This window comes from Aythya marila (assembly GCF_965140915.1).
Source record: "Aythya marila genome assembly, chromosome: 9".
Classification (NCBI taxonomy): domain Eukaryota; kingdom Metazoa; phylum Chordata; class Aves; order Anseriformes; family Anatidae; genus Aythya; species Aythya marila.
This window is the reverse complement of record NC_139050.1, coordinates 18,776,290-18,848,020: the sequence shown is the minus strand read 5'-3', so window position 1 is coordinate 18,848,020 and position 71,731 is coordinate 18,776,290. Positions and strand designations below refer to the sequence as shown.

The 71,731-nt window shown below is 38.6% G+C and overlaps 2 protein-coding genes and 1 long non-coding RNA gene across 5 annotated transcripts; 1 reads left to right on the top strand and 2 right to left on the bottom strand.

Moving 5' to 3' along the window:
- Nucleotides 1-29,810: 29,810 nt before the first annotated feature.
- Nucleotides 29,811-30,805, bottom strand: LOC309881217. The gene is made up of 2 exons (XR_014318103.1): nt 30,695-30,805; nt 29,811-30,609 (listed from the first exon to the last, which is right to left on the bottom strand). It is a non-coding gene; the product is annotated as an uncharacterized lncRNA (long non-coding RNA).
- A 1,756-nt stretch (nt 30,806-32,561) lies between these two features.
- FXR1 (FMR1 autosomal homolog 1) lies at nt 32,562-62,089 on the top strand. 3 transcript variants are annotated; one of them, XM_082766828.1, is made up of 17 exons: nt 32,562-32,851; nt 41,920-41,972; nt 45,154-45,247; nt 46,117-46,188; nt 47,622-47,770; nt 48,204-48,297; nt 49,309-49,425; nt 49,528-49,698; nt 51,889-51,967; nt 52,346-52,455; nt 53,359-53,445; nt 54,155-54,362; nt 55,962-56,129; nt 57,112-57,312; nt 58,057-58,137; nt 60,560-60,651; nt 61,046-62,089. In XM_082766828.1, the coding sequence occupies exons 1-17, from the start codon at nt 32,801-32,803 to the stop codon at nt 61,214-61,216; spliced, it is 1,998 nt and encodes a 665-aa protein (XP_082622954.1). In that variant the 5' UTR covers nt 32,562-32,800; the 3' UTR covers nt 61,217-62,089. The 3 variants fall into 3 exon arrangements, with proteins under 3 accessions (XP_082622954.1, XP_082622953.1, XP_082622955.1); XM_082766827.1 differs by having other exon boundaries at nt 32,574-32,851; nt 55,926-56,129; XM_082766829.1 differs by lacking the exon at nt 58,057-58,137 and having other exon boundaries at nt 32,577-32,851; nt 55,926-56,129.
- Nucleotides 62,090-64,408: 2,319 nt separating this feature from the next.
- On the bottom strand, nt 64,409-67,918 carry DNAJC19 (DnaJ heat shock protein family (Hsp40) member C19). Its single transcript, XM_082766830.1, has 6 exons — nt 67,722-67,918; nt 67,352-67,403; nt 67,035-67,108; nt 66,616-66,692; nt 65,760-65,830; nt 64,409-65,098 (listed from the first exon to the last, which is right to left on the bottom strand). The coding sequence occupies exons 1-6, from the start codon at nt 67,722-67,724 to the stop codon at nt 65,028-65,030; spliced, it is 348 nt and encodes a 115-aa protein (XP_082622956.1). The 5' UTR covers nt 67,725-67,918; the 3' UTR covers nt 64,409-65,027.
- Between the last annotated feature and the right edge of the window lie 3,813 nt (nt 67,919-71,731).

The window sequence follows — 71,731 nt, the reverse complement described above, 5'->3', positions numbered from 1 at the left end:
GGGGTTTGCATGCCACCCCGAGCCAGCAGTGGTTCAGCACGGGGAGAGAAGGGGAGCACTGCATGCTCTAGAGGAATGTGGTGCTGCTGGCTTCAGAAAAGCTGAGCAAGTGTCAGCTGATACTGTTTAGAACTTTTCAGAAGTCTAATTTCTCAATTTTGTCATGATGCCTACAGCTGTCTCCAGCCACTCAGCTTGGGCTAATAAAACTTTGTGCTGGCCACTGCGCAGAGATGACGTTCTCTTTGCGGATGTGTCCTGTAGCGGCCTTTGTGGTTTCATCTGCTTGGGTAAGCAGCTATTGCCCAATCAGGAATGAAACTGGAAAGTGTCATTATCATCTAAAAAAGACTATTTTAAATAGCTTTAATGGCTGAATAAATTTAAGGGTTGAAGAGTCCTGAATTCCAGTCTTGCCTGTTCCACCAAAGTGCCACGTGACACCAAGTGGGGAGCCATCTGTTTTTTGAGGGAACGTCTAATTTTCTGTGCCCACCTAGTTATTCCTCTAAAAGGCCCGAGCATTCACATGCCTTACATATAACTTCACTTAAAGCTGCAGACTTACAAAGTCTTCGAAACCAGATGCCTCTCATGTTCCAGAAAGCAAAAGTTGGGTTTGAAACATTTTAATTTTTCAATGCCTCAGTTTCCCCCATGTTCAAGGAAGGTGATGTGAGCGTAAGAGGAGTACTGATTTGTGAGGTACTTTGAATATGTGAATGATAATAGTTATCACTGTGTGTGTTGTCATTCTGAGGGCTCACAAAGCATTGGGCAGTGGGACAGGCAGATGTCCCTGTGCCACACTGTGACACAATTGCAGTGACCATAGTCTACAAAGTAGGGGCTGCCTCTTTGCAGTGACTTCCCAGAGCAGCAGAGAGGGGTCAAGGACACAAGGCTGTCTCACTCACAGAGTGAAAAATGAAAATGAAAAGGCTGAAACTATAGATTGACCTGAATCCATGCACTCTGTGCAGAATTCTGCCTAGTTTAATCCAGCAGATCTTCTGCTAACTATAAGACACATCTCTGTGAGAGAAACGAATGCAGGAACAGCAAACCACACAATATTATGAGACTATTTTGGGGAAATAACTCGGATATGGGTCCTGGACAGCTCTGTTTATAAAAGCCAGGAAAATACAGGAAAACTTTCCTTCTTCCTTTTTAAACTGATTGAATCCCCAGATACTGCTTTAATTATTCATGCTCATGATGCGGTACTTTGTTCAGCCGTTTCTGAGAAGCCAGAACCACAGTATGCTCACCGATTGTTACTATCATCATAAACTTTCCCACCATCTTTCGTCTTATGTAAATTTAATTCCAGGCACACCACTTCATGCTTTATTATCTCACAACAGCAATTGCATTTGGCCCTTTGATTCATCTGTGGAGAATGCATTATGAAGCAAAGCATAAATATCATAAAGTGGTTAGTTCATGGGGCTTCTAATTTCAAGAACATCACCATATGCTAATTCATAGTTTTCATACTAGCACAAAAAATATATTTCAGTGCATGTCGTGAGGGTAAATCCCTGCTTTCGTCCTTCACTTTGGAAAATGCTACAGCTTAAAGAAACTTAAAAGCTCTAATAAAACTTACAGGAAACCGACTCGCTGGAGTTTTCATCTACACTTCTATGTATTCGGAATAAAAAAGTATGTAAAGAACCTCCAAATTAGTCTAGGGTGGGGACAAAAGTAATGAAAGAAGAGGTGGCATTTTCTGCGCTTTTACCTGCCATGTATCATGGTGAGTAGCTAATGTCCATTGGTGTAGTTCATCTTTAACAGTGCTAAAGCTGCACCATCAAGGTCATTCGCTAGTACTGAACCACAGGGGAACCAACGTGATTTAACTATGTATGGATCTACAAGGTGAAAAGCCAGCCCATCCGGGCAGAACACATAGGCACCTGTGCATGGTTTCATGTGGCGAGTGTAGAGCACAGGTGGGCAGTCTTGGCTGGGAGAGAGCACACTGAGTGGACACTGTTTACTCTAATTAGGGATGAACCAGGCACACCGTGCTCTTTCATTTCATGATACGTATGTGTGAAAATGTCATCCACAGATGTTGCTGTGTCAATTTGTCCTTATTTTCAGCTTTAGTTCATCTTGAAGGTTCATAGGCTATGCAGACATACAGATTTATTTTTCTTTAACTACACAAATAACAACAAAACAAAAAAAAAATCAGACAAAATTTCACAGTTGTTAGAGGCAAGTGTGGGATACACATGTGTGAAAGAAAGAGAGGCGAATTGAGACAGACTGAAACGCTGCCTGAGCTATCTCTGCACAGATGTAACTTGCATGACCAGCACTTACACAGCAGATCAATAGGTCCTACAGCCTCGTTAGAATTTGTGAAGCGATCTTTGCGGAAGATAATTTCCTTTTCAGCAATTATGAATCCAAAACATTGAATGCTACTTTTAAATTTTCCAACATATTTGCCTTTAATTCCCATTTTTCCATACTTTTACAAACATATTGTGTTGTTTGGTGTTCTTTGAATCTTTCCAGCAGCGAGATAAGATCATAGCTGAGATCACAAAAAGCCCTGGGCATATTGAACAGAACCAGTGGGAGATAAGGGAATGTGCTTACTTGTAGAAGTACCGAATCACCGAGTATCCTGTCTGCTGCCCTACGCTGCTCTGAAAGAGCATCCCCAAACACAGCACAATCCCCTTTGGTCTCTTCACCTGCTTTGTAAACTGTGTTAAGAGCATACCAGGCAGGGTGCTAATAATCTGGGCATACAGAAGAGCACAGGGTTCATATGCTATGGAGGTGGCATTATGGTTCCTTTTTCCATTTGTTGCTGGTGATGGTAGGCAATTTGGGGCCTAGTGATGGTGCAGAAACAGCAATGGACTTGTTCATTTCTGTTTTTCTTGTCTATTAATTGTAAAACGTTTTCTGATTCAGGCTTAATTCATCTTGTTGCACAACAAAATACGTCAGGTATCCTTGTTTTGCCTTCCATGTCCGATAACTAGCGCAGCAAGCTCAGCCTGTTGATGTTTGTATTGGTCCTTCCACAAAAAATGTGCAGTAGCACCTACTTAGTTCATATTTCTGGTAGTTTGCATCTGAAGTAAGCTGCTCTTAAACACATTTTTCAGCAATAAAGGCAGCATTGTTTTCTAGCTTTTGCTCAGAATGGCATGAAAAGTCATGAAGTTAGATTATCAGCTGGTATAAATTTGACCTACTTTTGCAAGAATGCCCGGAGATATTGATTTGAGGATATAATTTGTGTCTCTCAGACTGTTTATGCAGCAAGTCTGTGATAAAAAAAGCATGTACTTCTGCTATCCTGCAGCCAGTTGTAATTATATATCTATATATATGTAGGAGAATACTAGCTACTTCAATTTTTTATTTTTTATTTTTTTAAGTTGAGAGGATAGCAATGGGATCCTCTACCTAGTACAGACAGGACTTTTTTTTTTTTTTTTTAGATCATGCTTGCTTAGGATCAGAATATTTATTTGTGTAAGGTGGCAACCTTGATTTTTATACTGGCCAGCAAAACTGTTGAGTTTGTAATTTTATTCTCTGCAAATCATCATCATTATTTACCCTTAGATGAATAATTTAGATATGTTACTTTTATGAAGACTGGAAGGAAAATTGAGTCTGTATCTCCAACACCAGCAGAGAGTTTCTAAATTGTATTAGGATGGAGTTTCTAAAATCCGGTCAGTGCTGTAGATTATTTTATTTATGAATGGAAAGGAGTAAAGTGTATTTATTGCAAGGTACATTTAAATGTTCAAACCTGTAGGTAAACTTTAACTTCTTAATATTTATAACATTGCATTGGTGAGAAAACAAACTCTTGCTCACCTTGTGTTTTTGTATTTTCTATAATTTTGGATATTACAAACAACATAGGCATGGAAGGCCATAATAGTCCATGATTTCTAATATTGGGTAAAGCACAAATATAAAATATACTTGAAGCTCAGCTCTAAGTAGATTATAAACATTTAATATAGAATGTTATCATAATATTCAGAGCACCAAATTGCAGACTTCTGTCACCCACTTTCAGGCATGCTTCTGAAGATCATAGTTAATTCTGCTGATTTATGGTAATGCTGTAGCACTATCATATGCAGCATCAGAAACCACTAACAAGCTTAGTATAAGCTTGGACTGAAATGGTTTGAGGTTTAAATTTCTGTAACGATTATAAACTAGAGGGAGTGAAATCCCACTTCAGCAAAAAAATAAAAGTGTCTTGTTACAATTCAATATTGCATCCTCTCTCTCTCCCCCTCTCATTCCAACCCCCCTTACTTTCTCTTCTCTCTTTAGCTTCTCTGAGGAGCCATATTTGAGAAAAGTAATTTTAAATTGTGACTGGCATTTTTAAATTTAAGAATAATCCTTTTTGTATGGTAATGTGCTTTATAATTACGAGACACAATATGAGTATTTATTGGAAGTAAAAAAAAAGAAAAAGCTAGGGTGAAAAGTATTAAAATCAACTAAATTTTTTTTGCCCATTTCATTTGAAATGATAGCTATTTATAAAACAAATATGATGACTTTGCCAACCTTTTCCACAAACATTTTAATAACGTATGTCATATTTGACTGTCTCAGGGATACTATGGACTGCAATTACCATAAAATCTGTTTCAAAACTCCCTCTGAACTTAGGGTTAGTATGATGCTAATGAAGGTGTGCAAAGAGAGAACATTTTGAATCAGAACTTTAGAGGATGTAAATCGCAGTGCTGTTGTTTCATAATGAAATCAAAGGAACTATAATAACACAGTTGTTGAGAATCTAGCTTTGCATGTTTGCCTTTTATACAGTGAGCTATTCTCTTTCCTGTGCCTTTATGAGAGCTGTGCTGAATAGCCATTTTTTGGCAAAAGGCTGATGGTATACTACAAATAAAGAATTTTCGGAAACTTGTCATTGGTTCAGACAACGTTGCTATTTTCAATTTTTCAAATTGTAGACTCACTACTCTGATCTGTCAAAATCACTTTTTCTCTTTCTGCCCATATGAAAATGTACAAATTGCCCAAGATTTTTAAATGATCTTAATGTTTACTTTCTGGAGTTCAATTCTGATATCAAGAATCAAATCACAAAGTCTGAGTATCAAATCTTAAAGAAAATTATTTGAAAGGTTATTTCAATTTAGTCATTTAAACATATTAAAAAGACACTTTCCACACTAAAAAAATGCTGCAAGCAAGGTCAAGCAAAATGATGCAAGGAAAACAGTCATATTTTTCCTGGTTTTGGTGAAACTTATTCTGAACTCATTACCTTGATGCAAGCTGCTTGATTTTGCAGAGGTCTGGTACTTGTTCCCCATCTTTCAGAAACCAAATCATGATTAAACATCAATCAAAACTTTCTTGTTGGGCCAAAATCAAGTATACCTGTTGTCTTCAGTGGGACAATGAAAGTTTTTAAGGCATTAAAAACTTGACTAGATTTTTTATTTTTTTTTAATTAAAGCTGAGACACATCTTGTTTACAGTAATCCTAAATTTTCCTTCATATTTGCTTTTTCATCCCAGATGTTTAAAAAATAGGAATCATAACTTAATCAAAACTCCTAAACATTTTCAGTAGCATCTTTTGCCCAAATAAATTCTGTAGAATTTGTTATCTGAATCCTACAGCATAAGCATATGGTATGGTTGTATGGCAAAGAGTTTTACCTAGATCATGGGCAAATTTGTGGTGGTATCAAACACATATATCAGTGTCTACACAGAATTATGGGTTATCCTATTTCAGCACATCTCATACTTAAAAGATGCACAAGGAATCCACTGTTCTTTTGTTGAAAAGCTGAGAAACAGAATCAGCTCTTCTGGGATTCAAACCTCTGTCTCCAACTTGATCAGCTGTCTTGCATCTGCTGCAAAGGCTGCTGATGTAGCCAATGGTCAAAGTTCTTTATTCTAAAAGTGGATCTAACTGGTTCTGTGTCTTTTTCTCCACCAGCCTAGCATAGATGTGAGAAGGAAGCCACCAGGTTCTGTAAGATTTGGGAGGGCTCATCATCCGGTGTTGAAATACCAACTCCACATGCTACAGCTTTCTTTTCAGGATGTCACTCTCCCGCCTCCACACTCACCACCAAACAAACATAGAAATCTACTACTGTTCTCCCCATGCACTCCATTTTCTTCCAATCTGAGAGCCATTTGTGTGTATAATTGAAAATTAGCAGTGCAGCTGTTTGAAGAGAGTAATTTATCACAGCACATTGTTCGCTCCTGACACTTTAGACCTGGCTCTAACAAGGCAGTGGTTGCTGGGGGTTGAGCTGCAGAAAGTGATTCGGCTGTAATGCCGCGTTTCCCCTGCTTTGTTGCTAATTGTAGCCTCTTTTTCTCCATTGAATTGGGAGTTGAGTAAAAGAGCTTGTTTGCTCTGTGCGACGAGGCTGCCAGGGCCGCTTGGGCTATTATCACAAGATACTCTTGATCTTTTGAAAAGCAGGAAATAGAATTTTTCTCCAACAGGGAAAGTAATTTGCGATGCGTCCATTAGTTCTTCATTAAAGCAAGATTAAATTGCACGGCAAATCACATCTGTGTTTGGATGATTAAAGGGTGGCATTTTAGAGGCCAAAACTAATTACTAGCCAAAATGAATGGGAGTGAAAAAACAGTCATGTTTTTACATTAGATAGTGTGGCTTGTAATTAGATTCAAGCTAATTCCACTATTTCTTCTCATTTAATGAGATGAGCCTGTCCTCATCTTTTTCTAGGCCATGCTAACAGCCCCAAATGTATAATTTTGATAATACTGAGAGTTTACTTTATTGAAATTTCTTAGCTACCTGCCACAAGTGACTGTTCTGTCTAGTGGTGCTTCATTATACATCAACATGAGCTACTGTGCATGGCCCGAGCAAGCATCTCAAGCAATCCCTGTACATTTATATGTACATATATTTGCATAAGTATAAATTTGTGTGTCTGTATAGGTATACACACATATATAAATATAACACCCATGATATACATACTTGTTCTTGTTGTTAAATGAATACAGGAATGTTTGCAAGAGTATTGAAGGAAAGCAAGTTAGGCCTTTGCATATCTGGGAAGTACAAATCTCTATGCAAAAATCCTTTAATTATTGGGAGATTTGGAGGTAGTTCTTCAGGCATGAGAAGAAATGGATAAATAGTTGCATCTGATCCCTGTGGGTCCCTTCCAACTCAGCATAGTCTATGATTCTGTGATTCTGCGATTAAGTGGTGATATAATACAGTTATTTACTCAATTTTAAAAAATGAGGTCTGCTAGTTGCCATTAAAGCAATAAAGCTTGAAACTGGTAGCTGATTCCAAATGACCTAGTAATTCATTACTTTATTATATCATGTTCTTAAGATCAGAAAATCTTGTTTCTCATTAACAGATGTGGTCAATATGATGTGGGACTATTTCTCCTCTTGGGTTCTTGTATTGAAAGGGAGGAAGTTTAAAGGGCCACAGATTGGATTAATATAAGGCCCAGAGAACAGGTGCTGTCCCTTGATCCTTGGAGATCCTTCAGAAAGCAATAGATTGGAGATCTTTTATCTGTTCTGCAAGATTTCATTGCAGTTACTCCCAAAGACAGATGCAGACATGGCCAAAAATCTGTTCACAAGCCTCCAATGAAACATGCCTCTGGGTAGGGGAAAGTAGTGGCTGGAACAGGGCAGAGGGGAAAGAGAGGTAGCCCAGAGACTACATGCCACTGATCCTTCTATTTCCAGAGAGATTCCCAGAATCTGGGAGTAAGCTCATAGCTGATTCTTGAAGACTGGAATAATTCTCAATTCTGGGCCCCCAGCTCTGTACCCAGTAGAGCATTCAAGGAAAAGCTTTGAGGGGCCCCAAGAGGTATCTAAAGAACAAATAAACTAAAAAGCATGACAGAAATCTTGCTGTCAGGAAGAAAGACACCTTGAAGAATTTATAATTTAAAAATCTGATCTGCAGAAGTTTACCATTGTTGGCTGTTGGTTTACTTTCATGAGCTTACTATTGGCATTTTAATACCTTTAAAGTTGGTGTGTAATCAGGCAATTGCATGCACTCTAATATCTTCTTTTGAGTGTGCATTGGATGAATAAGTGGAATGCACATTTCCTTCCTCTTCCAAGTCCTCTAGGGTTTTTATTACAAGTCACCAACACATTCTTAAGGGAATTTGCCTTTGTCTTTACTTGCCCTATATTAATAACATTTGTTGCTGCCGCTGAAGATTTGCTGTTAGCCACTGTCAGGAAATAATTACAGAAGAGACCTTTGGTTCAGTCCAGGATGGCAAATCTAATTTTCTCAGCACTTCCTACTGCAGATTGCTCCAAATACACCATCATGGAGGACTTGTTAAGAATGCTACAAACTAATTTGTGATGTATATGTACATGTAGAGCTGTACTTTCATACAACAAATACTCATTTGAGTAATATCAAATGGTACCCACTACCTGGAAAATCACCTTTAGTAATAAATCTGGACTTTTTTTTTTTTTCGGCTAGCTTTTCTTTTGATGGCTTTCTTCTGTGAAAGTTGAGATGGCCAACATTAAGGTCCATTTGTTGGCTGCTTGCTGTTTTTACTGGTTTATATTGGCTATAGCAGATTTCTCTTGAAGATGATACTTGTAAACAACAGCCATGGAAGTGCCTCCTGGCAGAATACCATAGGGGCAATTAAGCTCACTTCTGGTTAACTTTTAAAAGTCTAGGGTTTCTTCTAGAGAAGCAACAATGTATTCCATAATTTCCTGTTTCATCTAAATTTAATCTTAACATCATAAAAACTTAATTGTGAAAATGATGCAGGAATTCTAGCAAAGCCAAATATAAAGTCCTTGACTGCAAAATTAACGTATATTTTCAAGGAGAAGTCCCCCATGATCAAGACTCCCTTCCTACTTCTCGCTTGGGACCTTTCAGACAACTTAGCCACAGGTGCTGACTTCATTGTATTTTACCCCAAGATTTTACCCCATCTTTTTCAGAGATTACTTGTAGTTGTCTCTCTGAGCTGCTAGTTGTTGCTTGTCTCATGAATTTCCATGGGAGTTCCAGCCGAATATGAGAAAACCCTCCCTTACTGTGCGGGTGACAGAGAACTGGCAAAGGTTACCCAGAAAGGCTGTGGAAAGGCTTCTCTGGAAATACTCAAAACCTGCCTGGATGCCATCCTGTGCAACGTGCTCTGGGTGACCCTGCTTGATTATCTCTACATGTCCCTTCCAACCTCAAATATACTGCGATTCTGTGAAATTCCAACTGAAAATTCATTTTTTTTAAACTTTTCTCCCCATACCCCTATTTTTATTTTTATTTTTTAAATCTAGTAAGACCAATTTTATTGACTCAACTGTGTATTACGTAACATTTGTATTATCTCTGGAGATAGGTTTCCAACTAATGGACATGAAACTTGCTACTTGGTTTTAAGAATTATTTAGTGTCAATCTAATAATCAGGAACTGCACAGAGGAGATTTTAAAACAATATTTCAAATTTATTTTATTAGCATAACAACATAATTTATGCTCACTCTAGGTTACATCATATCAAATTCATTGTCATCTCTCCATTGTGAGCAACATATTACATTAATAAAACAGTTGAAAGATTGGTATTTTAAGGGTTTTGTCTAAAGTACTTTTCCCTTCATCAGTTTTAGGGACTCATGCCATTGCACCTGCATTTGAATTCTCCTAATTACAGGGAACCTTGCTTGCTAAAACAATAAGAGAAATGTGTCCATTTATCATTGCTTATAGCTAGAAAAACTATGACTGACATTCCTGCAGATACTCTGGCAAGCAAAAAGGCTTCTTACGGCTAATGGGAGGGGCCAAGAACTCATTTGAAGACAGAAGAATCCTTTTTTGTTCTAAAGAGAGTTTGTATTTTCTAAACTGGAAATTGCAGAGTTCAAAAGTTTCTAAGCTCTCTGCTGCCCTTGAAAGCTTCCTCCAGTAATGGAGCCAAAGTCTATTAAAGAGCCTTAAATTCCACTTCAAAACCATTAAATGTCCTATATTTTCAGCTTCCTAGCATATTTCTTTTCTACAGTATATATGCAGTCAGGGGTCATGTACTTTTCTAAACAAAATACTTAAAAAGGAAAGATCTGGAGATTCTGGAGAAATTAGTTTTGGCTGTGGCAATGGTTCTCTGAGTGTTTTTCACCAAATACCACCCTCATTGGCAGTTGATCTACATTTTTTTTGATCGTTTCCATTCTCCCCATGACTGGTCTATCAAAACACTAGCCTTCCAGATGGGTAGCAAGCATTCCCACATTTTTCTGTCTTTCTGGATGAGCAGTAAGCAATAACTTCTGGGCTCAAACATCCAGCTTTATGCATGCAAGTAAGCTGTCCAAATAACTTAAGGTTTGGTCATACTTTGAGAAATACTGGTCAAAAAGTGAGCTGTGAAGAGAAATTTGTAAGAAATTTTATGGCATGGAGAAGGAAAGGCTTTCTGGGCAAAAATACCATGACAGATAAGAAGAAGAAGAGAATAGCTTATGAAGACAGCATCTTTAGCAAGATAGAGAAAAGCTTCAGCTGGAAGCAAGGAGGGGGAGCCAACATTGTATGAATATCCAGATAGTGCTTGAAAGTGCTTGCTTTCACTGCTATCTGAAGTGAAATCTTAGGAACAAATCTTTATTTGAGACTGAATATCTAAGTCATGGCATTTGGCAGAGAGATTATAATTGGAAAAAAAAAGTTGATCAGGTCCACTCACTAGGAAATTTTTTGCTATCACAAGTAATATTCAGGTTGCACTTCACCTTTGAAGTTTTAATGGCCATCTTAACTTAGTCACTCACTTGTGTTTGATGTAAGTGTTCGAAGCCTTAGCTGGCTCCATTTGTCTATAACTGCTTTAGGAGCTTCAGAAAGCATTGCGCTCATAAAACTGCAGGCTTCAAAGAGCTTATTCAGAGATTTCATTCTGCTGCCACCATTTATCAAAGGAGCACCTTCTCTATATATATATCTATCTTTAATTTTTGATTATTTTTTTCTTAATATAAACATGGCAGTGGGGATGATGGAAACAAAATCTCCATTGGCTTCAATGACAGCTGAACTGAGTTCCATAGTTTTAAAAATAACATTTATATTTTTACAAATAATATAACATTCAAGTTAGTTACTAGTATAAGGAAACAGAATTAATTTTTCCCTCTTTTTTTTTTTTTTTTTTTTTTTTTTTTTTTTTTCATGCTAGTTTTATGGAATTTATGGAAATATAAATGTGCATTTAAGCTTGAACTGTAAAGCAAGTTTTAAATTTAACCCATAATATTGAGAATAATTGTATCTCCTAAAGAATACAGAAACTCACTGCTTCTGAGTAGATTTCACCTTATTGGACATACACAAACCTGAAGAGTTGGTGGAATATTAAAGCTAGATTGTAATTTATTAAAACAAACAATAAAAAAAGGACAGAAATTCTGTAATTTTCCATTCCCATGATAGGTCTTTCAGATAACTAGTACATGATGCTGGATAAATCACAAGGAATCAAGTTACTTTATGTCCCCTTTGAACAGGAATCATAATACTTACCTAAGTCTCATTCATGGTGCCATGTTCTCTTGTCCATCCACTTCCCAAGAAAACAGCGGCAGGCTTTGCATTGACTTCACTGTTTATTAGATCAGCCCTTAAACTCATCATTTTAACTTATGTAAAGGATTATAGCCTCAAAGGAAAGTGATAGTGAATGTCTATGAAATAGATATGACAATAACCAGTAAATACATCTTTACGGTTATAAAATACTCCCACTCCTTCCTTATCCCAACAGCTTGGTCACTTCTTTTGTTTGCTGCAACAGTGGACCTCATAACATCACAATCTGTTGCCATGGAAATGGCTGTGATTTTGCAAATTCACTTTTATGTCTTCACGGTGATATCAGATAGAAAGAAAAACATGGGCAATAGGAAAAAAACAAAACAAAACAAAACAAAAAACTTGTTTGAAGACAAAAGGGCAAATTGTTTCTAAATTCAGGCCTAAAATCTTGGATAATTCCTTGTGTGAGCACCTTTTGAAGTTATTACTTTTTTGTGGTTACTTACATGGCTTACCAAGTTCCCTTCAGGAGAGAATGCCACGTCAAGTCTGCCTGAACACTAACTAGCAAAGTAGCCTCATTCAAGCCTCTGAACTTATTACAGTACAACTAAATAATGATAAAATTATGATAATGATACTGTAAACATAGCTAATAGCATGGGAAATAGCCATCCAAACACAGGACTTCAATGCATTTTCTGTTTTTTCACTGCTCTAATTAATCTACCACCTCAAGCGTGTAAGAGCTGCATTTTGGTCATATTCTGTTGATTCACAGTTTGGTAACACTAAGAAATTGGCTTCTATAACCATCCCAGAAAAATTATTTCACTCTTGCCACTCTGGACTAATTCCCCCACATAAGTATTATTTCAGATCGTGAATTACTTTATTCTGAAATAAATTCTCTGGTTTAGAATAACAATATTTTTTCTGAAATAAAATTATTCTAGAATAAAATACCCCACGATAGAAAATATGCTGGAATAGCTAAATGATAGCTATCTTAGAGATTAGACAAAACTTCAGAGCATAGACTTTTTAAACAAGTGCATCAAGCTGATTTTGTTCTTTTTGTTGTTAGTTTTTTTGTTTGGTTGGGTTTGGGTTTGGGTTTGGGTTTGGTTTGGTTTGTTTTGGTTTGGTTTGGTTTGCCTGCTGTTAAACCTTGCTCTTTTCTGTAAGATAACCCCAGCACTAAATAACAAAGATATACAACTCTGATACAAGTCACAGTACAAGCTGTGATTACTTTGATAAAAAATCTTAGGTGGAGTTTATTATCTATTCACTGTAGAATGGATGTGTTTTCAAAACAGGTCTTAGTTAACTGAATTTACATGGATCTCCTCAGACGCTCCATGTAGTTGCCACCTAATGTTGGAGGTGTGCATATCCCAAATGCCTGAAGTTCTGCCTGAAGTTCAGCCTCTGCATTATGCTGAATCACAGGTCAGACACGTGCAGTACCTGGACACGCTCCTTCTGTGGAGGCCATTGCAGTTTCGACATTTACTGAGCCAGAGAAAGTATGGATGGTTGCAATTCCTTAGCTCAGAGGTTACATGTCAGGCCATTGCAGCCAGGCCTCTGTCTTATTCAACACTTAGATAAGGGATGAAGTGCTGAAGTTGTTCCAGGGATGGGAGTTTTGCTGTCTTATGCTGTACATTAGCTTTTAAAGGGAATATATTTCACCACTCTTTTGAACAACAATATTAATTGGCAAAAGTACCTTTTTTTTTTTTTTTAATAATAAATAGTTGGATAAGATCATTGTTCATTATGTTTCAGACTTCGCTAATGAGTCTACATAATGTGAGGTTGATCAGACCAACTGTTTATGGTAAAATTAACAACTAGGCCAAAGCAGTTATTGCAGGAAATTGTCTGTGAATATTTTGAGAGATACTATCTTCTTTCCAAACGATAGCATTAGCAAGCAGTTACAGACTTGAACTGCACTCATTAGAAATCTATGCCTTGGCACAACTGCAGAAAACAAAGTTAGACAAACAGTTAAAAAGGACAAAATGTTTTTCATAAATATGGGACAACTAAAATATTTCAACTACAAAATATTTCAAAACTGCTTTGTGAAAAGGGATGCAATATTGCATCTAGCTATGCTGGTATAAATGTGATAAACCTTAGATCTCATTTTGCTGTGTCTGTTTGAAACCTAAAGACAGGGGTTTGCACTGGAAAGCTTGTCTTTTTCCCATTTAGAGCATTTGGTCTAATAAACTGTGCTGCCTTTCTCTACTTTGTATGACTTGCTTGTACAATGCAAACATGCACCACTCAAGAAAAAATGTTAAGCTATAAGAGCAAACACACATATATGAACAAACAGCTTGAGGACAATGCTGTGATCACAGGGGAGCAGTTCTCTCTGAGGCTGTAAATACATTTTCAAAGCAGGATTTTGTGACTGATTAGTTCCTGGATGTAAATTTCAAAATAAATATTGGTATTCAGTGAGAGATAATTACTAGAGGCATTATGAGCCTGACCATTTACTGTCAAAAGCAAAAGCTATGCTTGTTTAATAATGTAATCAGAATGGGAACTCTTATGTCTGAACCATTTTGAATCACATTACAAGAAGATGAAAATAGCACTTGAAACAATTCAACAGGGATCCCATGTGAATTTGGATTGAAGAATAAGCTTCAGAATCACACTATCAGCTATCATACTATTAGGTATACTCTGTCTGCTGATCAGGATGAAAATGCTTTTCTTAAATCTCTTAAGAACTTTGTTAAGTTCTTTATATGCTTTAAGCAAAAGATATCACATTGATATAAATTCCATTGTGCTGAAATATTAACACTGGAAGAAAGTTCTGTGGTTAAAATAATAGTTACTGAGTAAATTCAGACATCTACTAAGGTAATAATAAGCTCACTGTTAAAAAAAAAAAAAAAAAAAGAGCGAGAGAGAGATGAGAATAAAAGTTACAGATCCAAAGATAGTGGCAGATATTACCAGAAGTGCATTTTGAAATACAGATATATTTTTATTTTTTGGGAAAAAAAAAAAAAAATATTTTGAGAAGTATTATATCTGATTCTAGTAGATATCTCTTTCCAAATTTCCTCCATATCCTTAACCCTGTCCCAGAAATTAAGAGCCATGAAAATGCCATGAGCTGAATCTTTCAGGGTCCTAGAAAGAAAATAAGTAATTATCCTTAGACTGCTTCTTTGAGGTAAAACTACTTAGTCCCATACTTGAGAGACAGAATGTACTATGTAGAAGAAAGACCAAATGTCAGAAAAGAATTAAACTAGCCCTGTGAAAGATGTACTCATGGCAAATTTGTCAGAGCACCAAAAGGAAGGGAGAGTTGCACAAAACAAGGTGAGCCTTATAAAGGACAGTTATGTGCTGAGGTACTTGGCAGTGACCAGTTGCATGTTCCACTCAGACTGAAGCTTAAGGACAGTACGATGGATAACTGGCACAGGGAGAAAAAATACAGAAGTTACAGAAACAAATTCTTGATTTTTTTTTTTTAAGTCTAACAGTGGGGAAAAAACCTTCAAGAAGCTTATGCAGGATGAATCTTTTTGCTAGATGATCACCCAGTGGTACAATCTACTGATTCTCATTTGTATTTTAAATATTGAGTTATAATAGAATATGCCAAATAACAAAGGCTTATCATAATTTGGCTAAGATGGGATTCTATTCAAATTCATAGATAAAGGCTTACATGTTACAATTGCTTCATTTTTGCTATTCTCTGTTATATCAGTAGAAGTTTAATATACTCTGTCCCTTATAGTCACAAATATTAGAAGAAATATCAGCATAAATACCAGAGACATTGATTTAAATAAAAAAAAAAAGTGTCGACAACATAGTACCTTTTTCTTAATCTGAAAGTAACAGACATTAGAATTACCAGTTTTGAGGCCAAAGGAAAGCCAAATGTCACCAATACCTAACAAAAACAAGAGGCCCTAAAATGATTAAGCCACTGCAGACCAAACACAACATGACAGCAGAAGAACCCCTTTTCAAACTGAAAAAATATAAATTTCAGAAAGTGGTTGCTAACCCAGGAAGATAACGGATAGCTCATTCTGATAAAAATCATGTATTATTTTTCACTCCTGGGTCAGTATTATAGAAAGAACAGAAGCTCCTTAAACAAAACTCAGGGTACCCGAAGAAGACACAGACACTATGACAAAGAAGTGATAATAGCTACTAGAAGCAGTGATTATATAGTTTACACAACTTTTATTTTTCTTTCTTTCTTTTGTTTGTTTGTTTGTTTGTTTTGTTTTGTTTTGCTTTTTTTTTTTTTTTTCTTTCTTTCTCCTCATTACTCAGATATTGCTGAGGTTAGTGAGGCTAGGAGATAACAGCCTATTGCCAACACTTTTGTCGTACTTTAATACAAAGGCTAAACCTGTTTGGGATTATTTTTCTCCCATAATTTATACGGTAATCGCTATTCATCATGAGGAATTCTTCAGGATACTGCTTTTTAGGCCAGTCTCATTCCTTACATGAAGCAGGTTTTATATCCATCTATACAGCTTTCAAAGGTGTTGTCCACCACTTTCCTAATCCTGTCAGGTATTTAGGAGCTCCCAAAAGCTCCCCCCTTTACTGTGTGAGAGGCTGCATGTGCTCTCCTAGTGCCTGGACATCACCAGGTCTGTGTCCTTCTTTCCACCCTCATGGGGGCTCTTTCCACCCCCATACCATTCAGTCTTTGTCCTTTACACGCACTGGACTCTCGTGACTCTTTCTTCCAGACCAATCTTTCACTCCGCTATTACTTCTCTCATTTCCACAATGAGAAGACAAGCAGAGATGAGGTATTTTGTTGTTATACCACATGCTGTTAATAGCTTTGATCTGCAGACAATTACAGAACATACTGAAGCTTCTGGTTCTGCCAGCTCTGTATCTGGAGCTCCCTATATTCCCTGTTTAGCTTTCTTTTTAATTCGATTCTACCTAAATCTGTAAATAGCTATGCATTTATGCCTAGGGCATTCTTTGAGAAATTGTAGAACTGATTGGATGTATTATTCTCAAGTTTCCACGTTCCAACCAAAAAGACAAATGCCACCACCCTGAGAATAAAACCTTGCTTCATTTGACTACCTGTGTTATCTGCAGAGGCCTTCCTGGGGCGAGCTATTTGCAGGGTATACAGAAGCAGGTGTGGCTTTCATGTTGCTGTGAAGGTGAAGCCATTGTGACAAGAGCTGGGGCTGGTTTCATAAAGACAGTTTGAAAAGACAAAACCAGGACATCGGCTTTACTTCACAGGTAGGTGAAAGAAGGCAAGGGGCACAGCTAGACAAGCTAGGAACCAAGAACAGCCAGCTGGAGAAAGTCCTGTGATCAATATCCAAGAAAAGGTTTTATTTTATTTTATTTTTTATGAAATTCACCATTAGAGATATTGAGGAGGCCTATGTATTTAATTCCCGAGTTTTGAGGCACTGTAATAGAGCTGTCAAACAAAGATACAGAAAGTGCCACTGTTTCCACTAGACATGACAAGCTAAGGATTCCCAACAAAGTAAGCTGTCGAGGCCACCTGAAGAGGGATAATGAAAGTGATTACATCAGCAAAGAGGAAGGAACAATCCAGGTAAAGAGTTGGTGGATGTTTGATCTTGGAGGGTTGCTGTTACCTCCAGTGCAGTCATCCAAAGCTGTCTAAAAATTAAATAGGCTAAAAGAACAAGAATGCCTAGGATTTCTTCCAGGAATTTCTGTAGTTACCTACTAGGCATCAAAGGATACTTCTTTTGAACCTTCAAATATACAAGGAGGTCACATGCGCTAGTGACTGCAGATTTGGTAACCTATTATTCATTATTTTCTTTTATTGATTGTTTTACAGTTCCAAGGCATGTGTGTTGTTTGCTGTGTCACTCACACACACACACACAAGTTGTATAGAATTTTTGATTTATTTTATTTATCTTATATTTTATTTTTAACAGGAGTAACAGTGACTGTCAGTAATGACAATGGCAGCCTATTTCTTTCCTTATTAGTTCTGATCAGAGGTTGCTATATGAATATTAAATCCAGTTTTCATAATGAACAGTATCTTCTGACCAGGACAAAAAATATCAGGTTGAGCTGGGATATTTTCTATATACAGAAGACTAAAGTCTTCTTTAAAGATTACCTTTAAAAGCCTAAAATCACAACAAATTAAAGACTTGGCTTAACTACTTGCATAAGTCTTTTAAAAGGGAGTATTAGATGTAATACTTTTGCAATACTGACATTCAGGACAAAGAGACAAGCCAAAGCAATGAGAAAATTATGGAAAAGTAAGATATTGCCCACAAATACAAATAGCCACTAATTAAGTATCTGTAGTTAGAAAAATACCATACATTTTTTTAACTCTAGGTGGCAGCAGTAGAACAAAATAGAGAAAATGTATGATTATGATTATACTTGCTCACTGTTAATACAAAATCTATTAATTAAATACTGCTGCTGCTATCTCTTGACACAGTATTACTTTCATACACTAGATGGCAGCAGCACCACAAAATACAGAGGAACAAGATTCGTTGTATTCACGCTAAGTTCAAATATCCATCCTGAACAAGTTTGTGGAGATTAAAGTTGGAGAGGATGAAATACATATTTCCTGTAGGCATTTTTACACTAAAAAAGAAGAAGAAACTAAAAGTAATTGTAAAATATCAAATAGCATTAGAGATGCATCACTTGTGAAGTAAGGCTACATTTTTATCACTCTTAGAACATTTTTGCTAATGAGGAACTGATGTGCAGAAAATGTAAATGACAGCACCCTCCAGCTGGGTGTAGTAAACTGATCCTTAAACATCTGCACCTGTGAATATCTGTCAAGGATCTTCCTTTTGTTTGTTAAGAGAATTTTTAATTTTTTTTTAATTTTTTTTCCCCAGAGAAGAGAGTAACAGTAATCATAGCAGGTATTCAGTCTTTAAAATTGGAAGGTTTTGTATGCATCAGTTCAGAAGGAATTCATACATGTATATTTTAGTATGGGTCAAAGAACCTTGAGGCAAAAAAAGAAGGTATTTACTGTAAGTTATACAAAGTTTTGGTAAAACCCATTTGGAATATCGTTTAAGTGAAAGCATTGCAGGTGCCAGCACAACAGAAAGCTGATTGGGAGGTAGAAGTGGGAGGGACTGGCGGTGGAACTACATAATCTCAGCTCCACTGCTTTTTCCTCTCCTGATAGAGAGTAGATGTAAAACTTCAGCAATCCAGGAATACTTTTGTGTTGCTGCCAGGTGTGGTCATGCCAAATTCTATGGAGAATGATTTAAGTATAGAGAGTTTGTTATTCCTATTGTTGTGGGTGTCTATCCGATGTATTTTAATGCTATTATGGCCAGAGAACCAAGTATCCACCAGCGATTGCGTGATAGGCAGTGTAATGCATCACCACATGTAAGCGCTGAATACTAAGGCAAATCCGGTGTATGAAGGGGTTCTCTTCAAATGGCAGGAAAAATAGATTTTACTGCTGAGACAGAGGATGGACTTAGGCAAAATGGGACACTTTCTCCAGCTGGCTGAAGTATTAGCCTCAGTCACAGAAGCTTCCTGAGGATTAATTAGAGTATTGTCTGGTCCAGATTTAATTGTGTTAGGAGCAGATTGTGTCAACCACAGGTTGTTGCCCAGTGCCATAACAGGGTCATACTATGGAGATGATTCCACTGACATCCTTTGGGAGTGTCCATTGTTCAAATGTACAAATTTGTATACTGAGTGAGATGTGATGTGATTGGGGTGAGTAGGATATAGGAGAGACCCAAACACTAATTGGGGTCCCATCAGTTTGTTTTTTTTGAGCACTTAAGAGTTGCTCAATCGGGAAAAGTTTTTAATCTATGCTGCTAATCAGAAAAAAAAATCATTAGTGTCTTATTTTGTCTTTAATATTAAGTCTCTTAAAAAAAACAAAAAACAAAAAAAAAAAACAGAAAGAAGATGGAAAATTGATCTGGTATAACTAGTATTAAGCTAAAGTGAAAGCTAAGGCAGTAAACTTACTGAATGAATACTAACTGAAGTATTTTGTTATATTAAATAGATGTTTGTTAGCTATTGAGATATTGGATTGTAATTAAATCACACAATTACCAGTACCACAATTAGACTGTAAACTATGCAGAATTCATTATGTGCTCTCTGATTATAAACCCTGAACAATTTCATCTGCTGAATCTGTAACTCAGAAATGGTTAATACTTTAACACAGAAATGAAAAAAAATAGCACCTGAACAAAACTTTTGGAGAAAAATATGGTCTCCTTTCATTTCGTTTCTTTTGTGGTGGCTAATGCATTCCTTTTCTCAAAAGTAAGCTTATCAGACTATTGCTCTAGACTACTTGAAAGTATTATAAAGTTTTTTTGGCACTTTTCCCAGATAAACTACAGGTGCTTATAATGAACAGGCCTAACTGCATTTCAAATCCTAAAATTAAATTAGAAATATTTTGGATGTTCCTCACCAAGGAAAAGCAGCGGAAAAGGTAGATAAAAGAAAACATATCGAAGCCTGCAAAAAAAAAAAAAAAAAAATTGCAACTCTTCTGTTCTCTGGTTTTATAGTCTCTTGAAATAAAAGGTGAAGTAATCCTAGAACCAAGTGGTGGTGTTGGGACTGTGCTTCTCATTACCAGGCTTTCTTCAGAATGCAAAAAGAAGCCCGTGCCCAGGGCTGCAGAGACTGCTCTGAAGCTCTGCAATTAGATGTGCTGAGGTTTCTATTTTCTGGTGAATACCAGGTGCCACTTGGACTGTGAAGCTTTATTTCTTTTGAGGTCCTGTATGACTTCATGGTTGCAAATCGGTGTAGTCCATGAGATCAGAGTCTTCTGAGGATTAGGCACTGCTTAGCCACTTGTCCTGTAGGTACAAGTACCTGCTGGGGGAGCTGTTCTGGGGAGACAGTGATTCCATGGATATAGTGGTTTTTTTTTTCTATTAAAATGAGATTCCCATTGAACTTAACACTGCTGTGTTAATTTTGCAAAATGTATATGCGCATTCTCTCTTCTACTCCCTCCATGCTGTAGCCAGGTTCACAGACAAAGCCGTTCTACCGGTGGGATGAAAAAGCACAGTGAAAGAAAGGGCGTTGCATCCTTCACCTGGGTAACATCTCTGTTCTTTCTCTGCTTTGAATAGATTCTTTAAAGGCTTGGACAACTCTTGATGGTAGACATCCCATTAGCTGGTGCCAGCTAATGTTGCTGATGGGATGAGGGCAAGGACTGCTGCTGCCTTCTCCATAGTACCATCGATATAGTAATAGTAGTAGTGTTATTTTCTACCCACCATTTAATTTGTCAGTTGAACAGCAGCTATGTACTGCAAGAGGCCAATCGGCTAATTGTTTTGTCTGTTTCCTGTTTTATTGCACTGACTTTTTGAATATTTCTTTAGAGGGGAGTTCCTGTGCCCGAGACTATAATATACTTATATACTGTCTGACCTCCTGTTTAGTTTTACGTGGAAAGGACTGAAGACATGTTCTGGAAAGTATCTTGAAGTGGAGTAATGCAGGTAGAGAGATGATACAAGAAGGCTATAAAATGTATGTTTTCTTTTGAGAGCAAAAAAATGCATTAAGACATAAACATTTGCTGTGCACGAGTGCCCAGCTCTCTGATACAATGCCACTTCATTGAAGTGGTCCTCTCAGCCTGTGAGGAACTGTTGTTAGCCAGAGACATAAATTACTCCTTACTTTGTGAACTACTATAATGATCAAGCATAGAGGTGTCCTAATGTACAGAAATGAGACAAAGACTGAAGATTTTGAAAAGCACTTACTGAGATTGTCACAGTATCCTTGCGGCACAAGCTGGCTTCTTTGAAGTTTTCTCCAGCACTGTTGACATTTTTTTTTTTTCCCTTACGCTTTGCAGATCATTTCTGCATTTCTCAAGCACAGAGGTACCCCCATTCACAGTCTTATCTTGTAGGCTAAACTGGTTACTCATAAATCCTAAAGAAAGTGATTCACCAGCGCTTTGATTGGCCTCCAGTGGTCATTCTCTAAGCTTGTTGCTCTGGAAATATTGCTAACAGCAGGGAAATTCTCCAACTAACATTTGATTAATAAAAAGATCTTTGCGTGGAGGTTGTGTAATGAGGAGCTGCTCTCAGCTCATGTCTGGGATTGCCCCCACCCAGGTGCAGCACCTTGCACTTGGCCTTGTTGAACCTCACCAGGTTCACATGAGCACGCTTCCCAAGCTTGGCCAGGTCCCTTTGGTTGGCATCCCCTCCTTCTCTTGATGTTGTCTGCAATCTTGCTGAGGATGCACTTGATCCCATTGCCTGTGCTGGTCCCAGGACAGACCCCTGATGGAAACACCACTCATCACCATACTCCAGCTGGACATGGAGCCATTGTCCACAACTCCCTGGGTGCAGCCTTCAAATGAATTCCTCATCCAAGTCCTTGATCCACCCTTCATCTCTTCAGGTTGGATATCACGATGTCATGTGGGACCGTGTTGCAGATCTTACAGAAGTCCAGGTAGATGATGTTGGTTGGTCTTCCCTTGTCAACTCATCTTCTAAACAATCTACCATCACCTCTGCTGTGTAAGCAGTTATCCTCTTTACCTCTCAATTTGCTTTCACAGCCTCTGGAAGTACCTGCTGCTAGACCTAACTTCTGTAGGAGGCTGCTACATAAGGGAGGAGGAAGTAGGCAAAAAGTCTGGACAGGGATGAGGATGAAATGTTACTTATTTAGTAACTAACTTTTAGCAATATATTTTGAACCAAAGAGCTCAAACCTAGGAGGGAAAAAAAAAAAATCCTCAGCATTTCATACTGAAAGCAAATGTTATCTTTGAAGCATGAACAAGCTGCACCAGTAATGCTCTCAGCTGAGCACGCAGTTTCTTAGTTTGGTTTTGCTGATAACTAAAAATTAACAATTCAGCATAAGTCTTAATATAAATGTCTCTCTGTCTGCCACCTGCTAGACTTTCCTCCAGTATTTTCTCCATCTTCATGCTGTATACATCAGTGTTAGCAATGACGGATTCAGCAACGTGTACCTTGAACTTTACAACAGTGACTTGGCACCTTGGCCCAATACAGCTCGAAAAGGACTGCACTCCCTTACAGCATACCCAATCGTCTCTTAAAAGGTTACGTGTCAAAAGGTCACCAGACTATATTCCCAGGCTTTTTAGCAAATGGAGAGTATCAAAGCAAGATTTGGTATTTGTTTTATGATACCATTTCTATTCTGATAAGGGAGTAGGCAGGTGCATGCTTTTTTCCATAAAGAAGTTAACTCTTTCATTATGTTCAATCTTATCTACCATCTTTTAACTGCATTTTACTTTAGCTAATTTTTCCAGACCTGGGTGAGAGAGTAAGACAGCATTTTTTCCTTTTTTTTTTTTTTTTTTTTGTCCTGCCAACAGAATTGCTTAGTAAGTTCCATATGGTTACATATGTAAACACATACTGAATGAATGTGGATAGATGATACAAATAGAAATTTTAAAGGCAGAGGCACTGACTGGAAGTGAAAGCCTAAAACATTATGCACGTATAACGTGATGAAACAGTGGAAACACAAGTCCTGACTACAGTTCCAGTTGCTGGTGCCAGCTGTAGAGTTGCAGGTTTTCCAAACCCAGTGGTACAAAAAACAAAACCTTTGCTTTTAAACTGATCAAATTTTGTGCAGACTCATTGACAGACAGTGGTAATAAGTCTACTCTGCAGAGAAGAATGTGTAGAAATTCAAGTATCATGTAATCTCATTATCAAAGAGAAGCCGAAGCTTTGATGTCAACAGGAGTCCATCTGTGGACTTTGATATATAATTAATTTTTGTAATCTTAATTATTTTTCCACTGTTTTACTATTATTTATTATTTGTATTGCATCGTGAAATAGTGTTTTCCTAAGAGACAGCAAGCAGTTCAGGGATTTTCTTTTCTTATTTTTTTTTTTTATTTTTATTTTTAATTTTTTATTTTAGTTTTAGTAGGGTTATTTGCTGTTAGTTGAGTTACTATGAAAAAGTGCAATGCCTCTGTCTAGAAAGATGGTAGAAGATGTGTGTCTCTAAGAGAGATGTAGGTGGCATATTGGCCATATGGAGGATGCACAAGAAGGATGAGTAGTAATTCACTCAAAACCCCCAGTTGTAATACTTTGATGTATTATCACAATATAATCTTCTGTGTTAATAGCTGATTATATGTACGTATATAGGGCAGTAATTAGCCAGGTGAGCTTTGCTTATGTAAATTCTACTGTCTGTGTTTGAAACTGATAGTGGCTGTTAGTTAATAGTGTTTGTTTTTTTGTTGTTTTTTTTTTTAAAAAAAAAAGGCATGCAGCAGCTTTAGATGGAGGACTGTGTATCTGAAAGACTGTATCCACAGTTATTTGTTTCTTCCTCGCTCTTCACTGAAGATTCCCAGGAAAATACTTTCCACCCAAGAACTCTAGTGTTCCTCTGATTCAGTGATATTAATCTTATTTAGGTGTGTGCCCTTTTCACAGACTCAATTTAATGTGTCATTTTTCTCTGCCACACAGAAGAGGGATGAGTGAGGAAGAATCAAAACTTTTCTGAAAGCAAAAAGAAAGGCTTTATTATGTGAAGCTTAAACAGAAAAGCAAGAGTGACAGGATTTCCATACAACTGAAAGATTATCTTCTTTAAATGTGTAACTCATGTTTGCTCTTTATGGGTAGATTGTTAGACTGAATGTTCAGCTCTCTCAAGAGGCATTTAGGACTTCAAATAGAGTAATAAATTAATTTGCGAGATAGAGACAATAATGAAAGATTCCATTTCAAACCACTGACGTGAAACTTTTGTGGAATTTTCAAACATTAAAAAGCGTAAATGACAGCCTTATTTACTTGCGTAAATGAACCCACCAATGAAGTAAAATACAAGATTGACAGCATTAGGAAGAGAAGCTCCTTTTTATCTACAAAAGAGATGTGACTTACAACGGTGTTATTACTAGCTCTCTTCCATGATACTTGACCACCTCATGACCCTGAGAGGGCAACCACAACAAAGTGAGTGCAGATTAGAGATCTGGTGTATGCAATCCTTGCTTTTTCTTGGATAACTAAAGTTACTCTTGGCAACAAGGAGATGATGAGTTGACACCCATCATCTAAGAAAGGAAACCATTAGTTTACTCAGAAGGCCAATACAAAGCTACCAGTTGGGAACAGTTTTCTGTCACTATCTGTCAAGGCTAGAGTGTAGCTATCCAGCCTCCTGTGACATCAATTTTATGCTGAGAGCACAGCAGTCTCAAAAACCACTGAAAAGCCATTTAGTTGTAAAGTATAAGAAACATCTGTCAGAGGCTAAAAGTGTTAAAGAAATGCTTAACCGTGCATTGAGTTGGCAGATTCTTAGGCTCGGATTACAGGAAAAAAACATTAGCAATGAAAGTCCACAAGATTTATCCTAATTTTTCAGATTACTTCCTCGGAAAGTCTCCTTTTGAACTGCTCTTCAACAGAAGAACAAATGTGTAGACTTCAATGCTTAATAAAGCTAAAAGCTTCTCCCTGGGGTAATTGAAATTTTTCTATCAAAGGATAGATAGACCTGGTTGCAGCTGCAACAAAGAAGAAACATATAAAGCCAAGTGGAAAGCAGTTAGACAGCATTGGTGGTGTAGGACCATTGAACATGGTCTTGCTAATTGGAATCTATAGCACAGGACATTCAACTACATGCTGGGCAAATGACCCTGAAAGTTTCAAGTCTATCTAGTATAAAAAAAGTTCAGATGTAAAAATAATCATACGAATGATGGATTCTGTATTCTTGAATGGGCATAACCAACCAGAGATCTGGGTAACTGGCAAATTTCTTTTTTAAATAAGGCCCTTTGAGTCCCATATATGCATCTACTTTCACAAGCATTTCAAAACCTGTCTTCTAATAATTTCACACAGAGCTTTCAGAGAAGCAATTTTCAAAAGAATGAAAGTAATGAAACACAGCAAAGTTTTACATTTTTATTTCTGTACTTTGGGAGAATTCCTATTGAAGACAGAAGGCAGTTCAAATTGGAATTTCTTTACTGCCAACAAAAATGTGTGACTCTTGATCTAATGAAAAATTAGAGAGATTGAAAAGCAGAAGTAGACTTAGGAAGGATTTCAGTTACAGCAGGATGCAGCCCTTATTGCATTTGTAGTTCAAACTGTGATCTTTAAGGAGGCCTAAATTGCTCCAGAATGTGGAATTTAGGGTATTTGAGACTTTCTTTTCTCAGAGGAACAAGTATGGGTAGCTAAGACATCAGGCTTTATTGTTATGCATTTAGAAAACGTATTTTAATTTAAATAAAATGCCATTTAATGATGAAAATGTTTGGTTCTTAAAACATTCATCACGTGAATAAGAAGTTGTTCAAAATGGTTCCATACAGTGGAACTTGTGAATTTTGTCAACATTTCCAGTCCTGCAATCTGATTTGGATAAGCACAATGTGTTATACAAAAAAAGGCTTTGTATTACTGTGATTGCTATTGGTATGCAAGGTTCACTGGGTTAAAATCTAAAGTGGCGTTCTCACACTCTGTAGCTCTGTTAGCACAAAGGTATTTATGGGAAGTGAAACAGATACCAAATAAAGTACCTGTCTATGTGCTTGTCTGTGCTGGGGCCTTCAAAAATTAAAGCATCGCAAGATAGAAACCTGCTTCTGGAACTCTCGAGAGCAGAGTACTTTGAGTTGTGAACCAGTCTGTTCTTAAAATGAATTATTTTGTGATTTAGATTACATCAAGTAATCCTACAGGACCAGGTACAGCATTGTCTGAACGCTGGTGTTTCCTTTTTTGGTGTCCCGTGGCATTAAGTTCTTATACCTCAGATCATATATTTATGATCGTTATGATAGCAACATGCTTAGTGTCCACTGTCTCATGAAAAGCTTAGCTTGCTCAGGACTTCATTGCTTTCTTCTCAGTGTAGATGCTGACTTTAAGAAATTAAATACTAATACTCAGAACAAGAGATGAAATGTGCATATTTTGATGTTTGAAAGACACAGGTAGTAAGTGATGTAACCTCAAGTTACATTACCTGAAACCCTGCTCTAGTTCAGTCCAGCACCAGAATGCAGACCTCTATTTACACAACGCTCACACTAAACTCAAAGCTGGTCCTCATGTTGAGTCAAAACAGATCTAGTCCAGCAGCAGACTTGTCTGAGGTTAAAGAACCAAAATTGTACCAAGAGTAGAGTAAAAATAGTGTTTTCCTTTCCCGGTTTCTGTTGAAAGTATTCAGGAGACAAAAATGATTTCATTTGTGTTCATGTGGGTAACTACAGTGATAGGGAGAATAAAATGCTTCACGCTTGGAGATCAGAACTTCCAGGCTTGGATATCTAAAGCTCATAATATGAAAGCTCATGATATGACAGGCCTGTCCACACCGTTACTTCACCATGACCTCACATGACTACAGTGGTACCTCTCTGGTACTAAGTGCACTTCACTTCATGGCTTGGAACAAAGTCAAGCACAAGCCAGGTTATTTTTGATCAGTTGCATTCAGACTAGCATTCAAAAGCAGCAGAACCCGAGTGATAATGAAAGTTACCAAACCAAGCCAACCCCATGAAAAGTTGCTCTGTGAATGGATGAGCTTCAGACCACTGCATAAAGTCCATTAAACAGCCATGTTCTCATCTGAGTTCATTAAAATTTCAGTGAAGTGATTTTGCATTTTCTTTGCACTGTGCCAGGATGAACACTGTGCTTACAGCATTGTCTAGTGCTTCTCTTTGCTTTTAAAATGACATCAAACTTTTAGTTCTATTCTGCTTGCTTTCCTGTGCTGCTACTGAACAAAAATATGAAAATCAGCCAAGCAATGGCTGACAGACGCTCATCCAGTATGAAAAAAAACAAGGTTGATATGTTGTAATTCAGTGTAAAATTACTTTTCACATAGTACTCTGTTGCCTGGATTTATATATTTCTTTTGCTGAGCATGCATATTATCTTGTGGATTCTGAACAAATGAAACCTGAGTCATATTTACTCATCATTACTTCATCATAAATACAGACTGCAGTCAAAAATGATTCCCTTCTAGCATTGTTTCTTGATGTCTTCCTTATATAATTTAATTAGTTTAGTGACTTTTCTTTTTTTGACTGCAGTGACAAAGCAGAATGTAACAGTAAATACCCACTGCATTCTGTGAATTATTAACATGTTTCATCCTACCAAACATGGAGGGTTTTAAATGCTATATCTGTGGGACATTTTAATTTCACTGTGTCTAGACACAGAAAGATAAATGTGAGTGCTATCAGTTGCAAAACACACAAAATAAACTAGCTCCAAAAACTCTCCCTTTTAAGGTAAGTGTGAATGCTTATTTACGACAACAGGAACACTTATTTCTCCTTTCTCTGTTTTCCGTACCAGACAGAGCTTTTGAAACTGCACTACACAAAAATGTTTTTACATACACTCACTTAGCAACACCTTTTGTGGATCCTATTTTCAGAAGCGGTGTCTGCTTACAGTACTTGCAGATGTATCTGGGCATGGCACATGCAGTCCAGCTAACCTCCAGACAAATATTCATTCATTTGCAAAGGTCAGGAATGCATTTGTAAAAGGCTGCTAAAAATTGGTAGATTCCTCTTCAGCTCAATAATTCAAATAGTGCAAAAATCACAGAGAAGGACAAAAGCAAACAAAACACAAGGTTTTTTTCTGTTTTCTTTCAATTTTTATAGCAAACACTGGCCCCTTATACAGCCGCAGCCCAATACGATGATCTGTGTTGAGACAATGTGCACAAGTTTTGTGCTGTGAAATATTAGATCCTCTGATGTAATTGCATGGGTCTAGTGGAGCTGAATTTACATGTCTCTCAAATTTACTCATGATACCCAAAGACATTACGTGGAACAAAGAAATCATAAACCCCTCACACTTGGAAGCATACCATTTTTCAGAATAACTTCTCCAAGACTTTTTCTGAGTTGTAATGTAGTTTTGTCATTTGGTAAAATGTAAAAAGCCAATATGATCTTATCTTATAATATCCTTCAAATACTCATTTGTGTTGCTTGTCTCCACTGAGGTAGTTTACAGAGGATCTAAGTGCTGCCAGCTGCCTAAGCTTCTGCTGAGGCTGGAAGTCTCTGGAAGTCTCTCTACGTCTCTCATAGGTATCAACCTTCTGCCAAAATTTCAGAAAGAGTAACTAAACCAGAGAGCTTTTTATCCACTTAAACTTGAAGCTAGATGATTTTTTTATCCTTTTTTTTTTTTTTTTTTTTTTTTTTTTTTATGGCAGAAGTTAAATGTCAGCATTTTCCCTCACTGAATGGAATGTACAACCCAGGTTCTACACTCTGGGTTTGTAAATAAAGGTACAAGTCTGAATTAATTTGACCTTCATTTTTGCCTAACTATTTTTTCACAAAATCTGCTAAAAAGGCATGCTTTAGGGAGGTTTATTTTATTGGCGGCAAGGAATATGTGCAGAAAAACACGGCAATACCCCTTATTTTCCTAACAGCAAAGACGCTATAGTTAATCGGCACAGAAATAAGTGATTAGTTGAGTCTACAAAAAACAATCACAAAATTTAACCATCAGCCAACTTGTAGTTTAATAGGGCTATCAATTTGCATATTTGCAAGTAAATATAATCTTAGTTTAAAGATCACTGTTCTGAGATGTTATGTTGTTGATTTTGTAGTTGTCTCAATCTTGCCAGGGTCACTGAGCATCGCTCCAATTTTTCTGCTTTTGGGTAAGATGAACATGTAACATTCTCATGTCAGAAGGTCCCAGAATGACAATTCTATTCTGACCTTTCGTTTCACAGATGACAGGATTTCCATGAATTCATTTTTGTATGAACTAGAGCATAGCTAATCTAGATTTTAAAATTGCTAGTGACAAGAATCTAAAGAAACCTTTATTTCTTAGCCCTCCTACCTGGGTACTTGCAGCTTGTGGCCAAAAAAAAAAAAAAAAATCTTTCAAAGTAATTAAAACTCTACTACAATACTGTTTCAGTGTGAGTTGTGCTTTTAATCCTTGGGTATTTTGTTGTTGTTGTCAGTGGTGGTGTTTTCTGTGTTTTTTTTTTTTTTTTTTTTTTTTTTTTTTTTTTGTGTGTGTGTTTTTTTGTTTTTTTTTCTTGAACTCTCCAGTTCAGTTTGTCATCATATTTCCTGAACTTCAGACAATGGCCTTTGGGAGAAATTGGAAAGGGGGTTGTTTGTCTGTTGGGATCAATACTTCCAAAATCTTCTATTGTGAAACTACAGTCTACATTGCTCATGATACATCACCATCACAAATGCTTTTTCCATCCTAAAACTAGGCTGCTTTCTTAAATTTTATCATTTTACTTTGAAAGACTGTTCCAGAACCTTTCTCAATCTCCCATGTTTACCTCTAATTTCCAAATTTATTAATGGTCAATCTATACTTGCTTGGGAATCTTTTTGGTAGTCTTGTATTGCCTTAGTCTCTCTTTGGTGGTTACCCTCCCTGTGTGCTTTGATGTATTTGAAGACAACAATCATCCCTCAGCCTCTAATCCTTCACCCTTTCTTTTGCTCACTTAAACAGACCAACCCTTTTTCTCCTTTTTCCAGCCATACCCACCAAGGCAGGGAATCCTGCTACTCGTTTGCTGTCCTTTCGGCATGATGAAGCTTGCTCTTACATTGCAGAATAGTTTCAGCAGAGGTTGGTTCAAACAGAGTTCTTCATAACGTCATGGACAAGATGTTTCAATGGGAGGTGACAAAAAAATATTTTTCTGCTCCCTGATGAGAATTCTTCTATAAAAGATAGGTGGCAGTTTCATTGTGAATGTTGAAAAAGGATAACAAACAAAAAAATCACCTTCTGTAGTCTTCTGAAAAAAAAAAAATAGTTGTAAATAGCTAATGGTCCTCCCTTACAATAGCTCAGTAAATAAAGTAATTTAATTTAGTAGTTACATCTTATTAAGTGAAAACTGAACTCAAAGCAGCTTCGTCCTCTACAACATGGCTGATGTGCTCCAAACTATTATGGCCCACAACCTCATATCTCTTCTACCCCAATTTTCACTTAAGTGTAGCAATCTGCTTCAGTATTAACCTGTAAATAACCCTGTCACTTTAACTGCTGCCATGCGCATGCTTTCAGAAAAACAAATTTTATCAGGCAAATTCAGATGCAGATTGCGTTTGGCTCAAGCCAGTTCTTGTTATCATTACTGACCAGAACTGTACCCCGCTTTGCAAATATGGACACCCAAGCACCTCAGGAAGTTCTTGGGTATTTTTTGTTTGTTTTGTTGTGTTTTGCTTAAAACAAAACAAAACAAAACTTTTGTAACAGCTGTAAAAGACTGTCCCTTGGAAACTGAGTAAACCAATCTCAGGCTATCTGATCTTGGGGCAGTTAAAACTTTTGCCATAGAATTTTTGCAGGACAACTGTTTGCTTCATATTATCAGCTCTCATAGCTTATCCTGGAAAGTCCTGAGTGCCCTCTACCCATAGGAAAGACAGCGCTTAGCATTTTGCACGAAGGGCTCTTTTACCTATGCATGGTCTAGGCACCATTAACAAAATAAATTGTGGGCAATTTTTAAAGATGTTACAAATATTTATAATAAAAGTACTCTTCAACATTCCTTGGAAGAAATACAATGTAATAATTAGAATAATCAGGCATATGGAATGGGAGAAGAGTAGATAATATAGTTGTGGGTTTTTTTCTTAGCATAACCTCATATCCAAGATAATAGTTTTTGTTTTCATAGCAGTACCTCATACCCAAACAAAGATATGAGTTAGAGTGGAAGAAGCATGGTGTTGTCAGGAACTAGCAGAACCTTTTTGTTTGTTGGTTATTTCCGCACTCATTTGTGTATCATTTCCCTTCATGCTTCATTACAGCAACCCAAAGCCCTACGTAGGTTGAGCCTACGACTTGAACTGCACCTACCACCTCCAGCCCAACCCTCTCAGCTCATCCCCATGCCCCCAAGGGACTCCCAGTGCCACAACCACAGGGTACGAGCGGCCTGAGGGATGCTACAGCAGTCTGGCACCTGGTGGGTCAGCCAGGACCTTGCTGCAAGCCGAGCAGATGCTGCCAAACTTTTGATCTCTCCCCCTCAGTGGGGCACGTTGGATTCTCTTTAACCAGCAGCTGACTCGCCCAGTATTTCTAGGCATGTGTTACCTGAAATCCTCACCCCTGACAGACAGGGTAGAAGCTGGCAAAAAGCTACAGGGGGAGATTAATGCAGCCCACCTAAAAATTAATGCTTTTCATAGGCAAAATGCTATCTATTGTGTGCTTGTGTTTATCTGAGGCTGACTTCCAACAGGAATGACCAGCAGAAAGGCCCTTTTAGAGCTGTTATCGATATTCACAACTGCTGTAGGAACCACAGGCGCTTGGCAGGGCTGCGGGCCCGTCCCCGAGCCCGGCATGACTAAGCTGCCGTGCGGCACAGAGCTCGCGGCCAAACTCGGGCCTGACTGCGGCGTGCGGGTCCCGGGGCAGCACCGGCTGGCTTTTATTTATTTTATTTTTATTTTTATTTATCTTTCCTGCAGCAGAGCGCGGGGGACGCCGGAGCCCACCCCCTTATAGCCTCCCGGTGCACTGCGGGGGCGGCAAGCCTTAAAATATGTGTATACAATAATAATAACAACGCGGCTGGCAACAACAAAACGCCGCATTTCCCTGCGGCCCCGCAGCGCGGCCGCCATTTCCCCGCGGCGGCAGCAGGGCGGGGCGCGGCGCCACCTGCGCCTCAGGGCGGGCCCAGCCGCGGCCCCCTCAGCTCGGCCGCCTCAGGGGGCGGCCCCGCAGCGGCCGCTTCTCGGCCGCTCCCACTCCCTCGGGGGAGGGGAGGGGGGGAAAGGCGGGAGCCGCCCGCCCTTCCCGCAGGGAGCGCCCCGCTCGGCGGCCGCGGGTCCCCCCCCCGAGGCTCGGCGTGGGGCAGGCCGGCGGCGGTGCGCGGGGGCGGGGCGGGCGGGCAGCGCCCCCCCCGGCGGTGACAGTTTCTAGAAGCACGTCCCGGCGGCCTTTGCGCTCGCAACATGGAGGAGCTGACGGTGGAAGTGCGCGGCTCCAACGGGGCCTTCTACAAGGTACCGGCAGCCGGCGGGCGGCGGCTTCCCGGGGCTGCCCCCGCTCTGTGGGGACCAGGGGGCGGCTCGTGGGGAGAGTCCTGGCCCTAAAGGGAAGGGAAGGGGGTGTGGGGGGGGAAAAGGGAGAGCGGGGGAAGGTGTCGGGGTGTGGCGGGGGCGGGGGGGCCGCGGAGGGCCCCTGAGGGAGAGGGGCCGGGGGTGAGGGGGTGGGAGGGGTAAGGGGGGGTGCTCGGGGCCCGGGGGGGGGAACGGGGGGCGTGTGGGGGTGGTGTTGGGAAGGAGTGAGGGCCTCGGGGTGGGATGGGGGGAGCTGAGCCAGCAATCATAATCTGGAAATAATTCTTTAACGATCTCGAGTTTATTTATGTCGTCAGAACGCTTCCTTCGCCATCACCCTCCCCGGAATGTCAGGATGTTGCAGGATCAATGCAGAGTCCCCTCAGCTGTTGCCCGTCAGTCATTTCCCCTAAGCCCGGCTTCAGATGTTTAAGAATCCCAGCGCTTTTTATGGCAAGAGCCCTCTGTCTTCCTTTCCAGGAGGGCTGCTTCCAGCCAGCATTGTGAGCACTTGGGTAGCCGTGCCCTGGGAGTGCTTAATCTCAGGTCTCTCTTTAGCTATTAAGCCTAACCGCATACACGGTGTGGAATTGCACATGCATTATCCCAGTTGAGGCTGGGGGGGAGTGTCCTCTTTTTTTTTTTTTTTTTTTTTTTTCCCCTCTGAATTTCCTGTTTGCAGCTGTGGATTTGGCTTGGAAGTCATTTGGTGACTGTACAGTATGTAAAGGCAGTTGGTCAAAGGACTGTAACCAGCTGACTTCAGGAGTTAGGCTTTTTTTTCCAACTGGTTATCTATTAAAAGAGTCGAACAGGAGATAATCATATAAGGAAATAATTTAACGGTGTAAACTATGCCCTTGATATGTATTCCTCTTAAATTATTACCAAAATCAGTAGATAAAAAAATCCGTGAATTAGGTACATATTTAGGTGGTTTATAAATAACCACAAAGAAATGCACATCAAAAGTATTTGTATTTAGAACAGGATACTCCTAAAACAGAATTGATTTTTTTTTCCTGTCCATTAGAAAGCCAAGAATTTGGAGATGCCTTTCTTAGCTTTTCATTGTCCACATTATGATCTTGGACAAATCAAAAAGAAACAACTAGCTCATACTTCTGATTAAGGGGGGTGTGAGACTAATAGGAGCATTAGGAGGTATACCACTTACTACAATAAGCCTGATTTAAAATCTGCAATAATGACGTCTCCTTCTAAGCCAGTGAGAATTGTCAGGCTTGCATTAGTACCATTGTGTGTTTGGCCCTGTGGACGGTGCTTAATGAGGAGAAGTTTTACTTAAAAATGTCATTTAATGGATTTCAGGTTAGTGAAATGGTGATTAGGTCCAGCGATGGAGCTATTCACTTCATCATGGTGAATGGTCAGGTTAGAGTGCTTGGACCCATGGTAATGGAAGCCCCAACTCAAAATAATCATTGTTAATGTGCAAAAATCCACCCCAAAATGCAATAAAGCAAATAGAAACATGATTTTAAAGGATTATTTTTGTAGTGAAATCTGTGTGCTTGGCTCCATTTTGTGAGTCTTACTGTTGAAGTAGGCAGATGATGGACCCGTTTGGAGCTAAGGAACAAAACTTCCTTCCCAAAGTTTGGGAAGCGAAGGAGAACTATCAGGCTTATGGAGAAAGTATCCTGCTTTGGACACCGATAGCATTGATGTTAGCATTTGTAAGGTTAAAAGGGGATGAAGTTTGAGGTTTGCAGTCAGAACAATCTGAATTTAGATTCATTATCACAGCATACCTCCTGGTAAATGAGATGAGAAGGATCCTGCTACACCAACAGAGATTAAAAAAAAAAAAAAAACGGAGTAATTATGTAAACAATTACATGACAGATTTTTTTTAATGAGTTGTTAATACGATCTGCAATTCAGCTGTAGTGGCAGCGGTGATTAAATCTGTTTTAGTAGCTATTAGAGATATGACGATGATAGATGAAATTCTACAAAATAATCAGAAAAACAATGCTCCTTATTAACAATAGGTGAAAAATCAATGTTGTTCTTGATGCGTAAGTCAATGGAGACTGACACAGATACCCCAAGATATTTTGTACAAAAAATATATGATAAAAATTTCACCTTCTGTTTATAAATCTCCAATCTAATTTTATGCTTTTTTAAACTGCTTTAAATGACTAATATGGTCTGCAGAACAGGACAGTATTTATGTTGTATTTTATCCTGAATTTTCAACTAGTAGGCAACAGAGTATGTTTAGCCATTTCCTGCAGCTCAGAAGATTTTGTATCCATCTTAATATTGAGCATCTGTTGTCTTTGAGCCCCATTGGTGCCATCTTTTCTCTAAAGTGGTTATTGTCTTGTGGAAAAGGTGAGGTTGGTGTTGTGGAACAGGAAGAGAGTGGACAGAGTTGACAAGCTGTACAAGTCAGCAGTAGCATCTCTTAGGGTTCTGTTGATTGTAAGATCAGAACAGCTGAGGATTTCTTGGTGTTAGGTTGCAGGTTAGGGTGGGGTTTTGTTTGTTTTTGATGGGAAATGTCCAAACAAACCTGGATTTCATGGGCTTGAAGTGGATTGGAGTGAAACTTGAATATTCCCAGCCCTGTCTTGGCCTGACTGCAGTGTTCTCTGCGTGACACTCGCTGTGTGGAGCTGGGAACTCTTTTTGTGATGTCATGCTGCTACATAGATCACTGAGAAATTCACCAAGTCATAGCCTTGTTGAGGTTGGCGGGGACCTCTGAAGGTCAACTGTCCAACACCTCCAGTCCAGCAAGGCCATCTATAGCTCCTTGCCCAGGCCCCTGTCCACGTGGTTTTTGAGTATCTTCCAGGAGTGAGGATCCACAGCCTCTCTGGGCAGCTGAGTCACCCACACAGTTAAATGTTTTCTGGTGCTCAGATGGAAGCTCTTGGGTTCCCATGTGTGCCCATTGCCTTTTGTCCTGCAGGCTGTGAAGGGTGCCTTGGAGAGACTGAGATGATCGCTTCTGTTCTGCCCAGGATCTCCCGTAGCCATTTGCATACATGCAAATTTGGGCCTTGCAGTAAAATGACACCGAAGTACATAAACTGAACACTAGATAGCTTACGTTGTGGAATCCTTCAGTGACATCTGAATAACTAAAGATCTGTTGCGTTCATCGTTGTAGGGACTTCCACGTGCTGAAGAGCCATCTCCAGTGTTGGATGCCCTTGCAGTCTTTCTGTTCTAGATAGTAGCCATCCAAATTATGTGCAAGGATATAATGCGATAAAAATGAAAGTAGAGTTAAACCCTTCACCTTCAATTTACAGGTTCTAAAGCTCATCCTTGGTGCCTCTTTCAGGAGGTGCAGTTGTTCTAGCAGCAGCCGTAACCATAGATCTGTTAGAAGCTGGCCTTAAGGTAGAGAATAGCCAAAATTCTGCTAAAGAAAATGGTGGTGAAAGAGAAGTGCACAGTATTTCTTCACATGTAGAATGTCGAAGCACGGTGAGCAATTCTGTGGAATAAAATGCTTATGTATAAAAATATAATGGCTTTTTTTAAGTTTTAATTAGTGGCTTTGAGAAGTTCTCTGTGAGGTTTTCTGAATGTCATCTTAGCATGACAGTAAAATAGATAACTGTCATTAAGAGGATAGCTTACACACGTATTATTACACCAGGAAACACTACAGTAAATGGAATGCGATTTTTTTTCTGTGAAGATTTTGACTGTCTTTTGATGGACAGTGTTTATTAAATCTTTCCATATTGAGTAGGAAACATCCGACATTTTAAGGTTGTTACTGCTCTCTTGAAACTTGTATAGTTGTATGAAGTATGTCTAGTCATTGCCATTGAAAAGCCATTTTCTTGACCCTTTTAGCCTGATAAAAAGCAGATGCCACAGGCAGTGGTTATTGATTTCTGATGTACATAATCAGTACAGGGTGTCTTTCGGAAGTTTTGCCCTTTGGGAATATGCATATGAAGAATGCAGCATAATAATGTGAGTGCCTTAGGCTTTATTCATAAGCCTAAACCAGGAGATTCAGTGCTGAAGTTCTTGCGTGACTCTCATAAGGACCCGTGAGTTTACGTGTGATTATCATGATTATGAATGGAAATAAGTAGTAATGTGAAAAAATAAAATGGCATTTCAGGGTTGTTTCCTACCTGCTCTTTGCTTGTAATGCTTGGTCTGTTTTCTTTTATCAGTTCCTTGTAGCAGGTGCAGCTAATCATTTCCAATGAAAATAACACTTTGAAGTTCAAATCATTGGGAAAAAAAAAAGGGTATTTATGAGCTTCCTGTGTTTGCTTTGATTTTTTTTCTTTGAGGGTCAGTATGGAATAGCAATAATTAAGTAGGACATTTTGCATTTGTTACATGAAACAGTTGTGTGTAAATCTTAATTTAAAATACTAACAGTTCCTGGTTCTGGCAGGAGTGAAAGGATTGGTAATGGGATACAGGCTTCTTGACCTTTATGTCACTGATTCAGAAGCAGTCCATGGTACCAGATGCCAGTGTTTGCAGTTTGAAATTTGCTCAGCAGCGAGTACGGTGATCTTAGTATAGTTTTTAGCGTGCGGGTGTATGTGACTCAAAATCTAACACAGTGGCTGGCCATCTCTGGAAGGAATGCCTGCAGCTAAGCTAACAGCCTTATTTTTAGACTGGGCTGTCCTATTTGGGGGTCAGCTAATCTTAAGAAAGCAGGATGAAGTGGGAACTTAGATTGCATCTGGCTGTTGACACGTTTTGTGACTGCCTGGAACTGAATCTAAAAACCAAATAAATGCAGATGTGGGTGTGTGTACGCACACGCACATAGTTCACCGTAAGGGCACTTCGGTAAGCCGTGATCCGTTTATGTTATCAGCAGGTCCTAATCCTAAATCCGTGAGCAAAGCCCAGGTAAAAGGGAAAGACTCTGTGTGTGTGTGTGCGTAGTTTGTTGCGAGGTGAAGTCTCAGTTGTGGTGATTTTGGTGGCAAATGATCCTTTCATAGTTTCCTGCCCTTTTGTTCATACTTTGTACAGCATGGCCCTGTGTTAGGCTTGCAGGCTCTCAGTTCCCACACCTGGGTGAGAGTGCTAGCCGTATATATTACCCCTCAGCTTACAGGTGCTGGTGTCAGGAGCCTGGCTTCTGCCAAGTGAGTGGCAGAGACAGGTCGGTGTCAGAGTGCCTGGGGGCCCCTGTGCCATTAATAGTCCATCGTACAGTAGAATCTCCTGGCTGCATCGTGAGCAGCTAGCAGGGCGTTCATGGGCTTCAGAGATCCAGCCTGCCGCATAAACTGAGGGACTGACACTAAAATCTGGACAGTTTGGCTCTGAGGTGGGGCAAGGTGAGGTCACATTAATTTGTCTTCCATTTCTGCGCTCTGCAATTCCATATGTGGTGTAAAACGCATTTAGAAATGTTGCGTGTAGGCTGGCTCGCTGGTGCTGCAGATCGCTACAGATTCCTCACTGTGTGTTCTTGAAGCCAGTGGAGTTGCTGATGGTGATGTGTTTGGTGGTCTCCTAGTTTGCTGAGCCTCATCACCTGTTTGGAATGAGGACATGCTGAATGCTGGGTAAGGAAGAACTCTGCAAGCTTAGATGTTGGTGTTACCTGTCTTCAGCCATCACTGCTAAATTAAACTTCAGTGGTGGAGTGACTTGTTCATTTAAGCAAAAGTTAAGATGTGTCTTTAGTTGGTAGAAAACATTTCTGATACATTATCCCATGCAAGTAATGCAAATTTAGAGTACAAATTATTTATATTGGTTGCCTCACTGATGAAGAACTTTGAAATTCCTAGTTGAAAACCATGATATTTACTGTTCTATGGGTTTTTTATGTTCATCAGGCCCTTGCTGAAAAAAATAGTAAATATGTAGGATTTAATGTAACCTAATGTGAGAAATAAATTCACTTTAAATTGTAAAATATCATAATTTCTGCAGTTCTGGGCAAAACTGAAAATGTTTATAAAAATAATTTAAAATCATCTCCAGGGGCTTGGAATGTGCTTTAAAAAAATACACTAAACCTTGTCACGACATATGTGGAATCTGTTTCTGTGCTTTTATCTTGAAGTTAAGTGACAGCTGATAGTGCTTATAGTAAAGGTCAGGGTTGTAGGTTGAAACCAATAAGGAGGGCTTCTTACTTTCGATAAATGTTTCCATATTTCTGGCATGCTTCTGGGTAGTTGTCAAGTAATTTCTTAAACTATATTCAAAACCTATATTGAATTCTGAATGCTACTAGTTGTATTACAAATGAATTGTCTGCCCTATATACATCAGGCTGCTGTGTTTTAGTTGCTGTAAATGTGTTTTCTTCCCACCAGTAGTAGAGAAACTGACGATAATAGGACGAATTAAATCTGTTTTTTGACTTAGCATGTTACTCCCTCATTATTTCTTATATTTGTACAATTAGAGTCCGATCAGACACTGTCAGGCTTCACAATATAATTACAATTATTTAATATTTTACTTGTCCTTTGCTGACTTGCCGTGGATACCTGATGATAGAATACCTGGTTTTGAGTGTTTCTCGTATGAATATTGTGGACTAAGAGTGAGAGTACCAACTGAAAAAATTACTCAGCTAATTCTAATCATAGTTTAGTAGTACTGCCACTATAGTACTGCTAGCCTTGAGTCTATGTAGTGTTCTGGTATGGGAAGAGCAGTACACGTGCTTTGAACTGAAAGACTCCCTTGTGTGAAGGAGTTCCTGAAACTTGTAGTGTTGTAAAATTTATAGATTCTTTGTTGGAATTTGTACTCTGAATTGTACTTAAACACAAACACCAAGCACTACTTTTTTTTTTATGTGGCTACGGTTTGTGCATGGATGGCTGTTAGTCTGCTGCTGGTCATACCTGCAGTATTGTTTGGCTTCCCTTTCTTTGGCAGGACATCCTGTGACCAGAAAGCTGGTTGTGAATATTAAACCTGGTTGTGCTGTTAACTTGAAAGCCAGGCTTTACCTAGTAATGGACTGATTGCCACCGTGGTTGGAATTTGTTGTCTTTCATTTCTGATGTCTTTTTAATGAAACCTGGAACTAGTCAGTGAATTCAGGATTTTTAAACTCTGCAGAGCATTATTCAGAATACTTCCCAGATGTTTTGTGCTATCTCGCTTTGAATCTCTCTTTATTCTGGAGTTGTTCTAAACAAAAGGAAGGGTAACAATTTGTATCTGCAAAATAAATTTTTGGCTACTGTAGACTGATCTTAGAAAAGTTTTGTATTTGTTCAAAATTAAATAAATTGTCCCCCATGTTAAGTACTGTGAAAGCATGTAATAAATCAGGGGTAAGGTTGTCAGTTATGACATAAAGCAGCAGAATGAGGCAAAGACCAGTATCGAATCAGAGGCTCTTGGAATGCAGATAAAAGGCCGTCTGTAGTAGCGGGTTACATCTGTTGGTAAGTTGTCACTGACGAAATGTTGGCCTGCATAAACTTGATTCATGCTAGCATGGCTTGAGTGATTTTACTTATTTTTGGATGGTCTGAATGAATTGTTGTAGAACTATTTCCTGCACTTTGTGTTGCAGTAACTTATCCCTGCATTGAGACATGTTTAAAGGGGTGGCATAAATAAATAGTACAAGTTGTGCTTTACCTTTGTTAGCTAATAGATAATTGAAGCAGTAAAACTTTCTATGCACTTCATGCTCTTTGCTTCTTTAAACAGACATAGCTTCAGTATTTCTGTCCAGTTTATCTGTACAGAAGCTTTCTTGAAATTGAAAAGTCCCTGATGGTGGCATCTTTGCCACCAACTGCTGCAGTTTCCTACATCTCAGAGGTTTGCCTTTCTCGCCTTGCAGTGGCAAGGTGACCTTTCAAAGGGTTGATTTTAGGAGGAGCATGCTAGATGGTTCAACAAGGTGACTTCAATTTCAGGGGACCTGGTGTGCTCGGGATCACTGGTCTGCTTTGTGCCAGAACCAGTCTTCTGTGCTGCTGGCAGATGGTTTTGAGTGCTGCTTGCTTAGGGTGCAGGAAAGCAGGTTGTTGAGTGAATCCTGCTCTTGGTTAAGATTGCCCAAGTTCAGGTAAAAGGAGCTTTATTCCTGCAGACCCCTTGCAGCCAGCTGTCAGTGCGGCGTTCTTCACTGTCCCTGATTAGACCGAGCGATCCTGTGCTGAAATTTCTTTCCCAGAGCTGACACATGATACCTCTGTGGGCTCGTTACTCCTCGCACAGCTGATACGTTCTTCATCCTCCTCAGTTGCCAGTATCTCAAGTGGATATAATCCATTCAGCAGGTTTCTTGGAACTTATCTGAACAGAGCTATGTGACTCTTACTCATCTGAAGCTGCAGGTTCCTTCTTGCTCTCCTGTGCTAGGGCAAATACCAAGCTATGGCAAAAAGTGGGAGTAGTTAGATTTTTTTTTTTTCTGTTGTTTTGTCATGTGGTTTTCTTTTTTTTTTTTATTTTTTTGCACTATGCCTTCCTTCATTAACCAAGAGATGGAGGAACTTAATTTCTGCATGGGTGTATAAGTACAACTGAATCAGGTTGTTCTTCATCTTTAGGTTTTTGACATAATCAGTGCATCCTTAAGAATGCCTTTTTTCAAAAGGAAAAAAAAAAAGGCAGGGTTTTCTCTGTTTCTGAGATTATAATAATAATGTGACACAAAATGATATGAAACACTTGCTTTGTTTTTCTATGGGGTCCTGCAGGTATTTTACCTCATGCTGTCCCCAGTCCTGTATTTGAAAGGTGGTGCAGTGTCTAGCCATGTAGCAGCCTGTATGACCAATTTTTAGTCAAATTTGCTGTCATGCCATTTTGAAGGGAAGTTGGCCTGTGTTCAATATATTTCTTAGACTAGATGGTTAAGTATATCATCAACCTCATGCAAGCAGTGGGATTGTGTCCGAGAACTCCCTAAATTCTTCCCTAAATACTGGTGATGCTCAGCTGTTCGGGTTAATTTCAGGCTGTATTGAAATTGCTGCCTTTTTTTCATTTCATGTGCCTTCTTACAACAAAAACTGTTTTTGTTTTAGGGATTTATCAAAGATGTTCATGAGGATTCACTCACAGTTGTATTTGAAAACAAGTAAGTGTTTTATTTTAAAAAATCATTTATGTATTGTTTTGATATTAAAAGGAAGTGGGCTTCATTACAAAGGTGTCCTTCTAGAAATGAAGGCTCAGTGTTATATTCAGTCTCCATGATTTCTTGATTAGCTGTGGTATCATAAATGAGCAAGTCAGTTAGGCATTCCTTTCCTTTTTTTTTTTTTATACATTTCAGTAATGCCCATAGATGTGTCAGCCAGTTTTAATTAGAGAATAATAATTGGTGGCAACTGCCTGCTCTTCTTCAGTATTTTCCATCCTTCTTTGCTTTATATATAAGAATCTCTACTTACTAAGCATTTGATTATGTGTAACCTAGTGAATGCTTGTCAGCATCATCAACCAGAATAAACAATACAAGTATTCTGATAGTGTTTTTTTGTTTTTTTTTTTAAAACTGTTGCAGAATAGACACATTGAATCTGAAGTCAAATTTTATTTCTTTGGTGTGGAAAAGTGCAAATCTGAAAGCACTGGAGAAAAAATTATGCATGCTGCCCTCTTCATTTACTGTATAAGCACAGCAGCACCACTAGGGACCTACAGCAGCAAGTCAAAGATAATCCGTGGGATGGTAAACTACAAATGAATGCTTGTTAGGCATTCAGACTGACAACACTGTGGATTACCTGAGAGTTTCCAGCGTAACTTAGGATATTTGGGGAGTCACATCCTTTTTGCTGTTTCCCTTCCAGTTGCTAGGTGGAGATCCTAAAAATGTGATATCCTTTGGTGTGAAAATTGTTAGTAAGCTCTGCCCACATCAACCTGTACATTAGTCTGAGCCGTTCTTAAAGAAAGGCTGGGGGTAACAAATGTAGTACTAGAGAGTATGCATTTGTGTGTGCACAGTACTACATAATGTTTAATGTGAATGTTCATAAAATATATATTGTATAATATTGAATAAACATATAATATTGCTTTATATAAGGATGTGTGTTACATGTATGTGTATATTCATGCATATGAAAAATCTCTAGGGAAGAAAAGGTAATCCTAGGGTTTTTTTCTGCCAAGTCCAGTCTTTTATTCTTCCTATCCTGTATTTTCTAGCCCTTCTTTAATGAATAATGGTTAGAAGATGAAGTGGCAGCATAATTTGTGCTAACACTTCATGAGGGAGATTATGGAGGCTGTTACTGTCTCCTTGGTTTTCATATCGGCAGTGCTCATTTCCCACCCCACCCACCCCTCAAAAACACAACTTCATCCTGTTGATCTGAGGAGATGTGGCCAATCTTCAGTTTCATATTCAGCATCCAGGTTGCCTTTCTTTAAGGTTAGAGGCGCTTTGCCTTCAAGGCATGCTTGCATGTGACAAACTAAGTAAGCTAAAGGAAGTGCCCGTGGTTCATAGCAGATGTCTCATTATTGACAAACACATTTCAACTGTTTTATCCATGTAATCAATGTGTTTCAATGTGTGGCAGCAGCCGTGTTCCATAAAGGATGGGCTGCAATGTCATGTCAGGTGCTTTGTTGACCAGAAATAGATCCTATCAGGAAGTATGTAGACTGCTCGAGCCATGCTGTGATGTAAATTTGATATGTTATTACCCGTCTTACTGAGTTAAATTCATAAGGGCTTTAATAGAATTGAAATTGGCAAGAGTGTACGGTCCTGAATGCGTGATTCTGCTGTGATAGTGATCAGTGCTAATGAAGTAAGCTGGTGTACACTGCTAAAGGGCAGTCAGTTTACATTTTGTCTGTTGTTAGCCAGTCTTCACCTACAGCTATCGTAAGGTACCTGAAGTTGGTTTACAGCACAACTTGCTAATGATGATTTTGTGGCCATAGCAATAATTAATCTATGGGCAGGTACTGATTTCTTTTAGGAAACGTTTTAGGAAAAGGCAGGGGATGAACAAAGAAGCTTCAGGAAACTGAAACCTTTATTGTTGCATACAACTAAAAATTAGATATTCAGGTGCAGTTTCACGGAGGCCTGTGGGAATTTGAAGCAGCCCTATCAGAGGAAAGATTGTGCTATAGGAAGCAAGCACCAACCTCTTTTTTCTCTCATGATTTGCACCAGGTGTTCTGTCTGATTCTCTTAGTAGGCAATTTGTAGCTAGTCACAGGTCATTTCTTAAGAACATCTTTCCTTGGCATTGCATTAGTGAGATGCCTCAGTTTTGGACGACTTGCCATCAAAACTTGTATTCTGGAAACCGAGCCTTCTGTGTATTTTTCCACTGTTTTATCAAAAAAAAAAAAAAAAAAAAAGATCTTGTTGCTGAAATGGGTAAGTCATTACTGGCCCATCTACTTAGAGTGAACGGAGTTTGTCTATGTGATTAGAGATGGAAGCAAAACTAGCTCACTACAATTTTAAGTAGATTTTATTGAAGATGCAAGGTCTCCTCAGTTACAGCATCTCATTATGGGCAATTTATAACTTTCTGTAAGCTCCCATTTGCTAGATTCTGAAAGTACAAGGCACAGTTGAAATTCTCAAGAGAACTTTAAGCTGCTCAGTTGTTTACAGCAATTTGTATCCTGTTGTTCAGTTATGATTATTTTGCTCATACTGTTTCCAAACTGAAGTTTTATATACCCTGTACTATAGGGAATGCATTTTTGTCTTCAAGTCTTACTATTTGCTGTTGCATCTGTGAGAGTAAAAACTTCACAAAGGGGGCAGGGAGAACCCTCACCCTGAGGTTAATGGCAGTTACAGTTACAAGGATAATTGAATTAAAAGTAATTTTTTTTTCCAGCATACTGCTGTTTTTCAGAAATAGAATGAGGTTTAAATAACACTTTGTGGCAAAAACGCAAATAGCTTTTGAAGTTGGAAGGTAATCTTCCTTTTTTTTTGTTGTTTTAAAAAATTTAAGTACATCATAATCTTTTCACGGAGGGCTTATGAAATCTGTTTAGTGAACCCATACAATTTTAATTTATTTAAAGGTAATTCAAGAATTGTTCTGTCATTAAATATATTCCCAGATATTATTTTGGTCTCAACAGGGTTATTTTGATACTTTGCTTATACCACTAACTCTCCAGCAATGGGTGAGCAGATTATATAGAAAGAGTGATTTAACTAAACTCTTAGTTGAAAAGCAAAGCTTTTTTTAAAGTAAAAAAAAAAAAATTATAGTATATAGTATAGTATAGTTTATATGCAACATCTCTTCAACTTTCAGTTGGCAACCGGAGCGCCAGGTACCCTTTAATGAAGTCAGATTACCCCCACCCCCTGATATCAAGAAAGAAATTGGTGAAGGAGATGAAGTGGAGGTGAGTTCATCCGTATGTTTCCTTTCCTATTGAACTGTTCTGTTACACAACTGATGTTCAAGATGGCAACAATGATTTTAAGTACATGAGTGATGTAATGATTTAAAATGGGGCATGTCTCTAGTAATGGATTTATTAAGCCAGTAAATAAAAAATGTTTTGATTTTCTCTTAGTACTTAGGAAGCAAAACCTTCTGTCTTCCAGTGAAACTGTGGGAAGTAATCACGTAGTTCACTGAAAATTACCAGTGGAACTTGATCAAAATTTTTAAAATAGTGTGTTTCAAAATTAAAAACCAGATCAACTAATGTTCATTTTTCATCTTGTGTGTAACAGTTGGAAATGTTGTGATGTGAAAACGTAATAATGCTCTTCCAATAACCGAAGTTTCAGCCTAGACGAAATACCTAGTATGAAAATATCTTGCAGGAAGTAGTGTAAATTATACTATTTCACAGAGAAGCAGTGTTATTTAGAAGTTACGGATTAAACTGTGAAATAGAAGGTAAATGTTCCATCCCTGGCTTATTGTAGTGTCTTTAGAATTTGCTTGTCCTTAGAATGGAAGTGTCTTTGGGATACCATTGTAGTTTTAGGCTAGTAATCTAGTCTGTTAATAATCCTGGCAATGTAGAAGAATGAAAATTTGTGCAAGGAGCACGGAACAGTAAAAAATTAATACAAAAATTAAAAAAATTACGAATTAATTACAAAAGTTACTTCTGTGTAGCATAATGTTCATTTCCATGAAAATTAGAAAAGTTGATGTTCTTTCTTCATTGCACATCTAGGCAACTGAATTATGTCCATATTTGCTTTAAACGTTTTTGTTAAAGTCTGTCTCTTTTTTAACTACTTCCATTCCCAGGTTTATTCCAGAGCAAATGATCAAGAACCTTGTGGCTGGTGGCTGGCCAAAGTTCGAATGATGAAAGGAGAGGTAAACTATTTTAAAACTTAGTGCTCTCGTGTTGTTACTTTCGTGTTGTTATATTAAATAACAGTAAATACGAAAACTGTTCATGACACAAAAAAATAATAAACTACTACCAGTACAAACACACATCAAAACCGAATTTTAAGCTGAGATAACTTTGAAATGACCTATTCTGCATTCATGCAACTGAGAGTTGTGTTTTTGTATCTGAGTAGGCCACTTTGATTATTAGTAGTTTAATTGCTTGGAGAACTGTATGCGTGCGTAATAATATTGGTTCTAACAAACATAATTTGTGAATTGAACTTGGTGCTAAGAACTTAATAAGGTAGTACCCTTTACCTGCAGTTAAAGTTACTGTTTAAACTCCATATCTAATTCTGGTAATTAATCACACTGTATCTATGAATGTGTGTTCTTGTGGTTTCTTTTTGGCGTGTGTATTTCCATTGAGTGTAGTGTAAAAACACTTTTCTACATACGTCAACCTTGTATTTTGCCACTGGCTGTTACAGTTGCACCTGCAAAATAGCTTGTATATTCAGATGGAAAAAAATGCACGAAGCAATGGTGATGTCTGGTATCATATCATTAAAGCTTTATTTTTTGAAATGAAAGCTAGAGAACTCAGCTTCATAATAGGAAAGGCCCTGTGCTTCTTGTTAGATCCCCAAAACTGAGGAGAACAGGGTTGAGAAAAAGAATTTGCCAAACTTCTGAAACTATTTTAAACAACTGTCAACAAGTAGTAACCGTTACTGAATTCTGTAATGGCATGGTGATAATTGAAATAGAATTTAATTATAAGTAAACAGTTATCAGAGGAGGATACTGTTTCTTATCCTTGTGGATGAACCTTTTTTTAAAAAAAAAAAAAAAAAAAAGAGTTAAACTGATTTAAATTACTATGTTCTTAATTTGTGGCTAATCTGCTTCTCTTACATTACACAGAAACTTGGGGTTGTACTGTCAGTTACTTTGCTGTCTTGCTTGGTTAGAAACTTTGACTTTTAAAAAATATTCTTGCTCTGTATGGTCTCATTAGAGTAGTAAAAGAAACACTTAATCATGAATTGAATTTATTTTTTTTTCCAATTCATAATTATCTAGTATTGACAGGAAAAAATTGTATTTTGTTCTCTGAAGACTGGTACCTTTACAGAGCATTGTCAAATTCGTTAAGCTATAAAACTGTGTTGTGCCGAATTTAAAACTTAAAATCAGAAACGAGCACATGGAAAAAAGTATGTCACAACGTTAGTGATTTACTCTTTCCTGATACTGTAGTAAGTTCTACCTGTTCACAAAATTAGATACCTGCTTTGGAGGACTCTTAGTCTAGATATTCACATTTTGTACTTGCTTGGTGTTGGTAATGTCAGAATGTCTTTGTTTCCAACTGATGTTAACATTTGAAAAAAAAACTTCTTCCATAGTTTTATGTCATTGAATATGCTGCTTGTGATGCCACTTACAATGAAATTGTCACTTATGAAAGACTCCGACCTGTGAATCAAAATAAAACTGTCAAAAAGAACACCTTTTTCAAATGCACAGTGGACGTCCCTGAAGATCTGAGAGATGCGTGAGTAGCTATGCACCCTTTAATAATACGATGGTTAATTAATTGAGAAGTATTGCGGTGGTGTTGGGGGAATATTTTAAAGGACAATTTACAGGTCCATTAAGAACCTTGATAGTGGCTGCTGTATATGAGCTAGAAACTGCAGGCTGGGCTCTGTGCTGAATCTTTGGGATGAGGAGACAAAAAGCAAGTGCTGAGATGGGATCTTCAGGTCTTGCTTTCAGCTTGAGTAGCTGATAAACTACAGTGAGTCTCAGCTGCTGAGATTTGCCTGATAACTGTGATGACATATAGTCCATAGAGAGCTCTGGAAATGTGTAATGAGAGAATTTTTCTAATTCTGAATATACTTTGCTATAAACTAGTAATCATATTACAAGTTCTGTTTTCATGCATCTTCTTAAAATATTTTAACGATCGCTTATCTCCTCAGATGCGCTAATGAAAATGCACATAAAGATTTCAAGAAAGCTGTGGGAGCATGTCGAATTTTCTATCATGCTGAAACTGCTCAACTAATAATACTGGTAAGTAACTATTTTGATGTGGATTTTGCATGAATTTTCAGTATGTTATTTATGTTACATATGTAGTCATCTGTGTGCTTGCATTGAATGCGGTTGAACTTGTCCAGCTATGTAAGTTGTTGGTGTTTTTAATATAGGTAGATGTCTGTTTTTATAGGGTAGGCTTTTGGAAGGGGGATTGGCCTAAATTTAGGAGTAACGTTGTGTCTTACGGTTTTGTCATTGGGCTGAGTGTTTCAGTGATTTGTACAGATTGCTTAAAGCTAACTATAGCTTTCTGAGCTCTGGAATGGTGGAGTCTACCTGTATGGTATTACACTTGGTCCTTTGACCTAACGTTGGGTTTCCCCATGAACTGCATCGGTCCACGTCATGTTGAAGCCTGGATGTGAACTGGCCAACAGATGGGGTGGATTAGCAGGGTTCTGAGAGCCTGGCTCATGAAGAGTGACCAAGCTTGATACTAGGTGGATTAAAGTAGCTTTTGCAAAAATAGCTTGGTTGGTCTTTTCAAATATGAAATGGCTTTTCCAAGCAGAGAAACATACAGCCATTAAAGAATTGTTCACTTAGATTCTTCTGTGCCTGTTTTGTCTCAGTACGTAGACTTTTCCCAGCAGTAGCTTTTCTGCATGGTTCTGTTTACGTAGTATTATCTACTTAAATCTGACTCTAGGGATTTGTGTTTTCCCTTCTTATTTCCTTAGCTCTCCCCCTGAGTTGGTGAGTGACAAGTATGCATATGGTAGAATGATACTGATTATTTTTTTTTTTTTTGTCTGGGGAATATGAAGGAGAAAGAGCTGCTATGTAGATTGGTAGCAAAATTTTTAGCGTAAAATATGCTCTGAGTTAGAACAGAAAACTGTAGGTTTGCAGAGGTGGTGCTGAATTTTTCATGCTTGGTTTTGAGGAAGAACAATATCTGTAAATACTGGGAATTTGGATCACGTTTATAACTTCTGTCCTTTCGGTGTGAATTTCTCTAAAAAATGACTGTTCTTTTTGTAGTCTGCCAGTGAAGCAACAGTGAAGAGAGTGAATATTCTGAGTGACATGCATTTGCGCAGCATTCGTACCAAACTTATGCTTATGTCAAGGAATGAAGAAGCTACAAAACACTTAGAAGTAAGTCATAGGTTGAAATTCATGTTGCTTGAAACCAAGCACATAACTAACTGTACTTTATGTTGAGTGCATGTGAATGAGCCTTATTTTGTTTCCTCTCAGTGCACAAAACAGCTTGCTGCGGCATTTCATGAGGAATTTGTAGTCAGAGAAGATCTAATGGGACTTGCTATAGGAACACATGGCAGTAATATACAACAAGCCAGAAAGGTTCCAGGAGTTACTGCAATTGAACTTGAGGAGGATACTGGTACTTTCAGAATCTATGGGGAGGTAAGAGAGGAACTTCTTGTGAATCTGATAAGCATTTTACTTTGTCTGCTTTTAGGGCGGTGAGAGCTGTACCCAGAACTAACAACGGGAAGGAGTAGAGTCCTTTTTTTGAATGGCTGTAAACATATTCACACTGTGGCAGCTTGTATGTGAAGTAAGAGACTTCACTGCAGCGGTTGTCTCCATGTGATGTTTCTTTCCTAATCAGTCCATGTCCTGATGCACAGATTCAAGGGTAGCTGCACTGTACACCTCACTAAACCTGAGAGAGATATTGTTTACTGTAATCTTGATTGATTTTTTTTTTTCAGACTTCCTGTGTTGTTCTTATTCGTGCCCTCCCCCTGCCCTGAGCCTGCTATAGTTCACGTGGGGTTTTTCTGATGTGTGGTATCTGTTCTCTGGCCTAGCCAAATATATTAGTCTTATCTGCTTTTTTTATCTGTTTTTTGTAATGTAGCAATTTAATGCTGGTTTTGTTTTTAGCAAATTAATGATGGATTGGACAAAATACTGCTGTATTTCATTTGTGTGCCTCTTACCTGAGGTGTTCTAAATCTTGAGAGATCTCAAAACATTGCTGTTCCTTGGATCAAAGCTATAATCCATTCACGAGGCAGAAGAGCAGTATCATAGCAATGCTGCTGTCACTGTGGCCCTGTTAGAACATTACTTGAGGGGTTTAACCTGTCCTACCAATTCTACAGGTGTTTCACACTCACTTAGAACTATGCTGCTGCAAAAATAGCAGGATTAATGCTGGGATTAGGGAAACATCCTGCATTTAATCTTCCTATTAGACTTTACAAGTAACTTGGACATACCTTGATTCTATGCAGTAACCAAAGCAGGAATGGGTGCGCAGACTGGAACTCAAACTTAAAAAGATAATTACTAGTAACTGGATTTTTGTTGAGGTGTTTAATCCGTGTGCACACTGACATTTTCAATTTACTTCCCCCCGATGTATGTATAGTCATTATTTTCATTTTCTGAATTACTGGCTGCAAGGAGCTGAAGATGCGTTATCCAAGCCAGCTTTTTGTGCTATCTCCTGCTGGGGTGTGAGTCACATGGGTTGTATGAGCACAAAACTTCTGAGTACTTGTGGCAGAGTGCAGATATGCATATGGGTATGCTGGAGCGCTTAAGTCCCTGGCAGCTGTTTGCTTTCTCATTCTGATGCTGCTTGTATGACAGCAGTCACTGTTCCTTCCTCTTTATTTGGGAAAGAAGTGATAAACATACCTCTGAGGCAGGACATTGTGAACTCTCTAATTATGTCCTACTTGTAGAGTTCATTGAAGGTGAAAATTGCTAAAGTGTGTTGATCTTTGCATCATTTTATCTGTTACTTGGAGTATGCAGCATAGCTCTGCTTTTTACAACCAACCACTTCCTGTTTGCATGGTTTTTTTCCAAGCTTTATTGCTTGTTTCATCATCTTGAAATCCATTATCTCCCATGTTTCTCCTCTCAGCATTTTGACCTCTGCCAGAAGCTTGTGAATTCCTTGTTTGTTTAGGAGTTACCCCAAAATTTCATTTAAAGGTCCAGGAGGTGGTGATGTTTTTCCTTCATGTTTGTCTGAAAATACGACAGATGACAGGGCTTGAAGGCATGATGAAAAGTTAACATTGCTGACAATCACTCATTCATGCATTCTGTGTTTCTGTTGGTAATTTTAAGCTGTATATTTATTTTTTCATTACCTTTATTCAATTAACAGTCATTTAATTTCTGTCACTTAACAATGAAGCCATAAGGAAGGACTTAAGAGTTCTCTGGTCATCTTAAAAAACTTGATAACTGTGGCCAGAGCTAGCATTCTGAAAGTGAAATTTTCTTGGTTGTAACGTTTTGATATGGTTTAGTGGAGGACTTGTTAGTGTTAGGTCAGAGGTTGGACTCGATGATCTTAAGGTCTCTTCCAACCTAGAAATTCTGTGTTTGTGTTACTTACAAAGTACAGGTTAATGCTTCATGAAAACACATTGCTTAGTGCAGTATGTTTTCTCGTAATTGGATATTGAGTTGTTTCTTTAATGTTGATTTCACAAATAGATTAATTTTGCCTCTCATCTCTTCTTTTTCAAAATGCTTGCCGTTTGGAAGATTTGTGTATGTTGCTGTAGGGTTTTATCTTTATCATACTGCATTCAGAAATGTTTTTTTTAATTTGTTTTTCAGACTGCTGATGCAGTGAAAAAGGCTAGAAGTTACTTGGAATTTGTGGAGGATTTTATTCAGGTTCCCAGAAATCTCGTTGGTATGTAATACAGCTAAAATATGAAAACCTGGGGAAAGAGAGCCTACTAAGCCTGACTATGCATAGAAAATTTAGTTTCTAGTAAAAATATTTGATTTTTCCATTTAATTAAAAAGTAATTTAATCTTTTCAAACTACATGTAATCCTCATAACTACTAGCCATTCTATGGATGCATACAGTTCGAATATAATTTTACATTTTTTGGCCTTCTAACGCAGTTCTGTTTACAAATGTGAAGTAGGAGAAAACTTTGGGGGGAAAGAAGTAGAAGGTAAAAGAATCGGGTTGTTACAATTACGTTGTATGTAAATTATCAAAAAGCTGTTCAAAATATTTTGCACACTGGTGCAAAATTAATCATTCTTGTCCCCCAAAGGAAAAGTCATTGGAAAAAATGGAAAAGTGATTCAGGAGATTGTAGACAAGTCTGGAGTCGTCAGGGTGAGAATTGAAGGAGATAATGAAAATAAACTGCCACGTGAAGATGTAAGTACTTTCTTCTTTCTTCCTATGAAAATGGAAACCTTAACAAATGAGCCATTTTGAATGCTTTAACAAAGAAAATAGGGGGAAAACATCCAGAAGGTGAAAATTTCTGGGGCTTGACTTAAATGACTTAAAATGCTACCTTACAGCGTTAGAACAGGAATATTGCTAATCTCTGCATCATTAGGCAGCTGGCCTATGTGCCCTTGTTTTTTCATGACCAACCTATAATAATGGTGATGTTCAAGTTATAAAAACACTGACTGTGATTTAGATAGTTCTATGGGATAGAGGCATGCTTGTGGATTGTGTAATAAATCCAGTTTTATTATTGTTTGTTGGCTATAAAAATGAATTTATTTTTTTTTTCAGACCAGCATCTTGCAGTGAATCTTGTATGAAATGATTCAAGAAAGGGTTTTTGCTACTGAAGCCAGACTTATTTTTAAGCTTTCTCCTTCATGTACTGTAGCTGAATAACTATTAATGCTGTCAGCCTAAAATTGTTTTACACATTTTAACTATATGAGAACATGATAAAATCTTCTGAAGGTGCTTCATCTTGCAAAGTTGGTTTAATTAACCACTGCACGCTTCTCAGGAATCTCTGGATGCCTTTACACACGCAGCACTTGTGTTGCATGGGCAACGCAATGGAATGTAGACAGTATATGTTAGGTTACCTCAACTGCTAGAATAGGATGTTGGAATGCTAGACAGTCTGAAGTTCTTAACAAATCAGTATTTGTTTCAGTCTTTTAAGCTATTTCTGTGCCTTTTTACAGCCCAGGATTCAGTTGTCATTGATTGTTTTTATAATTAAAACATTTTTAATCATTTAAATAAAGTGTAGTTTTGATAACTTTCTTCTTGACTGTAAGATTTGGCATTTTGTTTCTGCAGGGAATGGTACCGTTTGTATTTGTGGGTACTAAGGAGAGCATTGGAAATGTCCAAGTTCTTTTAGAATACCACATTGCGTATCTAAAGGTAAGTGTATTTTAGAAGAAAGAAGCTGTAGAAGAAGCTTTTGTTGAAGTAAGAAAATACTTGAGTAACACTTCAGTGGGTTTTGCAACTGCTGAACAGTCTCTTTGTAGGCTGTGAACTAAGGTTTGGGGTTATGAACCCTCCCATTGCATGTGAGAGCCTTTTACATGTAGGTCTTTACATTATTGTGAGTGCTTAGTACTATTGGTATTCGAAGAACAGGACTTTAAACATCACTTCTAAGTGGCATTTGAGTAGTAATATGCAATTGTTTTCTCCATGTTACTGTGTTGATGTAGGATGGAATTTGTAATACGAAGCAGTATTTAAAACAATTACCCATCTAAACTAGTTGGCTCTGTAGGACTAGGGGTGTGACTTCACAGAAATAATTAATTAATTTGATCTTGTTACTCTGTCAGGGTTTTCTAAAAATGACTAGAAAAAGTACAGTGAAGCATTGTTTTTAAGATGATTATCTCTCAACAGCCTTTCAACGTGGTGTTTTTAAAATAAAGGTTTTAGATTTCTTCCAAAATGCTGGGATTGCAAAACTCATAGATCAATCCTGGTACTTGTAGTTAACTTGGAGGTAGCATTAACTCACCTAAAGGAATGTTAGTTATTCCCATGACTGGATGGGCAATGGTTTTCTGTGGGGAAAAGTAAGATGTCTTTATCTGAAATCTCTTGTTTCCTTTTTATGTAGGAGGTTGAGCAACTAAGACTGGAACGGCTCCAGATTGATGAACAATTGCGTCAGATTGGTATGGGTTTCAGACCTTCCTCTGCTAGAGTTCCAGAAAAAGAGAAGGGTTACACGACTGATGAGAGTACCCTCTCCTCAGTACAAGGTTCCAGATCATACAGTGGAAGAGGGAGAGGCCGCAGAGGCCCCAATTACACATCAGGTTACGGTGAGTTTTTTGTGATGTTTTTTACAACTGTAGAGCAGCTATTGAACGAGTGTTCACTATACTTTTGAATCCATAGCTTTCCTTAGATTTTTGTTCAGAGTAGTTAAGTTGAAGGTTGACCTGAAAAATTTAGAATTGCCTTTTTTCCACAAAGCTCAGAAAACCTAGTTAGTTTATTTTCTTGTTGAAGTTAAATTTTAAACTGAAAAAATGACCAAACTGAACTCTGGTAAAATCTTGGCTTCCAATGATAGCAGTTATATGACAAAATTGAAAGTGATGGTGTGTGCAAGAGGTACAGATACTGTTCAGGAGACTTTTTTTTAAATAGTGTTATCTGATTTGGCTGAGAAGAGCTTGTCTGTGATCATGGTCATACTTGTGAAAACTAAAATAACTTAAAATGGATGTAGCACAAAGCTTCTTTGTAATCATATTTTTGTATTTGGGTAGAAACTAACCAGATTTATTTTAGATGTAGTGAGGTATTCTATGGGACTAAGTAGCAGTTCCTCGTAGAAGTGTGCACATCTCCTTTTCACTCAGCTGCATCCCCCCAGTTGTAAAGTCTGCACATCAATATAGACATACTTCACAAAGATACATAGGTGCTCTAGTAAACAAGGGGGGAAAATTACTGAAAACAGTAAATTACTCTTGATCATTTCTGTGTAGCTCACTTGTGTCACGAAGTCAGACAGTTCTTTTGAATTGCATGGCCTGATGCTGATGATACCTTTGACAATCATGGCATGTTGATCAGGTTTTCTGATGATATTAATAGCATTTATTACTTTGCTTTTTTACTTTTTCCTGGTGAATTGTTTGAATCAACTGAAAGTAATGAACGTTCAGTTTGTTTATATGCATACCGTGTTTGGACTTCCATTTGGAAGTTCCTCCCTCACCCCTCCATGGCAAGAATCACATGCTAGAACCACAGGAGTGTAAACACTTTTATTCCAAAACTGTTAGTAGGGAGAGGTCCTGGATGCTTAACATAACTGGTAGGTGTTCAGTTTTTTTAGTAATAAACAGCTGTGCAGGTTTGGTTAGCTCAGAAACAATGGGAAGTTATGAGCAATATTTAATATAAACAGTTAAATTTTTCAAGCACATTACCGCAGCCAGAAGAGGTTGCTTAGCGACAGCCATTAGCTGTAAGGTGGCAAAGTTGTCCTTGGGAATTTCAGAGAAGTTGCCTAGAAACTGCATCAAATGCCTGCAGCGTACACACAAAGAGAAAGTAGTATTTAATTGTTGATTTTATCCACATACATAAATTACAATTTGAGTAATCTTGGATCTTATTTCTGTTATTATTGCAAACAAACTTAAGAATCATAGAAACTTACACTATATTTTATTTGTACACACAAATGCTTTAATATACATTTATATAAAAGATGCGTCTATAAATTTTTACTTTGAACTTGTGTTTTTTCTATATATTTATAGAATACATATAACTAGGCCAGATACTTCAGAAGAATAAGAATCTGAAACCCAAATACAATCCACATTTCTTACTCATTTCCAATTTTCTTTTCCTTCTTGTACAAGGTACAAACTCTGAGCTCTCTAATCCCTCTGAAACAGAATCTGAGAGAAAAGATGAACTTAGTGACTGGTCCTTGGCAGGAGAAGATGACAGAGAAAGCAGACATCAGCGTGACAATAGACGACGTCCTGGAGGACGAGGACGCAGTGTATCTGGAGGTCGTGGACGTGGTGGACCTCGTGGTGGCAAGTCATCTATTAGCTCTGGTAGTGTGTCTCAAACGTATTTTGAGCTCTGTTTTTGTTCCTTGCAATTTTCTCTCTGACTTCTTAGTACTTCTAAACACTCTGCTTCTACATTGTAATTGTAATACTTCGGTATTTCATGGGGGTTTTGTGATGCACAAGAAAGCAGGAAAGGGACTTTACCAAGGATTATAGTGATAGGGCAAGGAGTAATTGTTTTAAAGTAATAGAGGGTAGATATAGACCAGATACGTAGAAAAAAATCTTTACTATGAGGGTCATGAGGCACTGGAACAGATTGCCCGGAGAAGCTGTGGATGCCCTGGAAGCATTTAAGGCCAGGCTGGACGGGGCTTTCCACAACCTGGGACAGTGGAAGGTGTCCCTGCCTGTGGCAGGGGGTTGGAATGAGATGATCTTTGTCCCTTCCAACCCAAGCCATTCTGTGATTCTTTGATGTATTGTTGTCATAAGCTGTCGCTGGAATTCTGTTCATCATCTTCTATTCATGATGATCTCCATTTCCTTCCTCTACTACACACAGATAATGATGACATTACAGTTTAAAAATCTTGGGCATGCTACCAGTGGTTGCCTTTTGAGTTAAGCTTGTGTTTAGATACGAAATTGGAAGAATTCACAGAAAGGAAGTTACATTTTATCAGAATTTGACTGTGTAAGATAATTCACAACACGTCAGTAGTGACAGAAGTACCATCCTGCTAATGAAGTGAAAGGTATATTTTACACATTTAACAGCTTAAAGTAAAAAAGTTCTTTAATATTACCTTGGATATCTCTGTGATGCAGTAATTTAAGTGCCACATTGTGATGCCTCAGAATATATGTTGTTGGATTAGTCAGAGAGGAACCATTATAAATAGAACTATAGCATTTATACCTTTTTATAAGATTGCTTTAATGCTTTGAAGCATAGATTTAAGTCAGCCTGGAGGTTAAATGTAACTACAGTATCTTAAGTCCAAACTTTCTGTTTGTTTAGTGCTTAAAGATCCGGACAGCAACCCTTACAGCTTACTTGATAATACAGAGTCAGACCAGACTGTGGATACCGATGCTAGTGAATCTCACCACAGTAGTAACCGCCGCAGGAGGTCGCGCAGGCGACGGACTGATGAAGATGCTGTCCTAATGGATGGAATGACAGAGTCTGATACAGCTTCTGTTAATGAGAATGGTTTAGGTATGTAAACAGTTAGATAGTCCCAGAACAATTTTGGAAGAAAAAAGTGTGCTATCAATGTAAGTGCAGTGAAATACTTGTTCATTTTTATTAGTGGCGAGTCATTGTTCTGTTAAAGGTTGCTGTCTGATTAAATGAATATTTCCATTTCCATGGCTCTGCCATGAAAGTTCTTGTTTACTGAGCTCCAGTAGTACTTTCATATGCCTCTTTTGTAAAACGTATCTGATGGAGATACCAAAGACTAACTTTGATTTCAGTTAGTAATGCTGTTTTCATAGAGACACGGTGCTCTGATCAGTGTTCTGTTTTGTCCTTGGTAACCTCACTGTCAGGGTAGGAAAGCTACTTAAGCAGTTAATTTATCTCTAGCCAGCTTCTGCTTAAGTACTTTCCCTCAGTAAATTGTCTTGATACTCGCTGGGACAAGAATATAATCTGTTGCTTAATAGCGTGGAAAAAAACTATTCTTCATGGTTGTGGCTAAAATCTGACATACGGTTATTTAATAAATGAAATATGAGGTCATTAAACATATGCCTACATGTTTTCACGAGCCAGGAGCAAAAAGTAAAATCTAGCATTTACTTCATTGTGTGTGCTTTCAGTATAAATTTGTTGTTCTTTCAGACTGTCTTAGCCTGTCTTTTTTAACAGAAGTAATTTGAAATGCCCCATGCTGAAACTGCTGAAGAATTTATTTTTTTCGTCAGAAATAGTTCATGGTAAACTTTGCAATTGCAGATGATAGTGACAAAAAACCCCAGCGACGCAATCGTAGCCGCAGGCGTCGCTTCAGGGGTCAGGCAGAAGATAGACAGCCAGGTAATTCGAGTGAAGCTGTGGGTATTCTCAGGTCAAAAGCATGAGAGAATGTTGTGTCTGCTGTTTTACATATAGCTGCATAATATATAAAGGTTAATAACTAATAAGACTACTAGATAAAGATGAAAAACATTTCTTACACTAGGAGAACTTTTATAAAGTTCTTAATCTGTCTAATGAAACTAATTTATAATGTCTAACTTTTTGCTTGGAAATACAATTTCTGCTTCTGATCCAGTTCTCATTGAAGTCAATAGCCAAACTTCTGTTGACTTCAGTGGTCCAGGATCAAGACATATATAAAAAGTTCATGATCTGCACTCACTTGCATTTGCGCACTTGCATTGAATGTGACACAACCTTTTCAGCACTGGCTGAGAAGCAGAGTTGGAATGGCAGGTTGTAGGTGCCCTGGCAAGGCACTGTGAGGGAACCTACATGGTATCTGCCAGTCCAGAGCTTGATTCAGACTTCTGCTATCAGTCTTCAGCTTTTGTGAACATTGTAAATCATCCACAAATTGAGGGTGGGAAGGAGGAGGAATTTAAATGAAGTTGCATGTTTTCAATTTTTTTGTTGTTGTGGCTTGTTGCACTTTTGTGTGTACTAACACTTGAAATGTTAAAGGTGAACTAGCTAATTCTCAGTATAATGCCCTGTTCAGAAAATGCTTGTACATCTGTGCCATAAGGTAGTAACAGAAGGTCTTCTAGACTGACAGGCTCAAAACTTCACCCATATTTGTTTTCTGTATATCTGTGGTGCTCATTCAATATTTGACTTGTAAAGCAACAACATTTTTTCTTCTAATAATTAAAACTTTAAGAAAAAAATAACCTTATTTTTCAGCATTCTGTAGTTTTGTTGAAAAATGATAGTTTATAAAGGGGTGGAAGAGATGCTGGTCATCTCTACAAAAACCTCTAGTATTTTTCTTGAAATGAAAGTATTCCACAAACAAAACCAAATCCCCAAAGTTTTCTCGCTTTTTTTTCCTGTTGATTTCTTTGTTCAAAATACTACTTTCAATTTCCATAATAAATATTTTTTGAAAACAACCTTAAGAGCATTGGTAGTTATACTCCTTGGAAAATGCTCTAATAATTTAATCTCTTCATAAATACTCAGTAAGTGTATAGTGAGTGAAATTGAGAGAAGGAATTACTCCTCCTAAATACTAACAGCGTACTTAAGTCATTCAGTTGTGTTACTTATGTCACTATACTTCTTGGGTTCCTACTATGTACATAATTATTAAGATTATTATTATTAAATGGCCTTTTACACTGTGTGTAAAAACATGCTTCCTCTTTATATTAGAGGAGTTGGGTACAGAACATCATTTTAGAGAAATAAGTCCCCTTGTGCGTAAACTCACTTGGTCTCAACAGTTACGCAGGGACCCAGTTGTGAAAAGTCCAGTTAATGTAACAACCTGTGTGCTACACTTCCTGTGCTGATAATTTTTTTCTTACACAGTCATTGCTAAACCCAGGAAAATAGTTCACCTGAATGCATGGTATACTAAATATAATCGACTGTACTGTTCAGTAGATAATGCTTGCCAACTCTTAATATGCTTTAGTTCATCAAAGATACAAATGCATATTTAAATTTGTAGTACTGTGTATTCTAAAAATAGAGTTGACTCTCAATTGTTGTGGTTACGAGAGGGCGGGATAAGACAAAACCAAGCTACAAGAACATGTGCTGAGGTGGTAAGAAGAAAAGAGGTCAGAAAGCCCCTGGCCAGCATCCAGTAAGTGTAGCCATAGCAGTGTAAGCATGGCTGTCCTGCTGCTGGGTACAGGCTCGCTCATACAGAGCTACTCGAGTGCCTGTACGCACATCACAGTTAATCCACCCACCCACAAGCCAGAGTTGACAGTGTGGATTGCCTTTTGAGTACCAGGAGGGTGAGTTCTCTTGCCAGTGGCTTCATGAAAGTAACAAGGATTTGAATGCTACTTTTATCGTAAGTGATGCAATATTCTAAACCTCCCCTAATTCTTTTTGTATTTTAACCTACCTTAATTTTTATTACTGTGAAATTTTTCACTAGTGAAGATAGTTAAATCCCAATAATAAACTGTCTATAGTTAAAGAGCCTGCAGTTTTGATCTCTTGAAGATGGGTATAGAAATCCCTTCTTTTTACGCAATCAGGCCAAAATTACTGTTCTTCTAATTTTAAGATTCTGCCTTCAGACCTTCAGATAATCACCAGCTACCACAGATTTTGTTGAAAACTTTATTAACGTAAAAGAACTGATCCTTGCTATGTAGTTGATAACCTGTAAGAGTGAAGGCCTTTTGTGAGATATCTCCCAGTTATAGCGTAACTTGTGCAGAAAAAAGATACAAAGCTTAATGCTAAGTTAAATTTCTAATATGAGCATCACTAATTTTTTTTCCTTGTACAGTAACAGTAGCTGATTATATATCACGAGCTGAATCTCAAAGTAGACAGAGAAACCCTCCGAAGGAGACGCTAGCCAAAACCAAGAAAGAAGCGGTAAGAGGATTTTAAATGTACACTTCCTTTACTTCCTTTTTCTTTTTCCTTGCAGTGAAACAGTAAAGAATGCTTGATTTAGGTCACTTCCGTTAGAGTACTTTGAGTTCAAGAATACATCATGAAAAGGTTGAGAGTAAACAGAATCGAGCAGTAGCTCGCAGAATATAGTGTTAATTTGCAGAAAGCAGAGGAGACTTGAGTAACTGTTTTAGTGTTCAAATTAAAGGACTTAGTAAATATAGTATTTTAGAATACCTAAAGTAGCATTGCATGATAAAATGCAAACACTCCTGTTGCAAGGTTGCTGTGAGCCAGAGGGAAATTGACACTTTATTTTGATGTTGTATTGTGTTTTTACTGAATTTTTAATATCCTGTTTTTATTCTTTAAGGCAAAAGACGCAATTGATGAAAACTGCCCTTCCGAAAAGGCAGTGAATGGTCCTGCTACAACTGCTGGGGATGAGCCTTCTAAATTACAGCACAGTCCTGATGAAAAGAAAGTTACTGTTCAAGAGGAGGGAAATAATCAGGAAGAAGCAGTGCTGAATGGTGTTTCATAAACTGAAGTTCCTAGTTTACAGTTCTTCTACATTACATTTAAAATAGTGCTTGTATAAGCTTGCCAAAGATAGAATATGGATCGCCAGTCTTGACACCGCACTTTCAGTTCCTCCATTTTGGAATACAGAAAGGGGAGGGATCCTGAAGAAATCATATGTTAAACATACTTTGACACCTACTGTGTTATAAATATATCATCAGATGTGCCTTGAGATAGTATATGTAACATTTAAATAAACAAAATTGCTGGCTATAGGAAATGTTATTTTGTTTTCAAAATACGGCAGAGATGTGAGGGGGATCCCTAACATAATACTCTTTATGAAAGCATTAGCTGCTTTTGTTACATTTTTAATAATATGCAACCACTTCTTCACCTGAGGAATACTAGAAAGAAATGCAGTCTAAAATATTTTGCACTGAAATGTAATTTCTCCATTAGTTTAGTCTGGAAACTGGTCTGTTTTAATACATGTTTTTTAAATGCTGTATGTAGAGGAAAAATCTGCAGACCACTGGAATACATTTGTTAAATTCTCATACTCTGCAGGGATACTGGGTGACATTGGCAGTGACTGTTCTACATTGAGGCTTTGTTTGGTTTATTTATTAAACTGTACAGTATTTAAAAATCAAACATAGCTTTAGTTAACACTAAGCTGAATTAGTCATGTCCATTAAGACATAACCTGAACTACTGAAAAGATCAATTTCCAGAAAGTTTATTCTGTATAAACTACATATGTTAGTCCTTAGTAGAGTATTTTTATTTTTGTTTTGGTTGTTTGATGTGCAATATGTTTTTTTTGTATGCTGGTAGTAAAAGAAAATAAACTTTGATCTTCCATCTGTGGACTGTTTCTATCAGAAATTTAAATTGCTGTTGACTTAAGGTTTTCAAGCTGTTAACACTAACTGTTGAAACTTACCTGTCAGGCAGCTTGAACCTTTAACTTTTAACAAAAAAAAAAAAGCTTTCTAACATGCTAACCTTGCATTAAGATGATGTAAAACATCAGTTAATGTATCTAAAATGACTTACCTTAAGAATTGCTTAGCATGACTAACATAGATAGGAACTAATGTAGGTGTAGTTTTTGAGAAGCTAGAAGCATGATATGCTAACAAATCTTTTCAGGTACATAAGCAAGAGCAGTAATGTAGAAACCAGAAGCAGAAAAAAATCTGGGAAGCAATGGAGGTGTAAGAAGCCAGAGAGAGCACTGCTGAAGCTATACTTATTTGAAAGGAAAATTCTTCTACCTGATTTGGCTAAAAGTGAGAAAGGAAAAAAAACAAAAAAAAAAACAAAAAAAACAAACAACAAAAAAAAAACACTCTGCACAGTACATGCCTCCAGCTGCTGTACTTCATACAGCTAGAGCAGAGTTGTACTAACTAGGCTTAGGTATTTACTTCATTTAAGGATGTACAGTTTTAGTATGACTTAGTGTTGACTTGTCAAGAGTGTTCCCTCCTGGAGAACAAAGTGTTAGAACTAAAGTAAACAGAAGAGTCCTCAATGATAGCAGCCACAAGAGTGGAAAACAAATGAGAGGGGAAAAAAAAGCTGTTTAAAAACAGTCAATGTTACTTGGCAGGAGAGAACTGAAGTAGCTTTCATTCTTTGTAGGCCTTGACAGATGCAAATTGTGAAGCTGCTGCATGGCAATGTTCCAGCTGTGTGTGTGTGGTGGTTTCCTTTTTTTTTTTTTTTTTAACCCTGCTTTAAGTTCTATCGTAAAGCAAAATATCCTTTTCTGTTACTTTAAGTTCTAAACATTTTCTTTTTCATACTCTTTCCTTACTGATCTTGAGCCTCTGTTTTAAAATTGTACAATCTTTCCGTAGTGGTGTTCTGGTATTACGAAGTGGCCTAGAACTAGTGTAGAGCAATACAGCTACAGGGTAGCCAAAGTTCAGGCAGAGGATGTGCGACTACTTAACACCCCTCATTGAAATAGGGGCATGGTTCTGGAAAAATGAAAGCTCCACATTCCACTGTATATTTATGAGCAGATGGTGTTAATGATTACATATGTTGTACAGCAGTTTTACCATAGTTGCAGAAAGGCTGGAAAGATTCCTGGAGCGTGACAGAACTCTTTGGCCCCAATTCAGATACATAAGACAGCTGCTAGTACGTTTGACTTCATGTAGCCTGGTAAATCCAGCTCAGGTATCTTGGTTTTATGTAATTGGACTAGAATAGTTCTGTGAGACAGGACCTATAGTGATCTAGTCCAACTGCCTGACCACATCAGGGCTAACCAAGAGTTGGAGCATGTTTTTAAGAGCCCAATCCAAATGCTTCTTGCATGCTGACAGGCCTGGGGCATCGACCACCTCTCTAGGAAGCCTGTTCCAGTGTTTGACCACCCTCTTGGTAAGGACGTTTTCTCTAAGGTCCTGTCTGACCCCCCTGGTGCAGCTTTGTGCCATTCCCATGCACCCTGTCCTCAGTGACCAGGGAGCAGAGACCGGTGCCTGTCTCCGCGCTTCCCTTCCTCGGGACGTGGCAGAGAGCAGTGAGGTCACCTCCCAGCCTCTTCTCCAGAGAAGAGGACCTGAGTGTCCTCAGTCTCCCCTCACAGACCTGCCCTGCAGCCCTTCTACCAGCTTTGCTGCCCTCCTCTGGATGCTCTCAAGAACAATATTTGGGGTGAGGCTGCATCAACACTAAACACAGCCGGAGAGTCGCCTCTTCAGGCCGGCTGTGGTGTGCTTAATGCACCCCAAGTGTGACTTGCCCTCCTGGCTGCCAGGACAGCTGCTGGCTCTCACTGAGCCTGCTGCCACCAGCACCCCCAGGTCCCTTCCTGCTGAGCTGCTCTCCAGCCACTTGTCTCCCAGCCTGTGCCGGGCGTTGCTCTGCCCTGTGCAGCACCTGGCATTCGTCTTCCATGAACGTCAAGCTGTTGATGGCAGTCCAATGTGCCGACATACCGAGATCCACTGCAAGGTCTCTCCTCCCTCCAGCCACCTCCCAGATTAGTATCATCAGCAAAACTGCCAAGGGGGCATTCAACTCCTGTATCCAGATCACTGATAAAAACATCAAACAGAACCAGCCCTAGTGGTCATTAGCAGGGTCAATACCAGTGATGTAGCCATCCTTTTTCCTGATTTGACAAATGCAAACTTTATCACATGAACCATAACTTCGTAGTTAATAATGTGTAAAACTATAGTACTTGTTACAGATTTGTAATTTATTGCCATAAAATCCATTAAAAGTTGGAAACTAACAAAAAATATGGGATCTTCCAGATCCATCAGTAACACTTAAGAGCTGAACCAACCTTGTTTTTCACAAGGCAAAACAACTGAGTACATTCAGTTTCTTCAACTTTATTTCTTCAATTAGAAACAACCACGTATCTGTCCTGTATCTTCCTGTCAAATAATTCCTCCTGTTTTTTTCCACCCTCTCCCTAGACTGTTTTCATCATGCTAACTTTGGCATATGAAAGAACAGCAGCATGAATTTTAAACATAACTAGATTAACAAAAATTAGGTAATGGCATGTCAGCATCCAGTAACATGCAAGAAATTTTGGCCAAACCAAATCAGTGGCAGCTTCTACCACATACTAATGAACAGCTTTGGAAAACCTTTAAGCCTCACTCCCTCAGACGTTTCCCAAAAAGCAACTAAGAATTGATCAGGGAGGGAAATACCTTCCCACATTCATTTTTCAAGCCTCATTTGTGTCAAGTCAAAGATTGACATCAGAACTTGCCTTAAGCTGTTTATAAAAGAAAAAAAAATCACTTAAACAAACAAACCCTATGACTTTAATCTCCAATTCATTTTTTAGCTTGGTCTTCCAGTAAATCTTTAGCTTCATTGATTTTGGCTGCTACATATGGTGAACCACCTAGAAGAAAGATAACCTCATGTCACACTAGATGAAACAAGTATTTTGGGGTTTTGGTGCATACAACAAGTAATGAAGTCACTTTCAAGGAGGCCATTTCACCTTTTAAGTGAGGATTAAAAAGTTAAATGCCAAGCAGTAACAAACAATTCTGACTCAATGAAGAACACAGAATTCAGAATAGGCAGAGGTGCCTACTTTAAGCATAACTAGATTCTGAGCCTTCGGAATGCCACAGGCAGCAGCGTTTTGTAGTTTAGTCTTCGACACAAGCAGAAGGCTCAGTTCTTGCCATATAGGACCAATTTCCAATGAATTCATATCAACTCAAACTCACATGCTAAATATAAAGTACACAAAATACTCTGGTCTTTCACCTAAAATTAAGGTGATTTTAAGTCTCAGTTTAATAAATCTTATTTTAATCAGATACACACAGAAAAGTGCAAGCATCAGTTGACCTGCTGAATCTGTCTGCTTGCTTTAAACCATTCAAACACAAGAATATGTTCCAAAACTGCACAAATTTTGGCACTCTAAAATCTGTTTTCACTTTTTTTTTCCTTTTAGTAGCCAGCGTATTGAAATGTCACTTCCCACACAGTTCAGTTCATGGGTAAAAATATGTGTTAGTTGATGAACGTGAATTATTTTTACTTACCTTTATCTGGATGATTTAGAAGCATGATGCGTCTATGAGCTTCTCTAATTTTACTTCTGTTTGCTGTAGGGCTAGTTTAAAAGACAAAGAAAAACTAACTTGAGGTAACCTCACAAAATCCCCCAGATTAAAAAGATATCTCAGAACAATAAGCACTCTGCCTTGCCCAAAGAAATCTTTGATTTACATCTATGCTTTTCCTTTTCCTATTATTACATATAACATTTAAGTTCTGGGCAGGGTTTTTTATTTTTTTTTCCAATATATTGCATGCCCAACAAGACATGCTATAAAGACATCCACACACATCAGGAGATGAGAGAAAAAAATAAAAATAGGGGCAAATTTTCAAGAATATTTTGGTAACGACCAAGTTAACAGCATTTATACTGACACAGCAGTACTAGATAAACTTGTACTAGATAAACTCTAAGTTTTGGCAGGGAAAGCTACTCCTCTCTCAGACATTCTAGAATAAGTGATGAATTTACACACAGGAAGTAGGTGTGCAGCACTTTCACACAGGATCTGAAATTTAACGGAAGTGACAGCAACCACAAGTGAGCAGCACAACCCTGTTCCCCACACAGAATTAGCCCCAGGTCTTCATGAAAAAGGCTTCGAAGTGGAAATTTGAATGTGCTGCTTGGGATTTAGATGTATGGAAGTCTAATTAGAGTTAGCTTGAAGCACACTACCATGCAGCAGAGAATCCCAAATAAGTACAGTAAGTCCTGAGAAGACACTCCGTATTTCCTGGCTTGACAGTGACATTTCCGGGGGAAATGGCATAGGACAGTCTTGAGCACTGAGTATCCTCCTTTTTACCTTTCATTTATAATAAATTTCCTTTTACCTCACTCCTAGTATTAAAGCTGCTTCTCGTTTAGTCATTTTGGGTTCAAATCCACCTCTGTAATAACCACGGAAGTCCTGGAAGGAAAAGTGTGTTAGTTTAGAATACAATGATTATGTAAGCTTAACTACATCAGCTAAAACAACTCATGATTGCCTTAGCAGCTGCTGAGCTTTTTGTGAAGCTTCCTTTGCACTTGCAATAAGAAATTCAGGTGAAGCAGAGTACTGTAACTTAAATTAATAGTTAAACTTGCCAGAATAACCTCTATTAGTCAACTACCATCAGAATTGCAGATTGTTATTAGTGACAAAATTATGTTTAATTTTAGAAGATGCAATACTATACAGAGACAACAGTCTGCAGCTACTTCATTGAGTACACTTTCAAATAAAAAGATGCCATTGATAAAAGCTTACAGGTTTCGGTAGATTCTGAAGTGCTTGTTTTACTTGGGGCTCCATTTGCTTCATAGCTTTTAGTGCATAACGTCCTGAAAGAGATTAGCGTTGAACAAGACTAAGTATGACGTTTCATAAAGGCCTGGCAATTCAGTTTGACTAATAATTTGTGGATTAAAATATGGAATAAGGATTTTTTTGGACACAAAAAAATGAAGAGATTTTATTTTTTGTTTAACTACTGCCACATTTCTCATTATAGGCTCTCAGCAGTGTCCAGCACCAGGTGTTACAGTGCACTGGCGCTGAAGCAGGCGTTGAACACATCCACAAACCTGCAAATCCAGCTGCTGCGATGGTCAGGCCAACCGCCACCATGGTACTGGCCTACACAGGAAACAAAAGTCTTTGTTTACCAAAGAAAGCGAAACAAGACAACACAAAAACACAAAACAAGGCTGTCTCTGGAAGCGGGCACCATCAGCCCACAGCCGCCGGGCAGGGCTGCGGCGGGGAGCCGGGACGGGGGCAGCGGGGCCGGGAGGGATCCAAGGGGTGGTCCCCAGCGCCGCAGCCCCTCGTACCCGTCCTCCAGGGCCGTGCCGAGGGCAGCGGGCTCCCTGCAGGCCGGGCCGCCCTCCCGGGGCTCGGGAAGGGCCGGAGCGCCCGCGGCTCCCGCAGCGCGGCCGGGCCCGCCGCACTCACCATGGCCGCCGCCGCTGCCGCCCGGCCCTAGGCCCCTCAGCGCTGCCACCGGCCGGACCGAGCTGGCGGAGGGCCGAGGCTTGTCGCTCGGCCCCGGGCCCCGCCGCACAGCCGCCACCGGCTGTCGTAAAGCGGGGCGGAGCGGCGGCGGTGACCGCCCCGCCGGGGCCGGGCCGGGCGCTGAGGTGGCCGCGGGACGAGGGCAGCCCGAGATGGCGGCTCTGAGGCAGGGCCTGGTGCAGTGGGGCTGCCCCGGCAGCGTGACAGGCGGCTGTGCCTTGTATAAACGAGCGGTGACGTGCTCGAGATAACGTGTGCCAGACTCGTTTTTTTTTACAAAAACCCATGGTTTATCTCCCGTCCCTGTGAGGAGCGTGTGCCCCGTCACATTTTCCTTGTCTTCTGTCCGTCCCACTGAGCTCCGGCCTGCTCCTTCTCGGTCCCCGAGCATTGCCGCCAAATTCGTGGAAATTCCACTCAAATGGCGCCCGCCCTGCCGGGCTGGCACGGGAAGGACTGGCCACGGGGGCAGCAGGGGAAATTAATGCAGCCCCTGGCTCCAGACAATCTCACTAGGCTGATTGTTGAAGATTACTACACAGTGAGGGTGAACTGCACATCTGGTACTTGTATATGAATAATATTGATGATATAATGGTGACACTATATTAACAGCATAGTGCTGCACGTAGCAGAGTGTCTGTCAGGAGTTCCAGTCAGAAGCCATGGTTTTGGAAATGGAATAACTTGGCCTGCAGGAACATGCCAGCCTTCAGCACTGAGCTGCTTTTTCAAATGGGTCACAGCTCTAATTACAGCTGTTCCATGTTTAATTTGCAGGAATTAGAAGCTTTCGTGTTACCTCAGTTCCTCTGTTGGTGTTCTCTGAGGCACCTGGAAAATGAATGCGCAGTGTGGTCTAAGAGCTGGTCACTGGTTAAGACGCTTGTAATTTTGCTGGTTCTTGCAGTGGAAAATATTTTTTCTTCTCCTATTTTAGCTCTTATGAGCGCTGAGTGCACTTCGAATACATTGTAAGTTCAGTTTGAGTGTGAATTGTTTTTTTCACTTAAATTTCAAGTGCCTGACACAATGTCTTCTGAGATGTTTGGGGGTGGTCTCCTATTTTCTTCCTTCCCTGTTATTCAGGCAACACTACGTTAAAATAATCTGCTCACTTTTAAAGATGATGGAAAAAAGGTTTTGGATGCATAAGGTGCTTCCACAAAGCATCTCTAAGACTCTCATGAGATGGAAATAAAAGGAAACTTTGATAAAGTGATGGAGTCCCCTTGTTGCAGAGCACAAGGCCCCTGCCAGCCTGTGAAAACTTTTCAAATATCGGACAGGGAGCTAGCAACTGAAAAACAGCTGGATGTTTGCTTTATTTATAATAATAAATAAATAAATAAATAAATAAGATGTAGGGAACTACAGGCTTGATAGCCAACTAGAGTTTCTTCATATAGGGAAGAAAATTAGGTTTTAAAATGGTTTCCTCTTTTTGTCTGTTCTCTATCCAAAAAGGGTGTAGAGCAGTGCAAGCTAATGGCTTTCCTGAGGCATTACCAGTGATTTCATTTTTCCTATCATCTAAAACAAGTAAGAGAGTGGGAATCCTTTCCTGTAATTTATTACATGAGGTTTGGTTTCCATGTTGTGACAGAACCTTTTGTGGGGCCCAGATCTTTGTGGCTTTTGAGAGAAAGCTGTCCCAAATGGGACTGCTGTTGTCTTTCTTTCCTCACTTTGCCCAGCTCATGTCAGGAAGGACTGGAAACTGGTCACAGATGGAGTGTTGCAGGTTTATACCTACTGGATCTTTCTATTCTGTTTTTACTCCCTGAGAGGATCCGAACTTCATGTCTTCCCACTATTCTGAGTTCCCTATCAGAGCCAAAGAGAGTGCTAGAGGTGTTCCAGCTGATGGCACATGGGCACGTTGTATGGGACGAAGACTTAGAGCCAGCGATACAAAATGCCACGTTTGCTAAGGAAGACAATATCTGGGGGGTGCCTCCCGCCACCTTCTGAATATGGTCTCTTCTCTGGACTTTTGTAGCAGCCACGTGCCTCTAGGTGGTACGGGATATATTAAATACTCCTCTCCCTCTGAGAAGCCAAAGGAAGAACCACTGCTTGCCCTTCCTTGGCACTGCCTGTTTCCAGACTGCATTGGCGCGGGTGGCAGCTGATGTAGCCCTGTCCTGGCCAAGGTACCAAACTGCTGCCACTAAACGTTCCGAATGTGCATCAGAGTTAAGAAGTCTTCTGTGCAGAAGTCTGCAAATAGCTGCTCTGAGGCTAGTCCAAATCTGTTTCATTTTCCTCCTTGGCTGCTCAGGAAACCTGAGTGAAGTACAGTAAGGGACTGGATGTTTAAATGCTGTCAGTTCACATTTAAACACAAAATCAGTAACTGCTTGTGTGTATGAATATTTTTGATAACAAGTGCTTGAAGGATCAGACCTGTTTCTGAAACTGGAAGATTTATGAATTTTTACTTAAATATAGGTTGTACTCTCCAGAAACTACTTGTCTAGATGCCCCTGTTGGCAAATGGTGTCTTAAGTCTTGCCAAATGCTGAAACTTGATTTTGTGCAGGCTCTGTACATAAATATTAAGGTGATTTGTTACACAACAGGTAGCTTGGTGTATTTTAAGCCTTGGTCCTTCAAACTACTACAGCTATATAGCATACAGCTAGAGCTTTATGGACATGCTGGTGGCCATATAGACACTGGGGCATGCTGCTGAAATCATAGCTATTACTGCTGATTTCTAGGAATTAGGAAGCAGGCATCATAAGGAGTATCACAATCAAACAAAAGCAGAGAACGCAGAAAACCTCACAGAAATACTTGTTTTCCACAAACAGAGCTGGAAATGCTCTCTTTTGCCGTTGGAGTTTCCATTTATTTAGAAATAGGAATTCTGCACTGTTTGCTTTATGGGTTCATTTTATAGCACCTTATTCCTCTAGGTCTTCTCTCTGTCAACCTTGTGCTGTTGTGCAGAGGATCATTCACAGGGAAAAAGGAATAAGCTCTAATGGGCACAAATTAAATAAGTACACTGCAGTTTTTATCCCCTTTGAAGAATGTCTGTTGTTTATTTATTTATTTATTTATTTATTTATTTTTGAAATCAGAAGGAAGGAAAAACTAATGAGTTTTTTAAAAATATCCTCCCAGCTGGAGTATACAACCTTTTATTTCACTTACTGTGTTTCTAAACTGCTCCCTTTATATTTTCCAGAGAAACCCTGAAGCTTTTGTGATTTCTTCTGTCAAGAGTTTCATCCTAGTGCTGTCTTAAGGTTTTCCACTCGGCTAAGATACCTTCTGATAGAAGATGATTTTCCTTTTATAAGCTTTGTCTTACTGGACCATCCAAAGCAGACGCATGTAGAACATAAGCAAACTTCTCCATTAAAATGGACCATTTCTGCAGAAACCTGGTAATAAATACTTAACCATGCCTTCTACAAACTGGACAGCAGGTCACATAGTAGTGCATTAAGAAGGTTTGTGATGTACCTGTTCAACATCTATATAAGGCTGCTAAACATTTTTGTAAGTGAAAATCGAGGTTACGTGCTGCAGCTGTTGTCCTGTGCACAGCTGATCCTCATGCTTCTCTGTTGCTTGAGGCTGCAGCTATACCACGCTCCCTGCTGTGGCTGCACCAAGCTGCTCAGAGGCTCACCCTGGGGCATCGAGGTGAAGAATTTCTTAGGTGCTTTTAAATGTTTTATTCTCCCTGGTTTTAGAACACAATTTATTTATATTTTAATATATACTTATAATAAAAATAGGTAGAAATTCTTGTTTATTTTATTTTATTTTCTCCAAGCTTTTTTCCTATTTTTTCCTATACTCTACTTTCTTTGGCTATACTAGTCTGCCAATTATGTTTCACATCTTCTTTCTTTTTCTTCTCGTTTATTCTTTTTGAGATTTCATTATTTCTTGTGTCCTAAACATCTGTACCAGAATACAACACTGTG

Bases quoted from the DNA above. Each gene is read 5' to 3' on its own strand.
- FXR1 (XM_082766827.1), top strand. From the start codon at position 32,801: ATGGAGGAGCTGACGGTGGAAGTGCGCGGCTCCAACGGGGCCTTCTAC. The intron at 52,456-53,358 runs GTAAGTACTTTC...TTGTTTCTGCAG, and splicing joins ATAAACTGCCACGTGAAGAT to GGAATGGTACCGTTTGTATT. The intron at 54,363-55,925 runs GTGAGTTTTTTG...TTCTTGTACAAG, and splicing joins CAATTACACATCAGGTTACG to GTACAAACTCTGAGCTCTCT.
- DNAJC19 (XM_082766830.1), bottom strand. The intron at 66,693-67,034 runs GTAAGCTTTTAT...TTTTCCTTCCAG, and splicing joins TTCAGAATCTACCGAAACCT to GACTTCCGTGGTTATTACAG. The intron at 65,099-65,759 runs GTAAGTAAAAAT...TCTTTCTTCTAG, and splicing joins TCTAAATCATCCAGATAAAG to GTGGTTCACCATATGTAGCA.